Below are 67,620 nucleotides of genomic sequence, written 5' to 3' on the forward strand. Positions count from 1 at the left end.
GAGAGCTCCATTTGCATATGTGTGGATCAAAAGCTTGTGTGGACATCCACGACAGTGGGTTCCTAAGCCTCTCCAGGGTCCAGGAGTGAGCAAGAACACACACACACACACACACACACACACACACACACACACACACACGCACGCACGCACACACACAAACGAGGGAACGCAAACAGGCACATGCGTTCCTCTGCAGCCCTTCCCTCATCCGCCATCACCGCCGCCCTTTGCCGCAGGAGGACCCGTGGAATCGTTAATGTCAGTGCGGACCCGTGTGGACCCAGGAGCCAGAGAGAACTGAGTCCAATCTGGGGGCGGGGCGCACCTGGGCTCCGCCCCGGGGCGGGGTCGACGCCGCGTCGCCAGCGCGCTCGGCCGCACCTGGTTCAGCGGCGCCTCAGCAGCTTTATTAGTAACAGCAGCAGCGGCGGCCGCGGCGGCAACCCGGATCGTGGTGGCGGAGGCTCTGCAGCCGCGCAGCGCAGCGCAGCCCAGCCCATCAGAGCGCGCGGACCCAGGCGGCCGTAGCCCCGGCGTCGCCATGGTGGAAGCGGCGCCCGCGGGGTCCGGGCCACTGCGGAGGACTTTCTTGGTCCCCGAGATCAAGTCATTGGACCAGTACGATTTCTCTAGAGCCAAGGCGGCGGCGAGTCTGGCGTGGGTGCTGCGGGCCGCATTCGGGGGAGCAGGTAACCCGAGGGCCTTTGGGGAGGGGACTGGGGGGAGCCAGGCTGGGGCGCGGCAGGTGCGGGGGGCGGGGCGCTAAGCCGGGGCCGTGGGAACAATAGCGTCGGGGCTGCCTAGGGTCCCCGAGCTTTCGGTCTTTGCTAAGCTGGGCCTCTAAGCTTCCTGCTCGGCCCGGGCCCTTGGACTTTGCCCGCCCGGGTCGCCGGAACGCAGTCGGGGGTGGGGCCCGCCAAGAGGCTGTGCGCCTTGGGACCCCGGGATCAGAGCCCCCAGGTGAGCGGGGTGGGGTTTGCAGAGCAATTTGGTATGTGGTGGGGGAAGGGTCTCCTGGTACAGTCCTCTGCTTCCCGCCTCCCACCCCGATTCCTCAGACCCCAAGGCCTAACTGCATGGCCAACTCCCCTTTTACACACAGCAGAAGAAGCCTGTGATGATTCCCCACTACCCCCACCTTCTCTGTCTTACCCCCAACGTATACACCGTGGCTTGGACTCCCCAAGGAGCGTTTTTTTAAGAGCTCAGATCTACAGCTCTGTGCCTGGGTCACAAACCCTGCCTTGCCGCTGGCCAGTGTGTGTGTGTGTGTGTGTGTGTGTGTGTGTGTGTGTGTGTGTGTGGTGTCTAGGACCCTCTCTTGCGTCTTGATGGCCCTGGTGAAGGCTGGCAGTTGTCACTTACTGCCACATTTTCCTGAGGATTCAGGTGGGCATAAATGGCTCATTCACCAGCTGTCCTGGGTGGCAGCTCAGGCGGGCAGGCCTTCTCTTATTGAAGCCAGCCCTTTTCTCCTCCCTTCCGCATGGCCACAGGCCTGAGGGACTAGGGCCATCCCTACTGGGCAAATGGGGAAGGTGGATTATCAGACCTGAGAAGACTGGGAGGCCAGGCCTAGCCTTGGGAAAAACAAGGGTTAATTAAGGTCTAGGCCTTACTGGGAGTAGGAGAAAGAGACATGCACAGAGACAGAAAAAGACAGAGACAGTTGGCAGAGAGAGAGGAGAGAAGACAGGACAGCCTGTGTGTGTGTGTGTGTGTGTGTGTGTGTGTGTGTGTGTGTGTGTGTGTGTGAGAGAGAGAGAGAGAGAGAGAGAGAGAGAGAGAGAGAGAGAGAGAAAAGCCCTGCCTTCCTACTGATCTTGGCACTAACTGGGTGCAGCCCCTCCCCCACCCCACTGCCTTCCCAGACCAACCTGTTCTGGGTGTGGGTCTCCTGTGACAGCTGTCCATCAGTTGCTTCTACCCAGTCTTGACTTTTCCACTTTCTATTAGTCTCTCACACTTGCACTCTTCCCCGTGTGGCCTCTGACACCTGCACACCCCCAGGGATTTGCAAGAGAAAGAAAGACTTGGGAGTTGGAACCTATGTCCCAGCCCCTCACGTGCTGCAATAATTGAGTTAGAGAGACTGGCTTTGTGAGTTTTTTAATTTTGATTTTTCATCATTACGAGTGTGTGTGTGTGTATGTGTGTATGTGTGTGTGAGTGTGTGTGTGTGTGTGTGTGTGTGTGTGTGTGTGTACATGCACCACAGCATGTGGATGGAGGTCAGAGAACAACCACGAAAACCTCAGCTCTCTGTCCTTGTCACCTTTCTGTGAGTCCAGAACACTTACTTCATCAGGTCTTCTGAAGTAGGCACCTCTACCCACTGGGCAATCTCGCCAGCCCGAGAGCCCAACTCTGTTAAATCACAGTTGAGTTTGAGGCCCAGCCCTCCTACAGTGTGGAAAATAATTCAGATTCTCTGAACTTCTGTGTCTTTTTCTATTTAAGAAAAGAGAGAGAGAGAGAGAGAGAGAGAGAGAGAGAGAGAGAGAGAGAGAGAAAGGTGTTTGTCCAGTTAAGCATCTGTGCCTGAAAACACATAGAAGTTGCGTGCGCGTGGTGCCGTGCAGTGGGTTATCAACCCCAGGACTTGTTTAAAGTTATTTTTATTTACTTGTGGGTGTATGGGGGCACCTGTGTGGAGGTCAGAGAACGTCCTGGGTCCTGGGGGTCAAACTCAGACTGTTAGACTTGGTGGCAAGCACCTTTGACTGCTGCGCCATCTTGCTGGTCCCAGTACTTTTGGGACCAAGCTGGTGAGAGGTGCCTTGACTGTCTGATGTGGTCAGTGTTCACTGTGGCAGCTGCTGTGGCCGGTGAGAATATTCTATCACGGTCTCTCAGGCGAGCAGAAGGCACTATAGAGTGTGCAGAAGGGAAGGAAAGCCCCGTGCAGGGACCTTCATGCTCAGAGTCACCCATTTCCCTTCCTGTTGGTCCAGCCCCTTCCACCATGTAACACTGCTGAGTGGCTGCAGCTGGCTCAGGATCAAACCCAGCTATCACCTACCTGTCTGTCCCAGACAAGGGCTGGGGGCTGGAGGAAACGGGGAGGAACGGATCTAGGCTAGGTCAACTCTGAAATATATGTCTTTATAGTGTGTGTTCTCCGGGTGTCGCAGGGTTTGTGTGGCTGTCAGAAGGGAGGTTAGGGGCGTTTGTTCTCCTTGCACCATGTAGGTATCAGGGATAGAATTCTGGTGGTCAGGCTTGGTGGCAAGTGCCTTTTCCAGCCAAAAGTTCTCTCTCCTCCTGGTGCACTTTTGTTGTTGTTGTTCATTTGTTTTGTGGGTTTTTTTTTTTGTTTGTTTGTTTGTTTTATTTTGTAATTGCCAGCACTTGGTTTGGAGCCTAGGGCCCTATGCTAGGGAGTGTCCACCAGTTGAGCTATGACCCCAGCCCCTCACTGGGGGATCCTAGGGAGACACTGGACCACAGAGCCACATCCCCAGCCCCTCTGATCTGCTGGGTTAGTAGGTTTATCCCACCAGGCCCTGCAACTCGGGCTTCTTTACAGACACCTTTCAAGAGGCAGCCAGTGCTCGGTGTTCAGGGTGTGGAGGAGATGCTGGGAGAGACCCAGGAGAATGGGGATGGGCACCAAGTTAGATCCTGGGTAGCTACTGTGGTAAGACCTGGTGTGGTCCCAGCAGCTGGGCCTGCAGGAGAAAATTTCCAAGATCTTCCAGAGAGGTTGGGGGCACAAAAAGGGGTTCCCCTGAGAAGCAGTCCTGAAGGGCACCAAGGGGAGGAGGCCGTGGATGCAAAGCTTCTTAGAGGAGAGCTCCCCATGGTGCCTGGAGGTCAGCACGAGGGTGCAGAGTAGGCTGCAGAAGGAGGACCTCTCAGACTAATATCTGGGGGCACCGGGGAGCCAGAGAAGCTGTCTGAGCGCCAACAAGATCAGACAGGCTTCGGAAGGGGTAGTTCTGGTGTCCCCCATGGCAAGGTGAGGAGTGCCGGCTGCTGGGCTCACAAGAGACAAACTCGGAGATAAGGAAGACTTGTGTGTCAGTCTGGGAAATACCAAATGCCATTCCTTAGGCCTTGCAAATAGGAGAGAGGTATGTGAGGGAAACTGGTCTCATTTGTGCTCCACCATTTTCCTGGCTGTGTGATTTTGGGTAAGTTACCTTAGCCCTCTGAGCTGTGGTTTTCTTATCTGTACGGTGGTGTTGCAACCAATGTCTCGGGGGTTAGGGTTGTAGGTCAGTCATACAGGAGACAAGAAAGACCTTATTTGCCAGCACAACAACCAAAGTGTGTTGTAGGAGTAAACCCGCAGAAGGTCATGGACTGAATAGATGTTAACCGTGGTATAGAAATGTGGTGTCTAGTAGGGTTGGGATTAGTCCCTGTGTGGTTGTTGACCACTTGAAATGTAGCCGGTATAATCCAGATGTGCAGGTAATGTAAACACTGCAGCAGAGTGTGGTGGCCCACAGCAATCATCCCAATGCAGGGGAGGCAGAGGCAGAAGGGTCATGGGTTCAAAGCCACCCTAAGCTCTTTATAGAAGCCTCCATCCAAAGAAGATAAAGTAAAAGCAGACCGGGGATGTGGCTCCACTGAAAGAGTTGTTTCCTTCTCCGTTGGAAGCACTGAGTTTCAGACCCAGGACCAGAGAACTTGGGCAGGGGAGACCACACCTGTCACCTTGGTACTTGGGTTGTGGAGGCACAAAGATCAAAAGTTCATGCTCATCTTTAGCCAAAATGAGCATTTGAGGCCAACCTAAGCTACGAAAGGCTTTATCTCAAGAACAAAAACAAAAAGCATAAATCAAACATTCTGTGAATGATTCGCCATTTTATACTGCAGTGATTTTAGAGTGGAATTGGGCTGAGAAAACTGTCGCCAAATTATAGTCTTTCTTTCTCCTTTTAAGTTTTTACTATCATAAATTCTCCTTTTATTTATTTGGTTTTATTTGTTTTTAAGATTTATTTATTTATTCTATATAAGTACCCCGTTGCTGTCTTCATGCACACCAGAAGAGGCATCAGACCCCATTACAGATGTCTGTGAGCCACCATGTGGTTGCTGGGATTTGAACTCAGGACCTCTGGAAGAGCAGTCGGTGCTCCTAACCGCTGAGCCACCTCTTTTTTTTTTTTTTTTTTGTTAATATTTTATTTATTATATAGGAGTACACTGTAGCTGTCTTCAGACACACCAGAAGAGGGCATCAGATCTCATTACAGATGGTTGTGAGCCACCATGTGGTTGCTGGGATTTGAACTCAGGACCTTGGGAAGAGCAGTCGGTGCTCTTAACCACTGAGCCATCTCTCCAGCTCCTGAGCCACCTCTTATTTTGCGTTTTGAGATAGGGTTTGTACATAACCTTGGCTGTCCTGAAGCCAGCCTTGTAGACCATGCTGGTTTGAACTCACAGAGACCCCTGCCTCCTCCTCCTGAGTGCTGGGATTAAGTGTGCTTGCCATCGTCGCTCAGCTCAGTGTTTTAAATACTTTTTTTTTTTCGAATTTATTTAATGTGTATGTGCACATGCATGCATGCCATGTGTGTACCATGTGATGTGTTGCAGGATCAGAAGCCAATTACTTTCAGGGTCTAGTTCTCTCTTTCTACCATGTGGGTTTGGGAGATTAAACTCAAGGTTGGTTAGGTTTAATGTCAAACGCCTTCGCTTACTGAGCCATCTCCCTGGTCCTTTTCATTTTGTTTTGTTTAGATAGCCTGAACTATTATAGAGTATAATACCATCTCAGAACACACTATAGAACCTGCCTTCTTGCTTCACCCTTCCAAATACTGGGGTTGCTGGCATGAGTTACCTCGCCTGGCAATTTTGTCTTTTTGAAATGATCTCACTATATAGTCTGGGTGGCCTTGAACTTGTGACCCTCTTGCCTCTCATTCCTGAGTGTGGCACCATGCCCTGCTGAGTATCTCTACGTTGAAGGAAAATGATACTGACAGTCATGTATAGTGGCTAGTGCTTATGCTCAACCCCAGACAGTACTACCCTTCATCTCTCAACCCGAGTGTCAGTCAAGTGGAAGGACACTGGTGTAGAACAAGTGCTTAATGTCCATCTGAGACGAGGGCAGTAGATGTTCCTCAGTTGATAGGGTGCCTGCCTGGCGTGCTCAAGGCTCTGAATTTAATCTCCAGCATGGCATAAACTAGATGTGGGGGCACTTAGATGGCTGTAATCCTGACATTGGTGAGGTGGAGGCCGGATTGGGTGTTGGTGTTTGTCCTTGGCTGTGTAGCAAAGTCTGAGGCTGGCCTGAGCTGCATGAGACCTTGCCTCAAAACAAAATGAGGCCCAAGTCGGTGAGAAGCGGTTCTGGGTCATTTTTCTTCCTCAGAGAAAGTCCTTAGATTTTGCTCTAGGGAACAGGAAGTGGTCATGGTTGAGCCTGAGAGGACACTGAGTGTATGAGAAAGGTCAGGGTGATATCAGGAGGTTGACTGCAGCATGGGGGCAGGTAAAGTCAGGGAAGACGGTGACTTATCACTAGGACGCATCCTGGTGTGCAGCTGTGGCAATCAGATGGTCACACAAGCCTCCACAAGGTGGGGTGGGGCTTGTCCCTTTGGAATAAGATAGCAGGAGGAAGGCTTCTCGAAGGAGGTACTGGGCACAGAGCCCAGGTGCATTGTGGGCCCGTGGGTGTGTGTTTGGCTGGCTGCTGTTGGCCTTGGGGAGGCTAGGAGCAGGAGAACAGGAGCTGGGTCGAGGATGGAAGCCAGGGCCCCATGAGGCTGAGGCAGGGGGAAGAGACAAGGCCATGGAGGCAGAGGGCAGGAGGAGGTGAGTGAAAGGGAAGTCAGGACCCCAAGACCACGTTCTCAGCACCAAAGATATTTGTTTGTCCCAGAGGGACAGAGTGCAGGAATAAAGGACAAAGAGGAGGTAAAGAGGGAGAAGGGGAAGGGGACAAGGGAGAGGGGAGAAACGGGAAACAAAGAGAAGACAGGCGTGGCCCACAGACAAATGGTTTATAAAGGTAAAGGGGGAACCCTGCGATAAGACGAGGCTTAATTTTAATTAGACAGGTTAATTAGGGCAGCCACAAGGGGGCTTTTGATTGTTGTACTTCGATACTTCGATTGCTGGACCTTGGTAGTCAGCCTCAGGAAGGGGAATTGGCCAAATAAGGGCACAGCCTCGGGGGCCAGCTTCCGGAATGTGATCCAGGGGTTTTTAGCAAGGCAGAGAGAATGGGGGAGAAGGGCAAGGTTTGCTATGCTCAGCCAAGATCGAGCTGGCCAAAGTCCCTTCAGTGAGTCTTCAAATTCTTCTTCATCTTTCTTTAAAAATTTTAAAGTTTCATTAAAAACGTGAGTGTGTGTGTGTGTGTGTGTGTGTGTGTGTGTGTGTGTGTGTGTGTGAGAGAGAGAGAGAGAGAGAGAGAGAGAGAGAGAGAGAGAGAGACAGACAATGCTGCACCTCTTGTGGCACACATATGAAGGTCAGAGGGCAACTTTTGGAAGTTGGTTCTCCCCTCCCTCCATCATGGGTGGCCTGGACATCCAACTGAGGTTGGGGTAGATGACAAGTGCCTTTACTTGCCCAGCCATCTAGCCGACTTGAAGCCCCTCATCTTTCAAAGAGCAAAGCTAAGAGCAGGTAGTCGCACCCAGCTCTCCATACGAGTGCAGTCCTTAGTGGGAAGGTCAAGTGCAGCTTTTGGGTGCGTGGAAGGAGATGTGGCAAGAAGGGGTTTCTGTTAATGAAGCCAGACCCTCATGTCAAGTGGTCTCTTAGGAGCCTGACTGTGCAGAACTGTAGGGGGTTGGTCGGGTGCTGCTTGTATTCAGATGCTAAATTCTGTACCCCAAGAGCTGGTTGCTCCAAGAAGAACGGATCCTCACATATACCCATCTTTGTTGTGTGAACCTTGTCCCCCCCTCCCCCCACGTTATCCCTGATTGGTTAATAAAGATGCCTACATCCTGGGCTGGGCAGAAGAGAGATGGTGGGAAGGTTTCAGGGCTTGGGTTCTAAGGCAGAGACTAGGGTGGAGAGGGAGGAGGAAGAAGGAAAAGTTGTCATGGGGTAGGCGGATCGTGACCTCACGGCCATGAAGGCCGGCTGTTGGAAAGTTATATGGCAAGATATAACATGGCAAGTTATATCTTGGGGTTATTGACAGAGATATAGTGAAAAATAGCTTTGAGGGTTGATATCTGCCCACCGCTAATGCTTTAAGACTTATTATAAATGTGGAAGCCTTTATGTCCTTTATTTGGGAACTGTACGGCCTAAGTGGGGTAAAAACCCCCAAATAGTATTTACCACAACAAAGTCTGAATGGTCTGTTCTGATGTGTCTGTTTACTTATTTATTGTATGTGAGTACACCATCACTTCAGACACCAGAAAAGAGCATTGGACCCTATTACAGATGGTTGTGAGCCACCGTGTGGTTGCTGGGAATTGAACTCAGGACCTCTGGAAGAACAGTCAGTGCTCTTAACCACTGAGCCATCTCTCTAGCCTGGTCGGATGTGCCATGTTCTACCCTGAAGCCCTTGCTTCAGCATTTCTCTCACCTACGTTTTTACACACGCATAGCAGCTGGGCTGATGGAAACAGGGCTTAAGGCAGTCCCTGATCAAGTGATCTAATTTCAGGAGTTCTTCCTGTTTTTTTCCTTTTTTTAAAAAAGATACTTTGTTCTTTGACAATTTGATACACATATGTATACAATGTTTTTTTGTGCCAGCCACCATCAACTTTCCTCCGGCCCGACTTTTTTTTTTTTTTTTTTAATCCTTTTGAGATAGGGCCTCTCTTTGTAGTCCAGGTTGGCCAGGAAGTTAATGTACCCCAGATTGACCCTGAGCTTTTCAGCATTTTTCCTGCCTCAGCCTCCTGAGTGCTGAAATTACGGGTGTTACCTGTCACACCCAGCTGGTCTCCCCCACCCCCCAGTAACTTTACTATAGTGTGTGTGAGGAGGGTTGCTCGCTGTGGTGCCTGTGTGGAGGTCTACAGTGTGTGTGAGGAGGGATGCTCGCTGTGGTGCCTGTGTGGAGGTCCACAGTGTGTTGCTCGCTGTGGTGCCTGTGTGGAGGTCTACAGTGTGTGTGAGGAAGGTTGCTCGCTGTGGTGCCTGTGTGGAGGTCCATAGTGTGTGTGAGGAAGGTTGCTCGCTGTGGTGCCTGTGTGGAGGTCCATAGTGTGTGTGAGGAGGGTTGCTCGCTGTGGTGCCTGTGTGGAGGTCCATAGTGTGTGTGAGGAGGGTTGCTCGCTGTGGTGCCTGTGTGGAGGTCCATAGTGTGTGTGAGGAGGGTTGCTCGCTGTGGTGCCTGTGTGGAGGTCCATAGTGTGTGCGAGGAGGGTTGCTCGCTGTGGTGCCTGTGTGGAGGTCCACAGTGTGTGCGAGGAGGGTTGCTCGCTGTGGTGCCTGTGTGGAGGTCCATAGTGTGTGAGGAGGGTTGCTCGCTGTGGTGCCTGTGTGGAGGTCCATAGTGTGTGTGAGGAGGGTTGCTCGCTGTGGTGCCTGTGTGGAGGTCCATAGTGTGTGTGAGGAGGGTTGCTCGCTGTGGTGCCTGTGTGGAGGTCCATAGTGTGTGTGAGGAGGGTTGCTCGCTGTGGTGCCTGTGTGGAGGTCTACAGTGTGTGTGAGGAGGGATGCTCACTGTGGTGCCTGTGTGGAGGTCCATAGTGTGTGTGAGGAGGGTTGCTCGCTGTGGTGCCTGTGTGGAGGTCCATAGTGTGTGTGAGGAGGGTTGCTCGCTGTGGTGCCTGTGTGGAGGTCCATAGTGTGTGTGAGGAGGGTTGCTCGCTGTGGTGCCTGTGTGGAGGTCCATAGTGTGTGTGAGGAGGGTTGCTCGCTGTGGTGCCTGTGTGGAGGTCCATAGTGTGTGTGAGGAGGGTTGCTCGCTGTGGTGCCTGTGTGGAGGTCCATAGTGTGTGTGAGGAGGGTTGCTCGCTGTGGTGCCTGTGTGGAGGTCCACAGTGTGTGCGAGGAGGGTTGCTCGCTGTGGTGCCTGTGTGGAGGTCCATAGTGTGTGAGGAGGGTTGCTCGCTGTGGTGCCTGTGTGGAGGTCCATAGTGTGTGTGAGGAGGGTTGCTCGCTGTGGTGCCTGTGTGGAGGTCCATAGTGTGTGTGAGGAGGGTTGCTCGCTGTGGTGCCTGTGTGGAGGTCCATAGTGTGTGTGAGGAGGGTTGCTCGCTGTGGTGCCTGTGTGGAGGTCCATAGTGTGTGTGAGGAGGGTTGCTCGCTGTGGTGCCTGTGTGGAGGTCCATAGTGTGTGTGAGGAGGGTTGCTCGCTGTGGTGCCTGTGTGGAGGTCTACAGTGTGTGTGAGGAGGGATGCTCGCTGTGGTGCCTGTGTGGAGGTCCATAGTGTGTGTGAGGAGGGTTGCTCGCTGTGGTGCCTGTGTGGAGGTCAGAGGCTAACACAGTGCAGTCGTTAGTTTCTTCTTCCCACGTGGGTCTGGAGAGTGACCTTAGGGTCGTTACTTTAGCAGCAAGCACCTTTTCCCACTTGGTCATCCCGTCTGATCTTTTATTTTTGCGAGTATGTGTTGGGGTAATCCGGGCTATGGCGCATAGATGAAGGTCAGAGGGTAACCTGTGGGAGTTGGTTCTTCCTGCTACCGTGTGTGTCTTGGAAGTGGAACCCGGTCAAGTTGTCTGGCTTTATGGCAATGTTGAGCTATTTTGTTGACTTTTTTTTAAAGACTGGGGGTGGGGGTGGGGCTCACTGTAGTCCTGGCTGGCCTCGCTTTCACCTCTTACACGCTGCTATTACAATCAGGAACACGGGCCACCATATTCAGATCTGGGTGGGCTTTTTGAATCAGGGTGTCCTAGCACAAACTGGCTTGTGACAGCTTCTGGCCTGGGCTGCTGTGAAGCTCATCCTTTCTCAGTTTCCCGAGGCTAGGATTACAACTGTGCATGCCGGGCCTGGATCTCTCTTGTATCCTTCAAGTATGGTTTTCCTGGCTGAACTCAGTATTCTCCTAAGCCCCTACTCCTTATGTCCTCTGCTTTGAAAGTACCCCCACACACCAAACTGAGCTCCCTCAATTTCCTCAAAGTACCTGCTCTCTGCCTGACTTTGGCGTGTATATCCTGTAGGTGGCCTTATGCCCATACCAGCCACTAAGCTGCCAGGAGGTATAGCATTTGCTTAAGACCTGAGTTTGACCCTCATTCCTGGCATTGGAGACCCACGTAGCCTTAGGCTGTTCAGTTTCCTTCCCTGTACATTTTCTATAAAGCTAGTTTCCAGAGATAAGGACAGGGCTTGATGGTGCTTGAGAAGCACATGGGAATCCCTGCATTCTGTCACTATAATCTTAGGACTCCGGAGGTTAGAGTGGGAGGACCAGAAATTCAAGGTCATTCTTAGTGTGAGCTTTCTTAGCAGGTCTGAGGCTAGCTTGGGATACATGCACCTCGACCCCCAAAAGCTAGACAAATAGGGGCAGGGGACATGAGATAGCTCATGGCAGAGGGACTTGCTGAGAAAGCATGAGGACTGGCGTTCGGAACCCCAGGATCCAGAGAAAAGGACCGGACAGACTATAACCTAAACTCTGGACACATAGAGCTGCGTGGATCCCAGAGGGTTCACGGGTCAGCTAGTTCAGCCGGAATGGCTAGGCCAAGGTTTAGTGAGAGATTCTGTCTCAAAGCCCCAGTGGATGTGCTCAGCTGTCAAGAGCTCTTGCTACTCTCCTAGAGAACACTAGTCATTTCCCAGCTCCCTTGTCTGGTGGCTCACAACTATCTGTAACTGTAGCTTCGAGGGGGTGGAGGGGGGGGCGGTCTGACTGATAACCACCCTCTTCCGGCCTCTGAGGGCATTTGTATGGTGCACACACACACATACACTCGCACACATCCCTGGCTTGTACCTGTGTGCCTGGCTCTGTAGTCCCTTTCTAGTCCACACCTTTGCTTCCTTGGGATCGTGTCTTTGTAGAAGGGTGAGCAGATGGGTTATGTGTTGATCCGACCTGCTGTGCCCCTCCCCAATGCAGAGCATGTGCCCCCGGAGCTGTGGGAACCCTTCTACACCGACCAGTACGCACAGGAGCATGTGAAGCCCCCAGTGACGCGGCTGCTGCTCTCTGCAGAACTCTACTGCCGGGCCTGGCGTCAGGCACTGCCACAGCTCGAGCCATCCCCCAGCCCCTCTGCACTGCTGGCCTTGCTGGCGAGGAGGGGCACGGTGCCCTCGCTACCTGAGCACCCAGTGCGTGAGGCTGACCTGAAACACCAGCCAATCCTCATGGTATGCTCTACTCCTTCCTGGTTAGCACACCTTCCTGCAATGTTTCTAGTACCTTGCCTCTACCTCCCTTCAGGCTCCACCCACTGATCCTTGTTACGCCCACCAAGTGGTTCCTCTAGCCGTGCCCTCAAGCTCACCGCATTAGGTGTAGTTCTTCCAACCAGTTTTAGCTGCTCCCACAATGCTTAGCTCCCCTTATCAAGCCTACCACCATTTTCCAAGCCTAGCTTTTCTGTGGAGCTAAGGGCATCACACTCAGTTCTGCAGATCATTCCTGGCTCCCTCAAGTTGCTATACCCTTCTACTCCTCAAGCTCCTCTACTTCTGCCCTTGGCTTCTCTAAGTGGGCTGCTCTATTGTAAATCCTGGTGCCTTAGCTTCAAAACCTAGCCCATGTGTGGCCTCTTTCATAACTCTAGTTCTCAGGGTCCCACCCAGCCATCCCTGGCCTCATCGCCATTCCCTGGCCCCACTCCTCCCACTTCTAGGTTTTTCCTCTTCTCTGGGACTGGAGGCGGAAGTGTAGCTCCCTGCCTGGCCTTCTGGTCTCATCTTCCAGCATTTGCCCCAACAGGGAGCCCACCTAGCTGTCATCGATGCGCTCATGGTTGCCTTCTCATTTGAGTGGACAAAGACCCTGCCTGGTCCCTTGGCTCTGAGCAGTTTGGAGCACAAACTCCTTTTCTGGGTAGACACAGTAAGTAGGGTGGGGCCACGCCATGGTGAGTGGAGACAGTGGCGTTAGCCAAGTGACCAGGCACTGACTTCTCTCTGACCCCTAGACTGTTCGGCGGCTGCAGGAGAAGACAGAACAAGAAGCAACCCAGCGTGCATCTCCTGCAGCTCCTCTGGATGGGGCTTCTCCGGCCCAGCCCTCGGTGAGGCTAGGGCAAGGGATGGATGGAAGGAAGGAGAGATGGATGGATGGATGGATGGATGGATGGATGGATGGATGGATGGACGGACGAGTAGATAGACTGATAGCTGGATGGGTGGATGGGTGGGTAGGTGGATGGATAGGTGGGTGGGTGGATGGATGGACAGACAGATGGACAGATGGTTGGATGGATGGACAGATAGGTGGGTGGATGGATGGGTGGATGGATGGATAAGTGGGTGGATGGGTGGATAGATGAATGGATGGACAGATGAATGGGTGGATGGGTAGATGGATGGGTGGGTGGATGGGTGGGTGCATGGATGGATGGGTGGGTGAATGGGTGGATGGATGGATAGATGGATGAATGGGTGGATGGATGGATAGATGGATGGATGGATGGTGGATGGGTGGGTGGATGGATGGTGGATGGGTAGGTGGATGAGTGGATGGGTGGATGGATGGGTGGGTGGATGGATGGATGGATGGGTGGGTGGGTGGGTGGATGGATGAATGGGTGGATGGATGGATAGATGGATGGATGGATGGATGGGTGGATGAATGGGTGGATAGATGGATAGATGGATGAATGGGTGGATGGATGGATAGATGGATGGATGGATGGTGGATGGGTGGGTGGATGGATGGATGGATGGTGGGTGGGTAGGTGGATGAGTGGATGGGTGGATGGATGGGTGGGTGGATGGATGGATGGATGGATGGATGGGTGGGTGGGTGGATGGATGAATGGGTGGATGGATGGATAGATGGATGGATGGATGGTGGATGGGTGGATGGGTGGGTGGATGGATGGATGGATGGTGGATGGGTAGGTGGATGAGTGGATGGGTGGATGGATGGATGGGTGGGTGGATGGATGGATGGGTGGATGGTGGATGGGTGGATGGGTGGGTGGATGGATGGATGGTGGATGGGTAGGTGGATGAGTGGATGGGTGGATGGATGGATGGGTGGGTGGATGGATGGATGGATGGATGGGTGGGTGGGTGGATGGATGGATGGGTGGATGGATGGATGGATAGGTGGATGGATGGGTGGATGATGAATGGATGGGTGAATGGATGGGTGGATGGATGGGTGGATGGGTGGATGAATGAATGATGGATGGATGGGTGGATGGATGATGGATAGATGGATGGATGGGTGGATGGATGATGGATGGGTAGGTGGATGGATGATTGTGAGGCTGCTGAGAAGGGATGGGCTGCACCTCCTGGCCATTGCTGAGATTGAGGGTGGGCCTGGAGGTGACTCTCTTTTCCTCTTTTTCTCTGCACTTCTTATTGCATCGGCCCCTGCTGTCCCCTTCTCTGTCCCTCTGGCAATAGTGCCCCACACGCTGGTACTGGAAGCTGGTTCCTGTAAGTGAGGCTGTCTGTTTTGTCTCGTCTGCCTGTCCTGCTTGTTTCTGTCTTGTCTGTGTCGTTTCTGCTTGATAGCCTGCATCCTCCCCCACCCCCAGCTGTGAGCAATGGAGGTAGCACCCCAGCCCTGGGGACTGAGATGGGGGGATCGTTGTCATTAGCAGAGGAGGAGTTAGGCATGTCTGTAATCCCAACCCTTGGGAAGCTGAGGCAGGAGGATTGCAGATTTCAGGCCAGCCCAGGGTATGTCTGGAGACCCTATCTTAAATGAACCACAGGCAGACTGACAGAGAGGGGCGTAGCTGAAGAGACGCCTGTAATTCCAGCTCCAGGAGAGCCAGCACCCTCTTCTGGCCTCCATGGGCACCATATGCACATGCATAGACCCTGTATACAGACACGTACATACACACATACAATAAAAACAAGTCTTAAACAAACAAAAAAGCCCAAACCAGAAAGTAGATGAGCTTTTTTTTTTTTTTTTTGGTTCTTTTTTTTTTCCGGAGCTGGGGACCGAACCCAGGGCCTTGCGCTTCCTAGGTAAGCGCTCTACCACTGAGCTAAATCCCCAACCCCGTAGATGAGCTTTTCATTAACTAAAAAGGCAGGGCCCCTGAGCCTGTTGTTAGGGTGAGAAGAGGGAACCCCCTTGCCTACCAGGTACACAGGCAGTGACCTCAAATTGCAGATACATGGAAGAAGTCTTCTGGCCAAGGGAAAGATCCTCAGCTTCCCTAATTGGGTAGAATTTTGAGGTTTAGAAGATTTTCAATTCTCTCTCACTTCCCCTAACTAGCTGTGTGATCTTAGACCATGGTCTCAACCTCTCCTTGCTTCATATAACTTATCCCTGCAGCGTATAAATAAAGGGACAGTGTGGACTGGATAGGGGTCCCCACCTTTGCTCACTGCTTCTCCCTACCTGGGGTCTGGGTCGGGGGGGTGGATTATTCTGCCTACCTGCTTCTTTTGCATCCTCTCCCTAAGCCAGGGCCTGGGCTTGTCATGGGAGGCTGCTTTTGTGGGGTTCCTCAGGGCTGGGAGGAGCTAGATGGCCAAGGCTCAGGAACAGGGGTCAGTACTCCTCCTTTCCCCAGAGGGGGCTTTGGGGGCCCAGCAGGCCTTGCTGACGGCCGCTCCTTCCCCCCCCAGCACGCAATTGCCTTCTGTTTGAAGGAGTCGGGGAACAAACCCCCTATGGTAATGTATCCCCCTTCCCCAGGGTCTCAGGAGGCCCTGTCCCCAGCCCCCGCTGCTGGCCTGGCTGCTCGCAGACAAGTCTCTTGCTTCTGTCCCTCCCTTGCTCCAGGCTGGCCCTCCCTTCCCTCCCATTCTGGCTCTGGGGATCCTGAGCTTCCCACCCCTTCATGGCAGAAATCCCACGTTTCCCTATTCCATCCTGCATGCCTGCCAACCCGGACATGGCTGGCCTAACTACTAACCTCACTCCATTCCTGCCCACAGATTCGATACCGCAAGGACCGTGCCATTGCCCGGAGGGCCCCCTGTTTTCCAAATGTGACTACCCTTCAGGACCTGGCCAGTGGAGCAGCACTGGCTGCCACCATCCACTGCTATTGTCCCCAGCTATTACGACTTGAGGGTGAGTAGTGGGTAAGCCAGACCTGATCCTGGGAAGGCATCTCCAGTCAGCAGGACCAGTATGATTCAGTATCGAGCTAAGGTCTTACATAGCCTAGGTCAGCCTTGACCTCGCTTTGAACCTCTCTGAGTGCTGGGATGACCACCATGCTGGTGCGAACCACCATGACTGGTTTATGTGGAGTGGGGAATGGAACCCAGTGCTCATGCTTGCTACGCAAGCACTCTACCCACTCAGCCACATCCCTGGTCCCTGAGTTCTGCTTCTAGAATCAGATCGTGCAGGTTTGGGTCCCTCTCCTCTCTGAGTTAGCTCAGTGACCATACACAAGTGTCTAAACCTCTCAGTGCGAGGTAGACTTCATGCTCACTGAAGGTCGTGGTCCACTTTAGGTATCTGGAAACAGAGGCAGACTCTTGACTTCCTAAGACAGTGTAACATTTTCATTGAAGAAAAGAAATAACAAGTTCATCTAGAAGTATCTTTTGGGTCAAATGCAGTGCCCAAGGGCAATGATTGCCTAAGAAAAGAAACTTGTTACTGTTTTGAGACAGAGTTGCTCTGTAACCCAGACTGGCCTCAAACTCCTTCTCTTCCTGCCTGGAGATTACAGGTATGTGTTACTATATATCTGCCTAGGAAAAAAAAGGTTTTTGTATTTCTGTTGTTGTTGTTGTTTGTTTGTTTGTTTGTTTAATTGAGACAGAATCTCATGTAGCCCAAGCTGGCCTCAAATTCACTATATAGCAAAGAATATCCCTGAACTTCTTATACTCTTGCCTCTACCTTCTAAGTATTAAGATTACAGTCATGTTTATGGGGTATTGGGGATGGAACCCAGGCTTTGTATGTTATATTGCAGGCAGGCACCCTTCTAACTGACCTGTATTCCCAGTCCTTTGGAGGATGTTTTTATTTGGTTTTTGTTTTTAAGATTTATTTTAGTTTTAAAAATATGTATATACATGGGTGGTCTGTTTATGTCTGAGTACAGGTGAGTCTCAAAGAAGGTGCTGGATCCCCGGTAGCTAGTCTCATCTGATGGGGATTGGGAACTAAACTCATGTCATCTGCAAGAGCAGTATCTGCTCTTAACTGCCACGCTGTCTCTCCAGAACAAAGGATTCCCAGGAAGCTGGGAGATGGCTCAGTTGATAAGCTGCAATACCATGAAAACCAGAGTTTGTTCTTAGCATCCATGTAAAAATCTCTGTCCAGCAGCGAGTGTCTATAATCCCAGTTGCAGGAAGGTGGAGACAGGAGAATTCAGGGGACTTGCTGGCCAACTAGTAGATTCAGCAAGCACCAGTTTCCGTGAAAGATCCTACTTTGGAATCTAAGGTAGAGAGTGCATTGAGAAGGAAGACACCCACTGTTGACCTTGGTCTGCCGACATGTACACATATGTGCAGACATATACAGAGGACAAGAGAAAAAACAAAACTCTTGTGTTGTCTTAGAGGGTCAACGCATTGTAGTATGCATCTTACAAAACGTACAAGACTTGGCTCAAAGGAGAGCTTCCCTGGAGCACCTGACTTCTTTATCATTGAGTTGTACACCCATGTATCCTGTCCCCACAGAGGTGTGCCTCAAGGACCCCATGTCTGTGGCAGACAGTCTCTACAACCTCCAGCTGGTACAAGACTTCTGTGCCTCCCATCTTCCTCGGGGCTGCCCCCTATCCCTTGAAGACTTACTCTATGTCCCACCGCCCCTCAAGGTAAAGCCATTTTGGTGGTGTGGGGGTGAGACTCGGGGCCTGAGGTCCTTATCCAGGGCTGCTCCACTAGTCAGCTGGTTTCCCTCTGGTCTGCAGGTCAATCTGGTGGTGCTGTTGGCTGAGATGTATATGTGCTTTGAGGTTCTGAAGCCTGATTTTGTTCAGGCCAAAGACTTGCCTGACGGACATGGTGAGCTCTGAGGACCTGGGCTTGCCCTGGGGTCAGAGGAGGGTAAAGGAACCTTGCTTTGCTTGACCTCTTTCTTTGCGCCCCTAGCAGCTGTCTCCCCCCGGAATACCGAGACTGTACCATCTCAGAACAACAGCGGCAGCAGGTATGGGTCCCTGTTGGAGTGGATACAGGGGCAGGGCTGGGGCTACCTGTGAGAGGCGACTGAAGGCTGATGTGTATCTGTTTGGCAGTTCTCCTGTCTTCAACTTCCGTCACCCGCTACTGTCACCTGGTGGTCCCCAGTCCCCACTCCGAGGATCCACAGGTGAAGAGAAAATATGGCTTCTATTACAGGAAACTTCAACCACAAGAATCCTCTAGCTGACTTCATGTTGAGTCCTCCAGTGGCCCTCACTGGATCTTTCTGACTTCCTTTATGGCTAGCTTCAAGACCCCTTGCATCAGCCAGGGATGGGGTGGATACCTTTAATCCTAGCACTAAGGAGGTGGAGATCGGCAGTTCTCTGTGAGTTGGAGGCCAACCTGGGCCACATAGAGAGTTCCAGTCCAGCCAGGATTACACAGTGAGACCCAGTCTCAACAAAACAAAACAAAACAAAACAAAACAAAAGAGAAGACTCTTTGCATGATACCAAATAGCACCAACTGCTAATATGTGGTCATTTCATTTTAATTTTTAAATCTCTTATTGTTCTTATATGTGTTGGGGCATATTTGCCTTAGTGCATGTGTAGAGGTCCAGAGAGGACACCTTGCAGGAATTGGTTCTCTCTGGTCACTGTATAGGTCCTCAGTATTGAACTCAGTTCATCAGGCTTGGAGGCAAGTGTCCCTAACCTGCCGAGCCATCTCATTGGTCCAGAAGAGACTACTAACTGTACTGCACAACACTAGGAGTTGGACCCAAGGCCCCACATATGCTAATCACTGAGCCATCCCGGAAGTTCCAGCTGGCCATTCCTGCAAACCTAGCACAACCAAACACATAATGACCCATCAGTGACTCACCTGATGGCATTGCAGAGGCTGTCCCAGACACCAGCCAACCCCCAGATCAGTGGCCTCCCCCTGCACAGTGACCATTTACTGTCCCTCCCCAGGCTCCCTGAAGTCATCTCCATCCATGTCTCACATGGAGGCTCTTGGCAAAGCCTGGAACCGTCAGCTTAGGTGAGTGTATCATATGGGAGGGACCCTGTGGCCTTGTACCAGGGATTGAGCTGATCAGGGCATGGCAGAGACCTGTCCCAGGGGCTGACCCTTCCCTCTGGCCGCCCAGCCGTCCCCTCTCCCAGGCTGTGTCGTTCAGCACTCCCTTTGGCCTGGACAGCGATGTGGATGTCGTCATGGGAGATCCTGTCCTGCTCCGCTCCGTCAGTTCAGACAGTCTGGGTCCCCCACGTCCTGCGTTGACATCATCGCGGAATTCTGCCCAGCCACCCCCAGAATCTGGAGACCTACCCACAATTGAGGAGGCCCTGCAGATCATTCACAGCGCCGAGCCCCGCCTGCTCCCTGACGGGGCTGCTGATGGCAGTTTCTACCTCCATTCTCCTGAGGGTCTCTCCAAACCACCACTGGCCTCCCCCTATCCTCCCGAAGGAGCCTCAAAGCCACTGTCTGATGGGCTTAACAAAGCACCCATCTATATATCCCACCCTGAGAACCCTTCAAAACCATCTCCCTGCTCAGCAGGAGAGACACTGAAACCACCGCCCCCGTCTGAGGGGTCCCCGAAAGCTGTGGCTTCATCCCCAGCAGCCAACAACTCGGAAGTGAAGATGACCAGTTTTGCTGAGCGAAAGAAGCAGCTGGTGAAGGCTGAGGCTGAATCGGGAACGGGGTCTCCAACATCCACTCCCGTAGCGCCTGAGGCCTTGAGCTCGGAGATGAGCGAGCTGGGTGCCCGGCTGGAGGAGAAGCGCAGAGCCATCGAGGCTCAGAAGCGACGCATTGAGGCTATCTTTGCCAAGCACAGGCAGAGACTGGGCAAGAGCGCTTTCCTGCAGGTGCAGCCTCGGGAGGCTGCAGGGGAGGCTGAGGAGGAAGCTGAGCTGGGCTCAGTTCCTGGTGGGGAACGGCCAGCAGGTGAAGGCCAGGGTGAGCCATCCTCGAGACCTAAGTCAGTTACCTTCTCTCCAGATCTGGGCCCGATTCCCCCAGAAGGACTGGGGGATTACAACCGAGCAGTCAGTAAGCTGAGTGCTGCTTTGAGCTCTCTGCAGCGGGACATGCAGAGGCTCACAGACCAGCAACAGCGGCTTCTAGCCCCTCCAGAGGCTCCTGGACCTGCCCCACCACCTGCAGCCTGGGTCATTCCTGGACCTGCCACTGGGCCTAAAGCAGCATCCCCCAGCCCTGCCCGTCGCGCCCCAGCTGCCCGACGTAGCCCAGGGCCAGGCCCCAGCCCAACTCCCCGTAGTCCAAAACATGCAAGGCCGGCAGAGCTGAAGCTTGCACCTTTGACAAGGGTACTCACACCACCCCATGATGTAGACAGCCTCCCCCACCTACGCAAGTTTTCACCCAGCCAGGTGCCTGTACAGACTCGATCCTCTATCCTCCTGTCGGAGGGGACACCTCCCGAGGAGCCCACCACCAAGCCTGCCCTCATCGAGATCCCTCTAGCCAGCCTGGGGGAGCCTGCTGCTGAGGAGGAAGGAGATGGGAGCCCCCCTGGGGCTGAGGATTCCTTAGAGGAAGAGGCATCTTCTGAGGGAGAGCCCCGATCGGGGCTTGGATTCTTTTATAAGGTGAGTCACCTTGGCAGGTCAGAGGGAAAGGGTGAGCCAAGAGGTGGATGTCAGAATGGGTCAGATGTCCGAATGGGGATGTCCTAGGGGTTGATAAGGGAAGTGGGAGGTGGTGGGTAGACATTTGGGGATGGAGCTTTACCAATGAGTAGGTAAAATGACGAGTATCGGCTGATGGCTGACTAGGCAGTGGCTGGCTTGCCGGTTTCGTGGATGGATGAGTAAATGGGTGGGCGGGTGGTTTGGGAGGTGGTTAGATGGGTAAGTTAAATGGGTGAGAGGTAGGTATGTGACTAGTTTGGCTAGGTGGATGGAAAGGTAGGTGGATAGGCTGGATGAGGGATGGGTGGATAGGTGGATAGGTGGATAGGTCGGTGGATAGGTGGATAGGCTGGATGAGGGATGGGTAGATAGGTAGATAGGCTAGATGAGGGATGGGTGGATAGGCTGGATGAGGGATGGGTAGATAGGTAGATAAGCTGGATGAGGGATGGGTGGATAGGCTGGATGAGGGATGGGTGGATAGGCTGGATGAGGGATGGGTGGATAGGTAGATAGGCTGGATGAGGGATGGGTGGATAGGCTGGTTGAGGGATGGGTAGATAGGTGGATAGGCTGGTTGAGGGATGGGTAGATAGGCTAGATGAGGGATGGGTGGATAGGCTGGATGAGGGATGGGTAGATAGGTAGATAGGCTGGATGAGGGATGGGTGGATAGGCTGGATGAGGGATGGGTAGATAGGTAGATAGGCTGGATGAGGGATGGGTAGATAGGCTAGATGAGGGATGGGTGGATAGGTGGATAGGTTGGTGGATAGGTGGATAGGCTAGATGAGGGATGGGTGGATAGGTGGATAGGTTGGTGGATAGGTGGATAGGTCGATGGATAGGTGGTTGTTTAGATGGGTGGAAGACGGATTGATGTGGGTGGGTGGGTGAAGGGTAGAGGGAAGGTTAATTTGTAGACAGACAAGTATGAGCATATGGATGGATGAGTGGGTGATAGACAGGATGGACAGGTGTGGGTGGTCCCCTTTCCTGACCTATCCTGTTTGGTCATCCTCCGTCTTCATGCCACTTGTGGCCTGGGCCACTGTATGGTGGTGTAAGTGAACAGTGCATGCTCTGTTCCTGCTGGTCGTCACTGTTCCACACCCAGTGTTTTGTTTGCTTTTCCTGTGCAGTGGGGGTTTTGACAGCTCTCTTGCCCTGAGGACAGAAAGTCTGTCCACCGCTCTAGGCTCTGCTCCCTCATGACCTTACCTTAAATCATTTCCCTGGCTCAGTGTCCCAGCCTATTGGTTGGTTCTGGCCTCAAGGCCTTTGAACTTTCTAGCCCATCAGTCTAGAAAGTTCTCCTCACTTCTCTCTGATTGAGTAAGTCCCCCTCGTCCCTCGGCTGGGGTACTTCTAAGGAGACCCTAGAGTAGGATAGGCTGCAGTGCAGCGTGGCACTTCAAGCATATTTATAGCATTAAATCTGCTTCACTTGCTAGTCTTCCCCCTTTGGGTCAAGTGTGTTGTGTACATAGCTCCCAGGGCTGTGCATAAAGTAGCCACCAGCTAAGTACTCTGAGGATTTTAGAAAGGTCAGGTGAGCCACAGGCTGGGTCGCTGCTAAAAGTCAGACTCCAGCTGTAGCAGAGTGGTCAGCTAAACTCCCATGTCGTCATCCAGGACGAAGACAAGCCTGAGGATGAGATGGCTCAAAAGCGGGCTAGCCTGCTTGAGCGTCAGCAGAGGCGGGCAGAGGAGGCCCGGCGGCGGAAACAGTGGCAGGAGGCAGAGAAGGAGCAGAAACGGGAGGAGGCCGCGAGGTGAGGCTAGAGCTGGAATGAGGAGACCCTGGGCTTTGATACCGCTGTCCCAGTGCCCCTGTGTCTATTCGCTTGCTCCCTTCTGTCTAATCTGCAGGCTGGCTCAGGAGGAGGCTCCGGGCTTGGCCCTTTCAGCTCCCGTAGCCCCTGCTGCTCCGGTGGCCACCTTGGCTCCTGCTACCCGAGCCATGGCCCCAGCTGAGGAAGAGGTGGGCCCCCGACGTGGGGACTTCACAAGACTTGAGTATGAGCGTCGGGCACAACTGAAGCTGATGGATGACCTTGATAAGGTGCTACGGCCCCGGGCCTCAGGGACCGGGGGACCAGGGCGGGGCGGGCGCAGGGCCACCCGGCCACGCTCTGGTTGCTGTGATGACTCGGCCTTGGCACGAAGCCCAGCCCGCGGCCTGCTGGGTGAGGACCCTGAGAGGAGGGGCCCTATGGTTGTGGAGAAAAGGGAGCGGCTGCTGGGATGCAGTGATGGGGCAGGGATTTGGAGTGGGCAGGATTTGCAGGGTGGTGAGGGTACCTTCCGCCCTTGGCTGGATAGTGAGGAACCCCCTTGGATGTGTGAAGATGCTACTAAATAATGCTCCCTTCCCTGTAGGTATGTGGATAGGAATGTGATGCTCAGGGCTAGGTTTGTGTGGAGTGGATGAGGCCCTGAGTTAAACCCCCAGCACTGTAGAATCGCCATATTAAAGCAGACATCTGCCTGTCATCGCCATACTCAGGAATCTGAAGCAGGAGGATTTTGAGTTTGGTCCTACTGTGCATTTGGTCCTATAGAGCATTCTGGGCCCATTTAGTCTACACACTGAGATCCTGCATCAACACTGAAACCAAGGGACACAGGCGTGCGTGCGCACACACACAAATATATGAAAAGGTTCAGAGGGTGGTGGCAGCTCAGTTGGCAGAGTGCTTGCCTAGCGTACACGAAACTTCAGGTTCCAGCTCCAGTATTAACCAGGTATGGTGTTATGGGCCTTTAATCCTAGCACTCAGAGAGTAGAGACTGGAGATTTGGGAAATCAAGGTCATCCTCAGCAGATAGAAAGTTTGAGGTCACCTGGGCTGAAGATCTTTAAAAAGTAAAAGCTGGGCTGGAGAGATGGCTCAGTGGTTAAGAGCACTGACTGCTCTTCCAGAGGACCTGAGTTCAATTCCCAGCAACCACATGGTGGCTCACAACCCTCTATAATGGGATCCAATGCCCTCTTCTGGTGTGTCTGAAGACAGCAACAGTGTACTCATATAAATAAAAGAATTAAATGTTAGCAAGCCAACACAAAAAACCAAAAGTGTCTCAGGAGTGCCCATGGGCATTAGTGGAGGCTAGGGGCCTCAGGGATAACTGACTGGTACTGTCTCTTTCTAGGCTCCCGGCTCAGCAAGGTCTATTCCCAGTCCACACTGTCTCTGTCTACTGTGGCCAATGAGGCTCCCAATAACCTTGGTGTGAAGAGGTCCACGTCTCGGTAAGCCTGGGCAAGGGGTCTCTCGGAGCCTCTTACCAGACATAGCTATCTGGGGTCTAGAGTAGGATATGGCTGGACTGCTGGATGAAAGAGAGCACAGGTACACAGATGGTATTTGGGGAAACTGACTCAAGTCTGGAGAACGTGCCCATGTGCAATGTATGTGTATCGGAGGGTGAGCATATGGGACAGCATTGTATAGGCTTGTAGGAAGTGTGCAGTATATGTGGACCTCTCCTCTGCAGCCTCTTTCCTGGGAGGTGTCACACACCCGACCCCACCTTCATCCCTCTCCTCCTCTGCAGGGCCCCTTCTCCATCAGGCCTCATGTCGCCCAGCCGCCTGCCTGGCAGTCGAGAACGTGACTGGGAGAATGGGAGCAATGCTTCCTCCCCAGCATCAGTGCCTGAGTACACAGGTAAGTGGGGCCGAGTACTGTGAGAAGTTAATGGTCTCCCTGCCTTTCCTCAACCTGTGCTCTCCCCACTGACTGACTGACTGCCCTCCAGGTCCCCGACTCTACAAAGAACCCAGCGCCAAGTCCAACAAGTTCATCATCCACAATGCCCTGTCACACTGCTGCCTGGCAGGCAAGGTGAATGAGCCGCAGAAGAACAGAATTCTAGAGGTGAGCCCACCGCTGTCTGTGTGTGTGGTACTGGCGGGCGGGGCAGCAGGGCAGCGGTCCAGCCTGACCTGCTTCTTGCCACCATCCCTCAGGAAATCGAGAAGAGCAAGGCCAACCACTTCCTGATTCTCTTCCGGGACTCAAGCTGCCAGTTTCGTGCCCTCTACACTCTGTCTGGGGAGACGGAGGAGCTGTCCAGGCTGGCAGGCTATGGGCCTCGCACGGTCACCCCTGCCATGGTCGAAGGCATCTACAAGTACAACTCGGACCGCAAACGGTTCACCCAGATCCCCGCCAAGACCATGTCTATGAGTGTAGATGCCTTCACTATCCAGGGACACCTTTGGCAAAGCAAGAAGCCCACCACACCCAAGAAGGGCGGTGGCACCCCCAAATAGCACGTGCTTGGGCAGTGCACTCTGCGCTCTTGGAGGACAATGCATTGGTTACTCCTGGGTCCTGTCTGGTCATGCTGTGGGGGCTGAGCTGGGAGCTTCAGTGACTCAGGGCTCAGTTCAGTCCCCTTGTCTGTCCTCCACTTTCTTGAATAAAATAATTGAAAAGAGAAGCTGAGACATGGTCCTTCCTTCCTAAGCTCGAGTTTCTGTCTCATGCTTGCATAGCTCCACCTTGTCTTCTCTGCCCTTTTGCTGGCCCTGTGGTGGCTTCTGCCAAGGTCCATGGTGACCTTCCTGTTGGCACTCCCTCCCTAGATGTTCTCAGCCACCTCTGAACTGACCTGGCAGGAAGCTCCACACCAGCTCTCCTCTCCTGGGCCTCCCCACCCCCATGTCTTCCTCCTCCATGCGCTGCATTTGGTGTGCAGCCAATTTCTAACCTGATCTTTTTCCTGTCGCCAACCGGCCTTCATTTCTGAGCTCAGTTACAGTTCGAGCTGGGGATTCTGTGTCCTGACTCAGAGTCGGTCCCTATCAGAGGCTCCGGTTGCCACTGTAGATGCGGAGTTCAGATGTAAGGCTCACTGCAGCCTTGCTTCCCAGACACAGCCAAATCATATGGAACTCACCTGCTAGAGCCACCCTCCAACATCCCCCAGTGCAAGCCAACAGCCTGTCTCCAACTGCGCCTGCTCACGTGGCAGCCTGTGTGACCGGCTCTACACACAAATCTGATTATGTCCCCTGATGCCAAAGCCCCTTAATGGTCCAGAGGCCACTAATGGCTTCCCAGAGCTTAAGCTGTAAGGGCTCCACCCTGGATGTGGCCTGTGTACCAGGCCTGGTTGTCTGGCCTTTAGCCAGAGACACAAGCACCTTGCTAGTAGGCTCCTGGGGCCTGTTACTACACGGAGGCACATGGGTCTGTGAAGTCCTAGAGCTGTGACTCCCACGTAAGTGAGGCTGGTGCCCCTTGGTTTCGGGCTCAAGGAGGGCAGGCCTGACAAGAGGCCTGGGGTGGGGCTGGGGAACTGGCCCTGCGGCGTCCAGAACTGGCTCTGCAGGGTGAGGGCAGGTTGTCCACACGACACATCCCCTGACTACTCCACCTCCTGTCCCAGCCAATCAGTGCAGAGATCCAGGCAGCTCTAAGCTAGCATGCCCTGAGGCACCTGGGCAGGCGGCAGGAAGGTTGAGACAGTGATGTACAAAGAGGGGTTGTATTAGAGGGAGAGTTATGGGGGAGAGACCATGGAGGGGAAAGTGTGGAGGCTTCAGTCTTCCTTTAGGCTCCCGAACACAGCAGCTGGCACACTCTGCTGTTCCAGTCGGACTTCTGTGGGGGAAAGTAAGGTCAAGGTGGGGGTGGGATGGGGAGGCCCATCTGCTTTAACCCTGGCCCTGGGGCTGGCCACTGACCATTGGGTTCCAGGTCCATCTCGTCCTCGTCCTCGTCCTCGCCCAGCTGGATTTCCTCAGGGTTGGCCTGCTGAGCCAGCTCTGCCAATTCCTCCCTGGATGCATCACTCCTGGGGTTTGGAGAGGGAAGGTGGTGGCTGTCAGCTGCTTCAGTGGACCCCTCCTGCCTCCAGCAGCTTCTCTGGAACACCCCTTTCCTAAGAAGGACTGGTCCACCCCGCTCCTGCCCTCACCTCACAAAGAAGATCTTGCTCTGGGCCCTGGGGGGCTGGTCCCGCTCTGCCTCGGCCGCTAGCTGTTCTGCTCTCTGTTCCAGCAACTTCATGTCATCCATGCCGCTCTGCCCGGGAGCCAGGTCAGACACTGGGGGTGCGGGGCAGGCAGGGAGGGAAGGTCAGCGTCAGACCACAGGCCCTCTGCAAGGCACATCAGACCAGCCCCAGCCATTCTCAGGATTGGTTCCAAATGCTGGCAGAGCTAGGAGGCCTAGGCCGGGCAGTGAGTGCTCCGGGACAGGGCAGACACACTGCTCCGCGTGGCCTAGCCATCATAGGAAGGGAAGGCTACAGAAGCTCACCCGTGCCCGTGGCACTGCCCGACACCTTGAGCATCTGCGAAGCCATGAAGTTGACCTGAGTGTTGTACGTGGCCTGCACACTCCGCCGTATCCTCAGCATCTCCCTGATGGTGTCCTCGTTGCCGTGCCGGACCTCAAAGTCCTTCCACGTTTGCCAGAATGCCCCAGTTGTCTGTGGTGGGATGCAGCACATCAGTGAGCCAGGTGCTTGGTACAGCATCCCCACTGCCCACCCTCCCCCCGCGACACTGGGCACACCCTACCCGGGGATCACAGATCTGGGAGCAGAAGCTGTAGATAGCCCGGGCACGGTCGATCTCGCCGAGCTTGCACTCCATGTCTGCAAACCTCAGGCACATCTCACGGGCATGCTCATCAGACAGCACCTGGCACCATGGGGCAGGGGGAGCAGGGTTAAGGGAAAGGGGTCCCAGTACCTGGCTTCAGGACAGCCTTCTGCCACTCATCCCATGCAGGCAGGCTTTCTGGGATCCTCCTGCCTGCATGGACCCCAACCCCATACCAGGTCACTGGTGGTGGGTACCTCAATGGCCTTCTGGTAGATGCCGCGAGTGTGGGTGACACCGTAGATCTCAGCAGCCCGCTTGATGTAGATGTTAAACATGTCGTACTGCTGGGCTGGCTCCACTGCCCTGGTAGCACGGTCATACACAGCCATGGCATGGCGGGCAAGGCCCCACTCCTCCTCCAGCTGTGCGTAAAGCAGGTATAAAGCTGCCCATGATACAAGGGTCCAGTTAGCAGTGCAGAGCTCAACCGTGCTGCTCATCCCTTCTTATGATGTCCCCATGTCCCAGGACAGCCCGCAGCCTCCTCACTCTTGGCATATTTTGGTGGGCAGCCATCTAGTGCCTGCTCAAAGAGATCCCGTGCACGCTCCAGCTTGCGGCCCCCGTAGCGGGAGATGAATTTGGTCAGGTAGGTGCTCCAGATGTCGGAAACATTGGGCCACTTGAACAGCGAGATGCCACGCTCATATGCCTGTTTCCAAGGAAGCCATGGGTTAGCATCCAGATGCCTTGGCTCATGTCTCCATGAGCTTGCCCAGGACCCCTTCTTTGCCCAGCCCTCCATCATGGCACATGTAAGTATGTCAGTCACTGGTTCCCTCTGCCAACAACAAGGACCTAAGGCAGGGGAGCAGGGACTTTCTGCAGTCTGATACCTCACGGACGAGGTCGCTCCTAAGCTCTACAGACACACTCGTACTCCCGGACAGAAGGACTAGGAACACATGGACAGACGCAACCTCCCTACCTGTGTATCTGCCTATGGCCACCACAGACACAGAAATACCCATGGCCACACTGACTGACCCACACCCCATCACCTGAACAGAAACCAAGGGGAGCTGCACATACGGCTCCCACACTTGCTCCATTTCACCCAAGGACTTGGAGGACACAGAGCTGGCTATGGGAGAGGTACCCGTCTTCCACAGCATTCGCCTGCGGAGGCCCTCATGTCCACTGCCTTACCATGCAAGCACTTATTTTGGAAACGAGGAAAAGGACTTAAAATGACCTGGTTAGTGTAGGCCCAACCAGACACAACTGGTGGCTTTACAAGAGATCAAAGTCGAGACGTTGCTCAGTGGTACGAGCTTTCTCCTGCTTTGAATGCCCAAAAGTTCTGGTTCCACGTTTACACTGCCAAAGGAAAAGCCATTTCCCCGTGACAGTCACTGCTGTCAGCCTAACAGGATCTAGGACAACCTAAGGCAGACTTCAGCTATGTCTGCAAAGGGTTATGTTTCTCACATTACTACAGCAGAGACCATCTTAAATGGGGGTGGGCACCATCTCGTGGGGCGGGATCCTAGACTACCGAAGAAGGAGAAAATGAGCCAGTTCCCCACACTCATCCTCCTGTGCTCCCGACTGCAGACGCAGCGCAGAGGCCACACATTGTTCCTGTTGCCATGCCATGCCCACCTCAGTGGACGATGTCCTCTGTGAGCCCGAGTCAGAATAAACTCTTCTCCCTTAACCGCTCCTGTCAGACATTTGGATCCAACAACGAGAACTATACAAGTCCCCACCCTGTGGTCCCCATGGACCTAAACACCATGTACACACAGTGACAGTGAGAGGACACTGAGACAAGTGGACACCTGTAGACCATGGAGGAAGTGCCTTACTGTGCCCTGGCCTTGCGCACCCTTAGGGCTTGCCTCACCTTGAAGCTCTCCTCAAAGTACTTGTGCTCCTCCAGAAACATGGCATAGTTAATGACAATCTGTGGTGTGGCTATGCGCAGGTCCAGGATTCGGTCATACACTGCCTTGGTTGACTGTAGGAACAAACAGGTCAGGCTGAGAACCCGCTCCCCTCACCCCTGCCCGTGGGCTGAGAACCAGCTCCCCTCACTCCTGCCCGTGGCAGCTGACCTGGAAAGTGCCCAAGCTTTCCTCCAGGTCGGCAAGCATGGACCACACCTTCAGCGACTTGTATACACGGTTCTGCACAGGCTCTGAACCATCGAAGTACTCAGCCCGGCGGGCAGGCAAAGCTGTCGCTTTCTGTGGAAAGACAGTGACAGAGGCACTGAGGGGCTGTCCTGGGCCCCATTTCACAGCCCTGGCCGGTCTTCACAAACTTACCCGAAGCAGCTTTAATGCCTCATCGTAATTCTCATGCCGGAGCTCCAGCTCCCCGCACTGGCACCACACACTTGCCAGGTCGTCCACCTGCTTGAAGTTCACCTTGGTGGCCTTCTCTAGGATGACACGAGCCTGTGGCAATGGCAGAGACGAGGTGAGGCCCTGCCACTTGGCCCCCAGTCCCCTGGTGAAATGCGATGTGCACACGGCACACTCACATCGTCCAGCTGTCCGTTGTCTTCGTAAAACTTGGCAAATGCAACCCACAGGGTGTGGGGCTTGCCCGTGGCTTTGAAGGGGTCTACTGTCTGCACGGCCTCTGTGTAGGTGTTGATAATCTAGAGCAGGAAGGTCACACAGTGAGGGCAGGGCAGGCATGGCAACTCTACGGGGCAGGGGAGGGTGGGTTCGGGACATCACACACCTCCCGAGGGCGGCCCTGATGCAGGGCTACACGCTTGTGCCACTCGTGGACGTGGTGTGGGTTCTGGCGCAGAAGGACACTGTTGAGAAGCAGGGGCCGCCGGCTTATGAGCTGCTCAAAGCGGGCCAGGCGCAGCTCCAGATCCACATCATCTAGGAGTCAAATATGTTCATGAAGCCAGGGAGACTGGAGGTGATGGCATTGTCTACTTCTGTCCTAAACTTCCTTCCCTCCAAGCCCAGTGTTGTAGACCTAAAGAGCCACCATGGACCTAGCACCTGCCCTCCTGCCATGACTGTATGCAATTAAGACTACTCTAGGATATCTAGGCCCCAGTGCCCATCCCACCTCTCCTTGACAGGCTGCTCCACACCAGTGGCTAGGAACTCAACCCTCTCCTCCCAAGCCCACAGTCCACACTGCACGCACCCTCCTCCTCACGCCCCAGTTCAGAGGCAGTCTCCATCTTCGCTGCAATCATGCTCTCCTCGAATTGGGCATAGCTGTCAAACACCTGGGTGAAGTCCCGCACGGTCATCACAGTGCGGATGGCTTCCTCATACACATCCCGAGCCTGTGGGGTTCAGATATGGTGTGAGGAAAAGTACAGAGGAGAGGCACGAGAGCCCACCCACACACCCACTGCCAGCATCCATGGGCTGACCCATGCCCTGCACTGCCTGCCAGCCTGAAGCACCGAATCAGGAGTCAAGGGAGACACCTCCGTCAGAACTGGCCCCCGAGAGGGAACAGGTGGGCAGCAAGACCCAGCTCCCCCCACAGAACCCTAAGCTCGGCCTGCTGTGAAGCCATTTCTCCCTAATTCCAACTTCCCGTTCTGGAGGGAGAGGGAGGCTCCGAAGGCTCAGAAAGTAAATGAAACGCAAGAGTCCCAAGCCCCTCCCCGAGTTACATAAACTCTAACAACTGCTGAACAGGGGACTCTCCAACCAACCCCTAAGGCCCAGCCTGTCAGGAAGGAGGGTCCAAGGACGCAGCTTTTGTGAACTGTCTCCCAGCTGCGGTGGGTTTTCACTGGGGCAGCTACTCTGAGTCATTCCGTGTTCCTCTAATTAGCCCTCACCCATGTTCATGTACGGAAGCCCAATAAGTCCACAGGTTGCTATGTGCACACATTTAGAAAATGAAATAAGTCACCTATCTGTGAAGAGACATCTGTTCCTGTCTCACCCGAGAATGTCACATAACACAGCCTGTCTCCTCCAACGGCTGCCTGACCCCTTCGCGAGCTTGTGTTCTCTAGACTCTCTCCGTCCCTACCTCGCTACCCCATGTCTTCAGCAGGCATTAGGTCAACGGGCTCTGTGAGCTGCTGTTCTCTTGCTGGAGCCTCTTGCCTCGCCCAGCCCAGCACTGCAAATCCCAGTCCCCTGACATCAGTCACTCCAGGCCTCCTCCCCAGTTTCCAAAGACCATAGTAGCCCCAGTTTAGTCCTATAGAGATTCTCAGAGTCCCATCCAACCCCTGTTCCCAGCATGTTTCTAGACAGCAAGATGGAAGGACAGACAGTCAATACAATCTGAGGGGAATTTTTTCACATCAGGCACCTGGTGAGTACCCTGCCAATGTTCCTGCACCAGTTCCTTACAGGTAAGAAGTGGCACATCCTGGGGTTGGGGATTTAGCTCAGTGGTAGAGCGCTTGCCTAGGAAGCGCAAGGCCCTGGGTTCGGTCCCCAGCTCCGAAAAAAAGAACCAAAAAAAAAAAAAAAAAAAAAAAAGAAGTGGCACATCCTCATTTTGCAAACAGGGACATTTGGCGACATCTGCGAGGGCAGTCTGGTGGAGACATCTGTCACTCACTGAGTGCTAGAGCTGATCCAGCTGATCGGACTGGGAAGGTGGCTGTCCTCTTCCTGTCCTCACTGCCCCACGTACAGCTCTCCCAAAGCTGCATGCTACGGCACTGAGTCAGTAGAAAAGGACCACCTTCCCTGAATGGAGAAGCTTGGTTTGGGTTACGGGTAAGTGAGCGGCTGCACTCCTCCAAACAAGCTCTCAAACAGGACGTTCAAGCCAGCAAGTTCCCAGGCTACGCAGCAGGATAGGATGTGAGAGGACCAGACAGAGTCAGCCTGTCCCGAAGGTTCCCGTCTACAGGGCTACTGTGCCCGTCATCACTACTTGGGTGGCAAATGTGTGCGTGTGTGATGTGTCACACACAGCGTATCTGCGCTTCTGTCCTGCCCGTGCACTCTGTGTGTCCTCCTGAGACTCACCTTACAGCTGAGGTCTAGGCACCCACGTACCTTTTCAAAGTGGCCACTGCGGATATAGTAGTCTGCCAGGGAGCACCATAGCTTGCCCAGCTGGTCGGTGAAGCGGGTGAGCCCACCACGGATTATGGCATCCACATTGAGAGACTGTACCTTGTCTGGATTCTGGGAGATAAGGTCACACAGCTCGTGCCACAGCTGCAGGATACAGGGTATGGGGGACATCTCAGTCTTGGTCCAAGAGGGAAGATACCTCTCACCCACCCAGTCTCCATTTTCTGGGGAACCCACCTGGTAGTTGGATTTACCAGCCTTGGACACAAAGCGCTCGTCATTCACCACTGTGGCCAGGCGCTGTGCAGCCTCGTCTAGCCGGTCACTGGACTTGAGGTACTCGATGTACTCCTCAGCACTCTCAGGACTCAGCTGGAGAACACCCACCCCACTCAAGGTGACGGGAGATGCAGGACATGCAGTCTCTCTTCTAAGTTGCTATAGTCACCGCCCCCGCACCCCCTCACACACAGCCAGCCCCGTTAACCCAGCCTCAGTGCTATGGTGGTCCAGCCTGAAGCCAATACTCCAGCCTTGAGCCTCACTGGTCTGGCCTTGGTTCCTTTGGGTCAGTCTTGATACCATGTGCCTCGCGTGGCTACAGAACTTATGATGGTTAGTGTTAACTGTCAACTTGACAGACTCTAGAATCACTTCTGAGATGAACTTAGCGTATGTGTAGGAGAGATTATCTAGATTCTGTTAACTTACATGAGGAGACTGTTAATTATGAATGGGACCATTTCCTGGGCAGTCTTCTGTGTAAAGACGCGTGTGTGAATAGCTGTTTATTGAGCATGGAGTCACAGCTGTTTCAAACTTCTATTGCCTTCTCTTCTAGATGACTGTACCCCTAAACTGTGAGCCGACATAAGCCCGCTCCCTTAGACTGTCTCAGGGTGGTTTGTTACAGCAAGAGGAAGAGAAACCAAGCCAGTAATCTAGTCTGGACCTTCAGTCTCGGTCCTGAGTGGTCCACCCTTGGCCCTTCCTTTAGCCTTGTCACCTCCCCAACCCCAACACTGTCCAATGCAAGTTCTAGGCAGTCCAACTTAGACACTGATGGTCAGGGAAGGACCTGCTGCTGTCACAAACTGCCACCCAAGCAGCACCATGCTAAGAAATTTCCCATAACTGACATCACTGCCGTGAACACACAATGTTCTGCCTGCAATTCCCGCCTCTTACTATGGCTGTGGTTTTATTCTATTTCACATAGTTAGGTCATGCATGTGCTTACCCTGGACTGAAATCCTGTGCAGGACATCTTATGCATGGTGTACCTAGCTCTCATCTCTATGCCCACTGTCACATGGATATAAGCTAAAAGCTAATTACCTGAAAACTGGAGATAATAAATTACCCGGCTTGGGAGTTAGCTCAGGGTATAAAGCATTTGCCTTGCAAGCATGGGGACTGGAGTTTGGATCCATTAAACTCACATAAACACTGAGTAACTGTGGCAGCACTGGAAAAGGGGATCTGTGGGGCTAGCTAGAACTGGCTAAATCTAGTCTGGATTCCCTAAAAGATCTTGCCTCAATAGAGTAATCAAGGAAGACACCCAGTGTCAACTTTGGACTTCCACATACACGGGTGCACAGGTGCCTGTGCGCACGCACGCACGCACGCACGCACGCACGCACGCACGCACGCGCGCACACACACGCACACACGCACACGCACGCGCACACACACACACGCGCACACACACACACAGAAAGAGACCATGACTAAACTGTACATGTTCACTGGAGCCTCTTCCTCAGCCTATTCATTGCACGCAGGCCCTTACCCATGAGCCGCGCTTGGAAGCCAACCCAGAACTGGTGCTCACCTTGAGGAAGCGACGGTAGCCTCGCACAGCAGTCTCAGGCAGCGGGTGAGAGCGCAGGAAACGCAGATACAGGGGCCAGATGCGAGAGTGCTGGGTGATGGGCAGTGCCCTGAGGGCGCGGTCAAAGGTGCGGCGGGTGTGTGTGACTCGGCCCTGGTCCATGAGGAACTGGCAATAGTCTAACCATAGACGTGGCATCTGAAATAAAGAAGGGTGATAGGTCTGGGCCACAGGCTCCGTGGCTTCCTTCCGCTTCATATCTAGGGCACAAGAGCAGCAGGGAGGCAACGACCTGCCACCCAGGCTCTGTGACCAGGCTCTGTAAATAAGCCCAGGAGATTCATTAGTTTCCCCAAGCCCATGGAACACTTTGGTTTTGTTGGAGCACTGTGAGGAAGGGGTGGATGCCTGCTTACATCTCACTGGGGAAATAGTTCCCAGGAGTGCGCTCGCTCGCCCGCACACCCCTCTCCAGATCCCCACCTTGTGCATGAACACGAAGGCCCTCTCATGGCAGTTGTTGACATCTTCATAGGCAGGGTCAGTCACACAGCGATGTTTCACCTGCGCCCGGCGTGCCTTCAGATAGCGGTACCAGAGTTTGTAGCTAAAGAGCAGGAAAGACAGATAAGACGGGTTATGGAACCCCAGAGCCCTGTTTTGTCCCAGAGGCTACCGTGGTGAAAAGGGGGACTGAGGAAGGGCAAGAGATCTCACAGGGAAGTAAAAGACTCGGACATGAGGGTAGGTGTGACCGCTCAGGGGCTGTGCTTCAGTAGAGGAGTACACAGCGTTCCCCTGGCCGCACTGGCACTTGTGTTGTGACTGGATGTGGAGGGATGGGAGCTGGTGAGCGGGGTAGCGCAGGGAGGGCCATTCGTACCTGCAGGGAAGCAGTTTCAGTGCCCGCTCGTACAACTGATTGAGTCGGGGTTTGGGGGCCCCCTGTTTGAACTCGATGTAGCGGAGCCAGCATTTGACAGAGAACTGGTTCCTCATGATTTCTTCCTCATAGGGAAGGTCTTCTTCCTCCTGCCAGGGTCAGGGGAGGGGAGAAGAGGAGCAGCCTGTCTTAGTCTCGGTGGGGTCACACCCCATACTGGGGCTCCTAAGAAATCCCATGCCCTTTCAAAAGGCAGTGGTGCAAGCCTACACTCCTGTCACTTAGCAACAAAAAGGACTCAAAGAATAAAACAGATGGGAGGAAGGTTGGTAAGATGCCCTGTGGGTAGCAGCGCCTGCCACAGAGACTGAGGGCCCGAGTTTACGGTAGGAGAGAATCAACTCCTTAAATTGTCCTCCACTTTCCACATGCACATGGTGGCAGGCACACGACTTAACTCTTACACATATTAAAATTAAAAGCAAACAAACAAATAGAAGTAGAAAGATGGCTCAGTCGGTATGCACAAGCATGGTCACCTGAGTTCAGATCTCTGACACTCATGAAAATGCCAGGCAGAGCAGAATGTATCTGTAAATCCCAATGCTGGGCAAACAGAAATAGGTAAACCCCTAGAGCTCATTGGCTGGCCAGTGGGCCTCAAGTTCACTGAGAAGGCTTTGTCTCAAAGTAAGATGGGGAGCGACTGAAAATCAGCAGATGTCTATTTCCCCTCAAACACACACAAGCCATGCACTTACACACACATTCTACCTAAACAAAACAGGGCTGGAGACATGGCTCAGCAGTTAAGCGTGTGTACTGCTCTTGCAGGGGACTTGAACTCAGTTCCCTGCACTCATGCCAGGCAGCTCGTAACTACCTCTAACTCCAGACTCTGGCCTGTGTGGATTCTCGTGCACATACTTACACAAAGACGCACACATAAACATGATTTTAAAAATACATCTTTAACGAGCAAACAGACGCAACACAACAAAGTCCCAGGCATATGATTCCTCCCTATGCTCGCTATGCCTTTGGAGAACAAAAAAACCAAAAAAACAAAACAACAACAAAAAAAAAAAACCACAACAACAACAACAAAAAAAAAAAAAACAAAACCCAAAAACCAAAACAAAACCCTTTCACACAGGCTGCCGAAGAACACCAGGAAACACAGATATTTACATTATGACTCATAACAGTAGCAAAATTACAGTTATGAAGTAGCAATGAAAAGGACTTTATGGTTGGGGTCACTCCACACGACGAACTGTGTTGAAGGGTGTCGCATTAGGAAGGGTGAGAACTACTGTGCTACAGTGTTAGTTCAGACCTTCGACCCTCAGCACCCAACCGCCCACACAGACCTCTTAGTGGCTAATGAGACCTCTGCCCAGATACCAGTTTTGCCCAGTAAATCCCACTCCCTGGCCCCAATTCTCACCCTCTAAAAAGTTTTGACAATTTCAAACATACATACAGGGAGTATGGAATATTTTCACCATCCATTATTCTCTACTATGCCCTCCCATAATCCCTAGACTCTCACAACAAGAGAGCACAGGTCCAGGTCCCAGGTCACTGCCATAAACAGCCAGTTAGGTCCAGGCATAACACACTTCTTCCCAGACATCAGGTTTTTGATCTCTCTTGCTTACACCATCCTCACCAGACCTATCTTCATACCAGGCCCACATAATAACATTTTAAAATTTTGTTTTGTTGTACTTGGGTCTCACTATTTGCTCCAGCTGTCCTGGAATTCACTATGTATATTCACACTGGCCTTGAATTCACAGAGATCCACCTGCTTCTGTCTCCCAAGTTCTGGGATCAAAAACATTCACTACCACACCCAACCCAAAGTTTTAAAGTTTTTATTTTTTTTTCCAGCCTCCTCTCAGGAGACAGATATGTAATATCCATGAGTTGGTGGGCAGTCTGATCTCCAGCAAGTTCCAGGCCAGCCAGGGCCACATACTGAGATACTATCTCAAACAAAGACTATTTTTTTTCTGTGTGTACACATCTGTGCTGGAGCAGGGCTTTAATCCCAGTGCTCAGGATGAGGCAGGCAGATCTCTGAGTTCCAGGCCAGCTTGGTTTACAGAGTCCAAGGTCAGCCAGGGCTACACAGAGAAACCCTGTCTTGAAAGCAAAGCATTCGTGTATGCACACACAGGAGCAGATGCAGTTGGAGGCCAGAAGTCCTCCTCAATTGCTTTGTGCTTTAGGGTCTCTCACTGGCATTGCATGTAGGGTTCTGAACTGAGGTCCCATGCTTGTAAAGCAAGCACTTTAATTAACTGAACCACCTCCTCCGACCAAGGTGACTAGGTAACTAAGTCTTTACTTTAAGTCACCTACTTCGTCAAACTTCTGGCCCATCAGGATCTCACTAGTCTGTACTTGAGCTTAGCTCTGCCTCAGAACTTGCAAGCTAAAGGGTTTATTATCAGGAGGTGGTGGTGGGGTGTGTGTGTGTGTGTGTGTGTGTGTGTGTGTGTGTGTTCACGTGCCCGCATGCGCAGGTACTGATCAATCACAGAGTGCTTGCCTAGCATACACAAGACCCTTGGTTAAATCCCGGTAACTCAAAAACACACAGGAGGGTTATGGCCTTAACTCTTAACTCTACGAACGTGGCTTAAACATGAAACCTCTATTTCAGCCACCGTTATTTTCACGTTTTTAGGTGAAATCCCAGTGGCTATCCACACCACTAGTCTTTTCTTCATACTTCAAGGTTCTTGTAGCCCCAGACATCAACCTGTTATCTAGAATCCAGAACTCTAATCTGGTCACTGTGCCTATCAAAATCCATGTCGTTTCCATTCCCCTACTGGCCTCACTTCTTTCGGCCCGAGATGTCAAAACCTTAACCTCAACAGCAGCTCCTCACTCAAGCCAAGAAGGATCCGGTTCTTTATTCCCGGCCTGATTAGTGTTTTGACATGTTGCCCCATAAGGGCCTAGTCTGGTCTGGGGCCTAGTCCCCTCCCCCGAGAGCCAGACTCCAATCCTATAAGGGATCCAGCTTCGGATCTTCCCTCGGGAACCACCCTTCACCTCGCTGCAGACTTACAAAAACAAGATCCGGCCGCTCGGGACGCGGAACTCGCGCCATCACCACCATCTTCCTGGCTCTCCAGGTACAGATGAGAGTCGTGCTCTAGTGGCGTCACTCACAGAATGACCGCCCTCTCCGAGACAGACCCGTTTTTTATTGGCTGCACCTCACTTTGACAGCACGGCCTGCTCTATTAAATTTTGTATAGTTAAGGTTGTGACCGGAAGTCACTGGGCGCCGAAAGATGACGTCGCAGCGCGAGTTATTGACCACTCAGCTTCAGTGTCTGCTCTTGAGAAGCACCAATGAAATTTTGTGATGCTGGAGAGTCGTCTTTGGGCGGAAATAGTTTCGTAAAACCGAAGAGCGACATGGGGGTGAAACTGGAGGTGTTTCGGGTCAGTGAGCTTTGGGGGTTGGACATCTGGACCCAGGATCTTACAGAAATTGAAAATAGATCTTGGAAGTGAAAGAAACGCAGAGGGGGTGGGCGTCCTACAGAGAAAATGTCTGAGACTTGTATTGGAACCCCAGCAGAAGGAGCACTAGATATGGGGGCTTAGAATGAAGAGTCTGGGTTTGGTCTGAGGAAGCATCTCAGACTTGGGTGAGCTGAAGAGGGTGTTTCAAGGAAGGGAGGCTTCGGATCCAGAGTTGGATTTCCAGAAGGAGAGCCTAGGGTTCATAATGGAACTCAGATAGGCAGATTCCTAGATTTAAGAGAATATATTTGAAAAATGAGGTCCCTCTGTGTGAAATGCTACAGGCGGGTATCAGATTGGGAGGTAATAACGTCTCAAGGATATGTCTTTGTAGCAGGAGTCCTTGGACTGTTCTCGCTCTTCCTTTCCCTCTCTTCTACCCCTTTGTGCACGTGTGTGTGTGTGTGTGTGTGTGTGTGTGTGTGTGTGTGTGTGTGTGTGTGTATGGGTGTGCGCGCGCGCGTGGGAGGCTTGAACAGAACTACTACTACGAATAAAACCTGCTTGATCATGAGACTAGTCTTTACGTTCAGGTTTCTGTTCTCCTGGTAGGATTTCTGGGGTTCCCAGAGAGCCCCTGAGGCTGAGCTCCTGACCTGTGTAGGAGGATAGATCTGTCTTTTGGGCTTCCCAGCAATCTCCCTGTGTTCCGATGGTGACTTCTGGGCTCTGCCCATACACCTTTTTTTACAGATGTCACTCTACCTCACTTTCCCCGTGGTAATGTTCTGGATCTCCAATCAGGCTGAGTGGTTCGAGGACTATGTTGTCCAGCGCAAGGTGGGTATCAAGAAAGTGTTGGCTGGATAATTCCTGGGGGAAAGGAGGGTGTGAGGCCCTAACTTGCTATTGGGGTCCATTGTCTGCCTCCCATGAGCCAACCCTGTTCTGGATGTGGGGCTCTGGATTCTCCTGCCTTATGTTCTCACCTGTGACTTTGTTCCACAGAGGGAGCTGTGGCCACGAGAGAAAGAGGGCCAGGTCAGTAACCTGTTCTCCCTAAGGGACTGGGTCACTTTATCCCAAATGAAGATTTCACCCTCAGCCCTAGATAGGGAAGTGGAAGTGGAAGGAGTAGGAGTTCCAGACTAGCCTGGGACCTTGTCTCCGTAAAAGTTTCTTGCCGTTTGTGATGGTATATACCCATGATCACAGGAGAGGTAGCCGTAAATCCAGCATTCTAGCACTCAGGAGATGGATGCAGGAGGATGGGGAGGATTCTGGCTGTTCTGTGCCACACAGTGAGCTCAAGGCTAGCCTGTAGTATATGAGACCCCATCTTAAAAAGAGGGGGAGGGCACAAATGGTTTCGTAAATGACCTTTTCCCTGAGGGATAAAGCTGAACTCACGTGTGTATGGTGGTTGTGATTGGCGTGGGGTCCCTAGTGTGAATACTGGACTCTAAAGCCAAAGGGAGGGTAACGTGAGTAAGTCCAGGCCCAGAGGCCTATACCCCTCCTTCCTTTCCATCACACCCCTCTCCCCATTCCAGCGCCAGGAGCTAGAGGAATTTAAACAGAAGATCCGGAAGCAGAGGGAAGAAAGACTTCTTCAAGCTGCCCAGCAGAGCTCCTGAGACCTTCAGTTCCTCAAGTTCCAGACACCCCCCCCCCCCCCCCCAGGAAATAACACACACTGAACTCTCTGTCGCTAGTGCCAAGTATTTTATTACTTTCAGGGGCCAGTGGGAGGCCCAGGGTGGCTGGAACTCTCAGGGAGCTTGTGTCTGGGGCTGGGGGCTACTGTTCCTGCGGAAGCTGAGAGCAGCAGGGTCCTGCGGGCTGAGCAGGGGTTGAGGGCTGAGTGTCCCGGGTCGTTTCTGCATTCCATCCTGTGGATGAAGAAGGGTCAGACGGTGGGAGGGGACCACGGAAAGTGCAAGTCAGGGGCACCTCCAAACAACATGTCTTTACGTCTGCCAATCAGGGTGGTCGTGAGTACTCAGGAAACAGAGGCAGGAGGATTTTCTCGAGTTTGAAGCCACCCTGGTCTACATACTAAAACAGATGTTGGGCGCTGAGAATATAGCTCAGTCATTGCAATTCTTGCTGTGCTCGTTTGAAGATCTCATTTGGATCCTGGGAGGCCAGGTGTGGCTTCAGGCACTTGTAATCCCAGTGCTTAGGACGGAGAGTCAGGAGGGTCCCTAGGGCTTCCTAGCTAGGGAACCTGATCTGCCTGGTGAGTTCCAGGGCAGTGGAGGATCCCATCTCAAATAACAAGGTGATGACTCCCGAAGAACCTCTGGCTTCTACCTGCACGTGTACCCATCTGCACATGGACCTCTGAACGTGTCTGCCAGTGTACACAGACATAGGGCCAGGGCCGGGATTCAGTTAATAGGGACTGCATCAAAGTCCCGGATTCCATCCCTAACCACATAAATCACTCACAGTGGCTCGCACCTGTAATCCCAGAACCCAGGATGTACATGTTGGAAAAGTAGAAGTTTAAGGTCATCGTTGGCCAGCCAGAGCTCCATGAAACCCTGTCTCAGAAACAATAAAGTGGAACGCCCCCAAACAGAATCATGCTCTTCATTGATATATACGTGTGTACATTCATATGCCTTCCTCCCAGGGAGACTGCCTGTCTTCTCCCCGTGGCGTGGCCTCTCCCAAATATACAGATGCTGGAGCAAGAACTGTACTTTACAGTCACAGCTCTGACACTGTCGTAAGTCCTGCCTGACCTTAAGCCTGTGGCACTTTCTATCTCTATCTGGGCTCTCCCTTTTCAAAGCTCAAGACAGGTATAGAGATAGGATCCTGTCCTATCTGGCTACAGATGGAGCATAGATTTAGAGAGCTACACCAGCTACACCGGGACGTGTCTCCACGGGTTGTCTGGACATCACCTACCTTGGGACCAATAGGTTGGAAGCCAGGCAGGGAATTGACTGTTACACGCTGGTCATCCATGCGGCGGCCCTGGGTGTTGGCCAGCATATCCATGAGGTTGTCCATCTCTGGAGCAGGGCCACCCTCTGCTCAGAGCAGAGACAGGTGGGCATGAATACAGACCCCAAATGAGCTCCCCACCCCAAGCCCCAAGATCCACAAGGTACCAGAATCCCTACATTCCTGCCACATTTGCTTCTCAGACAACACACACACACACACACACACACACACACACACACACACACACCCCAATCATCCCCTGCTCACGGCTTTCTGGGGTCTGGCCTGGCTCAGCTTGCAAGGAACAGCGCTGTTCCTCCATCCGATCGCCCTGCACGTGGCTCAGCAGGTTGAAGAAGCCTTCCTGGTCAGGTGAACCTGCCTTAAGGACAGACAGGATTGATTTAGTTGGGTCTGTGCCTTCTCTGTCTTCCAGCCAGCTTCCACCTGAACCAGCACCTGCCTCCCCATCTCTGCTCTCACCATAGTCCTCACGGGTCTGCAGATTTTCTCTAAATGAAAGCCTGAGTCTCTTTCCCTGACCTGTCCCTGACTCCCCCAACCCCCTACCTCTCGGCCTGGGGCCCCTGCCTGCAGCACAATTTCACATGGTACTGCCTCTCGGGACAGTATTCCACCACTGTCCTAGATTGAGACCAGACTTGACTTGGTTTGGGGGTTGGGACACTTACCAGGGAAATGGGGCTCAGAAGTACCCCACTAAATCCTAGCACCTACTACCTCTTGGGGGACAGTACTAAGAATCTATTCATTTGCCCTGAGGAGGGGCTCTTATACCCTTCCTACCTAAACCCCCTATGTGTTATGGTAACTGGGTCAGGGGACCCCAGGGACTTGCTTGCTAATTAGATGTCCTATAAATGAATTAATCTTGTCAATTACAGGTGCTGAGACTTCAAAAAGCTACTTGTGGAGTCGACCAGAACCCTCTTACCTTGTCTTGAAGGTCTAAGCCTCTTTCTCCCTTTTCTTCTTCCTGATCCATTTTGTGTTTCTCCTATACTTTTCTCCTGGTTTCTGACAGGGCCCCCACACCTGAGAGGGCCTTTTAAAAGGCCAGGAGGTGGGGGGAGGGGGAGCATCCCCAAATCCCTAGCTCATACCCCATCTGCTCCCACCATTGCTTAAGCCCCAGAAAGATGATCTCTGGGTAATTGTTGATCCACACTGATGCTGAGTTGGGTATGGGTGTAGGGGGCAGGGCAGTCTAGGTTTGGACCTCACTAGACCCAGCCATGATCACAGGACCTTGAGGATTCTCAAGTGAGAAAAAGGCAGGGCAATGCTGAAAACCAACCAACATGAGAGTAGAACCTGCAGGATGTCCCACGCAAGGCATCCCATTCCTGTCTGTGAGTTCATCCACTGTAAGGCAGGTGACATTTGTGGGAGGATAGCCAAGGAAGAAGTTGGGGTCCAGGCCTCCTCCCCTAATCCCTGCCCTCACCACAGACACACCAGCCGACCTGGCTCCTGCTACTGACCACCTGTGAGGTCTTGCAGTGCCCCTAAGGCTACCCAGAAGGAGACTCCTGGACGCTCCTGTTTACCTGCCCCTCAAATGTCAGGTCGAGTTGCCTTCAGTCTCTCATTTCTGCATGGAGCAGGAAGCCCCTGACCATTTCATGGAAGAGCTGTGGCTTTCTGACCGTGCTCTGAGAGCCTGTTCCTATCTCTCAGGAGACCAGTAAGCTTCTTTTCCTGGGACAGAGAGGTAGTTCATAGGCTAAGAGCACTACCTGCCTTTCCAGAGTACCAGGTTTGATTCCCAGCACCCACATGGCAGCTCAGAACCATCTGTAACTTCAGTTCTAAGGATTATTGCTCTTTTCTGGCTTCTGTACAGACATACATACATACAGGTAAAACAGCCATACACATAAAATAAAACAAAATTTAAAAAAACATTTAATAAATAAAGTTAAAAAGGAACTTTTCTTTCACTTGGGGCAAGTGAGGTAGGGTTTGCGTAGGTTGTGTGTGTGTGTGTGTGTGTGTGTGTTTGTGTGTATGTGTATGTGTGTGTGTGTGCACATGTGGTGCGTGCATGCTCATGTGAAGACCAGAGGTCGACATCAGGTGTCTTTCTGTATTATTGCTCTCCAGCTTTATCTTTGAGACATGATCTGAAAAATTAGACCTCGAGCTCCTGGGTTGCTAGGCTGGCTGGGATCAAATGTCCTGACTTCAGAATTATTTTTATATCTATTTCTCAAATATGGATATTTTGCTTTTCAAATATGTGATGTGCTCATGAGATCAGAAGAGGGCATTTTCATCCCAGAGCCATGGATAACTAGCTGTGAGCCACCATGTAGGAGCCAGCAATTGAACCTGGGTTTTGTGGAAGAGAAGCCAATCAGTACTCTTAACCACTGAGCCCCCACCCCCACCCCTACTACCCACCTGTCTCCCTCCCTCCCTCTGTCCATCCCTCCTCCCCCCCCTCTCTACCTCTCTCCCTTCCTTTTTTGAGGTTTTTTTTTTTTTTTTTTTTTTTTTTCCCCGGAGCTGGGGACCAAACCCAGGGCCTTGCACTTGCTAGGCAAGCGCTCTACCACTGAGCTAAATCCCCAACCCTGGCCCTTCCTTTCTTGAAATGTAGCCCTGACTGTCCTGGATCTCCTGGCATTGTTCTCAGGAACACTGTCCATTCTTTGAGACACACATTTGTAACCCCAGCACTCAGGAAGCTGAGTTAGGAAGATCGCAAGTTCAAGGCCAACTTGGACTCCATAGGAAGCTCCAGGTCAACCAGAGTTACATAAGGACACCCAGTCTCAAATAATCATGGGACCAAAACAGGAAATATATACCTAGCAGGTTAAGGGTTCTGTTTGCAGTTAGGAATAAGTTCCCGGGGTTGGGGATTTAGCTCAGTGGTAGAGCGCTTGCCTAGCAAGCGCAAAGCCCTGGGTTCAGTCCCCGGCTCCAAAAAAAGAACCAAAAAAAAAAAAAGAATAAGTTCCTGTCTCTTAGACCTGATGTAAACTTTGAGTTTTTAAGACATACACTAAACCCGTGACACCATTCCAATGATGAATAAAGATGTTCATCCTTTTTATTCCTTTCCCGTCACTGTCTTTTCGGACAATGGATAATTTACAGGGACCAACCTCTTGCCCCTGCAAACACGTTATCTCTTCTATAAAAGGGAGAAGAGGCCAGCAGGGCTGCTCTCTAAAGTCCTGACGTGTGGAGAGGCAGCTGGTTGGCCAGTCCTGGGTGCACCCCAAATACAGCTTGCTTTAGTCAGACAGTTGTGGATTGGGTTTTCCTCCTCACAATTCTCAGGTCTAACATGACAACCAAGTGCGTTACGGCAATAGATGTAGAACACTTTAATATGCCGAAAGTTGTTACTTGATGTACTTTAGTGTCATGACACATATGGAGAGGCCAGCTTTCAGGACTCAGTTCTCTCTCCCAGCATGTAGTTTCCTGGGCTGAACTGAAGTTATCAGCCTTGGCAGAAAGTGCCTTTCCTGGACTAGCCGTTTCCCTGGCCCTGTGAATGACTTTTCAACAAAGCTGTCAAAGGAGAAAGGAGGAAGGGAAAGAAAGAAAGGAAGGTCCCTGTCTTAGTTAGGAGGAGGTACCACGACCATGCCAATTCTTTTTTTTAAACCTTTATTTATATTTGTGCATTGACATTTTGCCTACACATGTATCTTTCTGAAGGTGTCGGAATTCCTGGAGATAGAGTTGCAGGCTGTGGTGAGCTGACATGTGGGTTCTGGGAATTGAACCCAGTGCTCTTAACCACTGAGGAATCTCTCCAGCCCCTGACCATGGCAACTCCTATAACAGAAAATATTTAATTGGGTTTGACTCACAGTTTCAGAGGTTTAGTCCGTTATCATCATGGTGGGAACATGGCAGCAAGGAGGTGAGAGTTCTACATCTTGATCCTCAGCCAGCAGGAGACGACGTGCCACGCTGGCCATACCTTGAGCATATATGACCTCAAAGCCCACCTCCACAGAGACACTTCCACCAGCAAGGCCACACCTTCTAACAGTGTCACTTTGTGGACCAAGCATTCCAACACATGAATCTACGGGGGCCATACCTATTCAAACCACCAGAGGTCCCAAGTCCTACTTAGGGTGGCTGGCCGTCCTTGTTCACCTGTAACTTAGATCTCATGGGTTGGTCCTGTGGGTGCAGGTTTGTATTTTCAGTTCCTCAGAAGGCTACAGCAGGAGGATTACAAACCCAAGGCCAACCTGGTGATTCAGTGCGACCCCATTTCAAAGGAAAAGAAGACTGGAACGGTACCCCAACAGAGAGGCAGAACGTCTTTTCTCGGCATAAGTCTTGTCTTGACCTGAGACACCCATCAAAAAGAAATAGGTTAGTTTTGTCAGGTTCCAAATAAAATTCAGTGTTAAACCGGTGAGCTAGATGCCTATCAGCATGCCCAAGCACACGATAGCCTCCAAGCTTACTGAGTACCTGTAGCCTCTCTGTTTGTCTCTCTCCTGCCCCCTACCATAAACCTCTCCAGCTTAGGGGCTTCACTTCCCCCCTCCAGCTTTTGACTCCTATAGAACCCAGCCATTGGTTCTTCTCTGTTCTCCTGAGCAGTCTCGGCTCTCTTGGTCAGCATGTCCCCCTCTCTTCTCTTCCTCTTGCTCTTCCTGTCTCTCCTCTCACGGCCCAGTTCAGTCTACTGGGCATGTCTAATCTACTTTCTCTCCCTGCTCTGGACTCTTCTAGATGCCTCTGGATGTACTCTCCCCTGTATTTACAATCAAATTCTCCTCAACCACACCTTGGAGCAGGCAGGTCCTCATTTTCACTCTAGTTTGGCATACCTAAGAAGTCTGGCCACTGCCACTTTCTGCTCATGTCAGCCACTCCCCACTCCTGCTACCCACTTCCGGCTCATGTTGGGCACGTCCCACTCCTGCTCCTGTCAGCCACCCTCACATTTACCTGTAGCTTATCCTTCTTTATTTCACTTAGGATTGTTTGAGACATGGTATCACGTAGCCGAACCTGGCTATTCAGAAGCTACGTAGTCAAGGATGAACTTGAATTCCTGATCCTCCTTGCCTCTAGAAGTTGCTGTGATTACATGTGCAGAGCACTATGATTGTTTTATGTGGTGCTGGGTTGGAACCCAGAGCCTTGTGCGTAGTAGGCAAGGCTCGACCAACTGAGCTCCACTCCTAGCCCTACCTGGAAGACCTAAGCATTATCAAGAAATCAGTTCAGACGAGCAAACCCACATCCACAACTGTCACCCGTCGGATCTGAAACCTCACGTCTGTGATTGATACAGAGACTGTACCTTCTATATCACAGGGTGTCAGCTCCTCTCTAGAGAAACAGTGGAAGCAGGTCTCAAGATTCTGAGTTTAATTCGAATCGCCTACCGTATGTGTAAGTGTGTTTGATCTGTTTGTGTGTCCACACATGGATGCAATTGTCACCCTATGGGTGTGGTTCTTAGAGTCATAAAATTGTAACAGATAGCCGGAGTTGTAGCTCAGTGGTTAAGTACTTATTAAATACACGTGTGATCCTGAGTTTGATCCTCTGTCTGTCTGTCTCTGTCTGTCTGTCTGTCCTGTCTCTGTTTCTGTCTCTGTCTCTCTCTGACACACACACACACACACACACACACACACACACACACACACACACACACAGAGCCAGACGTACAAGTAGAAGGGGCGCTAGTTGGGAAGGGGAAAGGGATAATTGAGAATGGGCATTAGAGGGGAATGAGGGTGAATATGGTCAACATACTTTATATGCATGTATGAAAATGTCTTAGTGATACACATTACCATGTGTAATAATATATACTAATGAAAACGACTGAGAAGCATTCCTTCATGAACAGGCACAGATACGTACGTGGTCATAGTCCTCGAATCTAGGCTCCTGTTTCACCACGGGGCTCTTACAGAATGTTGACTGAGAGCAGACTGCACAGGCAAGGTGCCTAGTACATAGTGGAGTCTCCCGTGGACTCCCTCCTAAGTCTACCAAATGTCACCCAAGCTTGTACTACAGTCTTTGGCTCCCAGAAGGCAGTTGTAGAGTTCCAGATTTAGAAAGTCCCGCTGTCCTTTGAGTGGGCACACTATATCACAGACGGAAGCATTTCTGGACAAGGTGGTATTTGTAGCCGGGCAAGATGAATATTTTTACCGCTCTGCCATCGCGCTAGGCAAACTGATCCCAGTGTGTGCGAGCAAGGGAACAACTTAAGACTTCCATGAAGGATTCCTCGAGGGCGCACACAGACTGGCGACTGCCCGTTTGAGTCCCTGTCACTATGCCTTCCCCTGAAGTGGAACGAAGTGGTGCGTGCTGCTGGGACCGAACTTCCTAGAGGCGAGAACAGAGGACCCGGAGGCGGGACCAGGTGCGCAGGGGGGCGTGACTCGAGCCCACGGGGTGGGGCCCACGTGGATGACGCGCGGGGCCACGCCCCCACCTTGGGACCGACCCGGAAGCGGCGCTACTCCTTAGGGGAAGATGGCGCCCTTGGGGCTGAAGGCGGTGGTGGGGGAAAGTGAGTGTCACCCCGCGGCGGGGCTCTGGTGTTCTCTCGGCTGTCCCTTGGGGGGCTGGGGATGTCGGGAGAGGTGAGGTGCACGGATTCTGGGATCCGAGATCCTGACGGTGGGGACAGCACCTGACTCCTGAGGGGCGGGCGGGGTCTTGGGCCCAGCTGGACTCGCCTGTCCCTCAGTTGCAGCTGGCGGAACAAAGTTGGGATGGGGAGGACTCATGCGGGCGAGGAGAGGGAGACACAGTTTCGCGTTTAGACCTTTGGGCCTGCCTCCGCTACAGGCTGACGAGTGTCTGAACCCTGAAAGTTCAGAGGTTGAACTCAGGGGTCCGACAGTGCTCTGGTCAATGACCCCAAGCAATGTATGAGCACTCAGGTGGTGTAACATGCCCCATAGGGGTGACGAAGGGGATGCTTTCTCTTTTGCACCACGCCTAGAAGGTCCTTGGAAGGGTTAACTTCTCCTTCTTGCAAGCTTAAGTCTTTGGTGGGGAGAAGGTTTGAAGATGCCCCTCCCCCACCTCCAGTAGTTCCGGCCTCAACTACTTCTTCCGCCCTGATAACAGTGGACTTGACACTCTGGTGCACTGGCCAGGCTCTGTGCAAGGCCACCCTTCTTTCCCCTTTCCCCTATTCCATCCTCTGAACAGAACAGGTTTTGTAGAAAGGTCCAGTACCTTGGTGTTAAAAAGAAACCTTCCCTATGTACACAAGGGTTAGTGGGAAGCCCGCTTAGAGGTTGATCGGAACCCTCAGATCTGGGAACCAAGCGTTCTAGTCTAAGAGACACTAGGAGTCCCTCACTCCCATTCACTCAATTCTCTAAGATGTACCTGTGCTCTGAGCATCGTACCCTGTAGTCACGGGGCTGCTTAGCTAAGTTATCTGACCTCACTCAGGATCCAGGTTGGGGTCTAGCCTAGAGGACAAGTGTCCCAAGCCTCTTCTCTCTTCTTCTCTCTTCTTCCTCTTCTCTCTTCCCTGTAGAAATTCTAAGTGGAGTCATCCGGAGCGTTAAGAAGGATGGCGAGTGGAAGGTAGGGGCTGAGGCAGAATGCATGGATACCCAGGGGCAGCCTTTTACCCAAATCTGTGCAGGTACCCCAAAATGTCAGAGTTGCCTCAGGAATTCCTTGAATGAGCTGTCGATCCATGGGGGTGGGTTTGGGTGGATGGATGTCCCATTGCCTCTGATTCCCCTGGGACCAGCTTCAGACTTTTTTGCATGGCTCACCTCCCCTGTGTCTATATCCACCCATCTGGTCAGGTACTCATCATGGATCATCCGAGCATGCGAATCTTGTCATCCTGTTGTAAAATGTCAGATATCTTGGCGGAGGGCATCACCAGTGAGTGGATGAATCTGAGGCCGACCCCTTGAACGTGGGATGTCTGGATGTAGCCCTTGGGTGTGGGAGCCCTTCATACTGGTTCAATACATAGTTCTCCCTGCATAGCCCGGAGCCACTTAATCTCTAGCACCATATAAAATGGTCGTGGTGGTCAATGTCTATGATCTTAGCACCCAGGAGGTGGAGCTAGGAGTATCACAAGTTTAAAGTTAGTCAGCTCATGAGTTCAAAGCTGGCCTGGGCTACATGAAACCCTGTCTCAAACAAATGAAGCATGACTGCGCAGTCCCTATCTTCTCCGTAAAAAGCTTGGGTGGACTCTGGGATCTCAAGAGTGTGTAGACACCAAAAGTATGGCTGTGGTACTCCAAATGTGCAGAACCTTGCTGTGGCTCTTTATGTGGGGGAATGAATCTCTCTCTCTCTCTCTCTCTCTCTCTCTCTCTCTCTCTCTCTCTCTCCAAGGGAGTAGTGTAAGCCTTTAAAACACCACCACCGTGGGTCCAGTTCTCCACACCTGAGACTCCCCTGTCTCCTCCATGCCACCCATGTGTGTCTTTTCCTCTGTTGCTTCTAGTTGTGGAAGACATCAACAAACGGAGAGAACCCATTCCCAGCTTGGAGGCAATTTATTTGCTGAGTCCCACAGAGAAGGTGCCTACAAGAGAGAGCCTCTGTGTGTATGGGTTCGTGTGTGCTTGAATGGTGTACTGTTGATAGTCTCTGAATGTGCATAATGTATGTGTGTACACACGCAATGCATACATGCACACATGTCGCCATACATGTGTGTGTGTGTGTGTTCACATCGGAATTTGTGGATATGTGTGTGCATACATCAGAATTCAGGCATGTGCATGTCGGGATGCATGTGTGAATACATGCACATGTCAATGTATGGACACCAGAACAGAGGTATGTATGCATACATGTGTATGTACGTGTTGGAATTTGTGGGTATGTATGTATTAGAATTCAGGCATGTGCATGTCAGGATGCATGTGTGCATGTGTGTACATGTCAATGTATGCACATCAGAATATAGGTATGTATGCACACATGTGTATGCATATGTTGGAATTTGTGGGTGTGTTTGTGTGCATATATCAGAATTCAGGCAGGTGCATGTCAGTATGTATGTGTGCATACGTGCATGTGTCAATGTATGCACATCAGAATACAGGTATGTATGCATGCATGTGTATGTACACGTTGGAATTTGTGGGTGTGTGTAGGTGTGCATACATCAGAATTCAGGCATGTGCGTGTTAGGATGCATGTGTGCACATGTCAATGTATGTGTGTATATGTGTCCCCCTGACAACTGACAGTAGCGCAGAGTGGGGAAATATCAGTTGGGGGCCCCTTGCCCCCAGTCTGGGGTGCAGAGCCTGACTGCAACAGCGATCTGTCCTTCCCAGTCGGTTCAGGCTCTGATTGCGGACTTCCAGGGGACACCAACCTTCACCTACAAAGCAGCCCATATCTTCTTCACGGACAGTGAGTGCGGCTAGCCAGGGTGTCGTCGGGTGCTGTGCTGAGGTGGGGAGTTTGGCCGCAGAACACTGGTCTGATGGTCTCTCCCTGCCAATGCAGCGTGCCCCGAGCCCTTGTTCAGTGAACTGGGCCGCTCTCGCCTGGCGAAGGTGGTGAAGACACTGAAAGAGATCCACCTCGCCTTCCTCCCCTATGAGGCCCAGGTACAGCCTCCGCTTGTGGTGGGGGAAGGGGTGGGCTGTCCTTGGCAGAGTGACCAAGCTCCCTGCAGGAAAGACAGAACACCAACGGGGAATGGACAGTTAGCAGGCTCTTCCTGGAGCGCTAGCCCTGTGCACATTCCTAACGGGCAGCATGGAGTGTGGGGCAGAATTGTCTCATCCCTAAAGTGGAAAGGAGCAAGGAGCTGTCTCTGTTCCCTTTCAGCATCGGCTAGGGCCTACCCTAGCCCGCTTCAGAGCTGGCAACACAGGCTCTGGAGGATATGGAAGACCCCTGGAAAGTGCAGGGGCAGCAGCGGGCGGTTGTGCTGGGTGTCCCCTATAGTGATCTCGACGACACTTCTGTCCTCCCCAGGTGTTCTCTCTGGATGCCCCGCACAGCACCTATAACCTTTATTGCCCATTTCGGGCAGGGGAGCGGGGGCGGCAGCTCGATGTGCTGGCCCAGCAGATAGCCACACTGTGTGCCACTCTTCAGGAATACCCATCCATTCGCTACCGCAAGTGGGGACCAACCCCCACCCTACCCCAGTGCTACCTTTTACCCTCGCTCTCATTCTGTGTCCATGCTTTCCCCTATGCGTGTGCATGTGTGACTGTGTGTGTGTATGTGTGTGTGTTTGGAGGTCAGAGGTCAACCTCGGGTATCTCCCTCAGTCACCATCCACCTTTTATTTTTTTAAAGATTAAAAAAAAAGTTTGTGTGTGTGCATGTGAAGGTTCTCATGTAGATCAGAAGAGGGCGTCAGACCCTCTGGAGCTACAGTTATGGGTGGCTGTGAGCCTCTGGGTGCTGGGCAGAGCAGTTCGAGCCTTTGACCACTTAGCTGCCTTTTTGAGAGAAGGTTCTCCCTTGGCCCAGGTTTCCCATCCAGGCCCAAGGATCCATGTCCCCAGCACTGAAAACTCAAGCACACTTTTAAGTGCTCTGGGGGATCGAGCCTGGCTTGCATTTTACTGACTTAGCCATTTCCCCAGCTCCTGTGTTGTCTTTAACTTGACCCTCACCCCTACCCTTGATGTCCCCAGTCTGTGCCCAGTCCTCCCAGCACCCATATCCTCATGTCCCTGTGTTTGTCTGCATCACCTCCAGGGGCCCAGAAGACACAGCCCAGCTGGCCCATGCTGTCCTGGCCAAGCTGAACGCCTTCAAGGCAGACACTCCCAGTCTGGGCGAGGTGAGGGGGATGCTGGGGAGGTACCAGGGAGGTAGGGTCCCAGTCAGCGTCTTCATCCTTCTCTCTCCGTGCCCAGGGCCCAGAGAAAACACGCTCACAGTTGCTCATAATGGACCGGGCAGCAGACCCCGTGTCCCCGCTATTACATGAACTCACATTCCAAGCCATGGCCTATGATCTTCTGCACATCGAGCAGGACACATACAGGTAGACGGAACTGGGAAAATGCCTTTCACACCATCCTTTGCCCACCTAGGCCCTCTGTCCTCTGATCTGCCGTTCTTCCAGGTATGAGACCACAGGACTGAGCGAGTCCCGGGAGAAGGCTGTGCTCCTGGATGAAGACGATGACCTGTGGGTGGAACTCCGGCACATGCACATAGCGGATGTGTCCAAGTGCGAGCCTGGCGTGGGTACTGGTGTGGGAGGGCTCCAGGTACCCAGGCCTCATTCCTAGGGTGTCCCTCTATAACTTAGACTCTTTGGGGGGACTCGCTTCTATCTGAGCTTCACCCCAGTGCATCCCCAATGGCTTGGGACTGCTACATGCATCTAGGTGTCTCTGATCAGCTGGTAGAAAGAGGCCTCTCTCCCCAAATGTCTCAGCATCTTCTCTCTTCCCCTCCCCTGCCCTCGCTCATGGCTAGGAAGGTCACGGAGCTCCTGAAGACATTCTGTGAGAGCAAGCGGCTGACCACAGACAAGGTAGAGTTCATGGTGGGGCAGGACTTCAGCCTGGAGTGCAGTGGAACCATAGGCCTGGGGCCTGGCCTCATCCCTCCCGTCTCTACCCTCTCTTACCCTTACTTCAGGCCAACATCAAAGACCTGTCCCACATCCTGAAAAAGATGCCACAGTATCAGAAGGAGTTGAACAAGGTGAGCTCGGACAGTCAGACCCACCCAGGCTCCACCCGGCTGCCTGGCTCCGTTGTGTCTAACCCAGTCCCGCCCTGCAGTACTCCACGCACCTGCACTTGGCAGATGACTGCATGAAGCACTTCAAGGGCTCGGTGGAGAAGCTGTGCGGTGTGGAGCAGGTGGGTCTGCGACGTGTGGGCAGGGCAGGGCAGGACCTGGGGCCGGGGGATCCCAAGGAGGTAGAGCTTGGAGAGGAGCAAAGCCTGAAAGAGGTGGCCAGGGCCCTCCATGGGGAGCAGGGGCAGGAACTCACAGGGGCCTCTGGTAGGGAGGATTTGGGGAAAGGCAGGGCCTCAGATAGAGGGTGGGGAGTGGGGTTCGGGGAAGAGGTGTCTTTGTAAGGGTGGACCTAGGAGAGGGTATTGGAGAGTAGGGCAGAGTTGTGCTTAGAGACAGGACCTGAGCGAGTTTGGAGGTCACGGGTGGGTTTAGCCCATGCTTGGTTAGATGGGCTTCAGGAGACCAGTTTCCAGGATGAGGTGGGGTGGGGTTATCTTATTGAAGTCCCTGATTTGTCCCCGCTCTGTCTGTTGCCTTCCCACACCTTCCCACAGCAGCCAGCTGGACAGCTAACTCTCATGTCATGCAGGACCTGGCCATGGGCTCTGATGCAGAGGGTGAGAAGATCAAGGACACCATGAAACTGATTGTCCCGGTGCTGTTGGATGCCTCCGTGCCACCCTATGACAAGATCCGGGTTCTGCTGCTCTACATCCTTCTGCGGAACGGTGGGTGAAGGGGTGGCCAGGGATGGTCTCGGATCCCAGGACCACTACAAGCTCAAGGCCCTCATCACCTAGCCTGCTATCTTATCTTTTCCTGTCACTGTGATAAACACCCTAACAAAAGCAACTCAAGGGAGAGAGGGTCCGTCTGACTCACAGTGCCAGGCTACAGTCATCGTTGAGGTCAGGCTTGAAAGAGCTGGGCATGGTGGGCATGCTCACAGTGCAGCAGAGAGCAGCAGATGCAGGCGTGCTTGGCTCTGCTTCTCCACTCTTACACAGGTCAGGATCCCTCCCCAGGGAATGGTGCCCCTCACAGTGGGCAGCTTCTCTACCCCGGCCAATGAAACTAAGGAGGTCCCTTAACTAAGGGATTAACTGAGAACCACCACTTAATTTAAAAACATTAGTACATTATTTTTTTTAAAGACAGTTATTTAGCCGTGTGGGTGGTGGCTCACACCTTTAATCCCAGTTCTCGGAGGCAGAGACAGGATGATCTTTGAGTTCGAGGCCAGCCTGGTCTATAAAACTAGTTGCAGGGCTACACAGAGAAACCCTGCCTCGCAAAACAAAACAAAGCAAATTATTTTATATGCATGAGTGCCCTGCCTAATGTATGTTTGTGCGCCCTGTGTGTGCCTGTTCTCTGTGGAGGCCCGAAGAGGGCATCAGATCCCTTGGAACTGGAGTTACAGGTGGTCATGAACCACCACGCGGGTGCTGGGAAGTGAACCTGGGTCTTCTGTAAGGACAGCCAGTGTTATTAACTGCTGAGCTATCTCTCTGGCCCCAGGGAGGTGGAGACAGCTGATTCCTGGGGCGTGCTGTTTAGCCAGTCTAGCTGAATCGGCAGGCTCCAAGCTACAGAGAGACTCAGGGAACAAGGGGAAGAGTGATGGTGTCCTGTAGAGTGTGCGTGTGGGAGTGCGTGTAGCAGTATGCGCCACATGTACACGTGGGAGACCAAAGCCGGACATTGGGTGTCTCTGTCGGTCCCTCTCTTAGTCCGTTGAGATAGGGTCTCTCCCTGAAGGTTATGTTAGGCTGGAGTCCCCATCCCTGAAGCACTAGGTTACAAGTGTACGTGACTCCCGAACACCGAGGACTGAAACTCAGGTCTCTTTGCTTGCCCGTGGGAAGACCAGAGTGTGATATCGGGCGTGTCCTGCCAATGCCAGCATCATTCTCTGCCTCAGTCTCTTGGGACAGGTGTGGGGACTGCGGCAGTCCCGAGTGGATGTGTGTTGTTGACGCAGGCACAGCCATGACAAGGACCCGGTGTCTCAGATCCATGGGGTGGCAAGGCCTTGCTTGGGTCAGACTGGGAATGTCAAAGCCTCCCTCTGGTCCAAGTGCAATGTGAATGTTTACAAACAATTGACGAGTGTGAGCAAACCTAGCAACTCCGTCAGAGTGTGCACAGCCCACCACACTACTTCCTCTGTACATGTGTCTATCGTTTGTGTGTGTGTGTGTGTACGTGTGTGTCTGTTTGTCTATATTTCTATAATTTCTTTAGTGTCTGTTTCCTCATTCCATCACAGCCCCTAGTCAGATCAAGTACCAAACCTCTAAAGTCTTGGCCACAGGGTCTCTCCTTGAACCTGAGCGAGGCTGGGTTCTAGAAATTCCCCGCAATCTTCCTGTTTCTTCCTCCCACAGCACAGGGTTACAGGCACATGTTGCTATGCCAGCTTTTACGTGGGTGCTGTAGATTTGAACTCCGGTTCAATGCTTCTGCAGCAAGCACTCTGACCCTCTCAAACATCCTCCAGCTCCCGTCAACTAATTCTTAAAGAGACCCCATTTTACCTGTTCAGATCTACCCATCCCTGTACCTATAGATAACTATAGGGATAGTTATACACAATTCCCTTCTCTTTAAACACCAGAAGTTTCCGGGTCCTGGAGACATCCTAGCTGTGAGGAGATCTCTTTATAGATGTCTTCGGATAGGACCCTACTGGTTGCTCATTACTACCTGTTGCTCTACCCCAGGTGTGAGTGAGGAAAATCTGGCCAAGCTGATCCAGCATGCTAATGTGCAGTCCTACAGCAACCTCATCCGGAACCTGGAGCAGCTGGGGGGCACTGTCACCAACTCTGCGGTACGTAGGGAGCTGATGAACGGTGGAGTGTGGCCCTTAGAGGATTGGGGGTGATACATGCTTAGCTTGGGTATGCGAGCATAGGGGACCAAGAACACCAAGACCTTCCCTAATTCTCTAACGTGATGGGCAGTGGGGTTACATTGGTGCCCCTGCATGGCGGTACAGGGTGTGAGCTTTCAGGGGCAGGTGGGAGAACGAGTCACCATTAATGGGAAACAGGGTGAAACTAGGGGTTCTGAAGGGATCGGCAAACTTCTCACCCTACCCAGTATACATGGTGGTTTCCTATGCTCCCCTCTGTAGTCTGCCTCTCCCTAACCTATGTGTCTGGATTTGTCAGATCTTTCTGTAACACAGACCTGTGACCTTGTGTCCTTCTGTCCCCCTCTGCCCCCTCTCTCTCATACACATTATTATTTTGAGGCACATTTCACTTTGTAGCTCGGCTAGCCTTGAACTTACTCTGTAGCTAAGGCTGATCTTAAACTCACTCTATAACTCAGACTGGCCTCAAATTCACGGCCATTGTGTTAGCCTCCTGAGTATGTGGGACTACAGAACCTGGGACTACAGAACCTGGGACTACAGATGTGGGCTATCATGCCTGTCTTATCCCTTGCCTCTTGCTGTTTCTGTAGCTTTTACTTGACTTACTCTTTCTTCTTTTTCTTTGTTCTGTTTCTCTCTTCCCATTTCTGTTTCTTCTGTCCCCCTTTGCATCCCCACTCCCTACCTCCCTGCCTTTGTGTCCACCTTTGTATCTGTGTCTTATTACGCCCCTCTGTTTCTCTCTTTTCTCCTTGTCTCTGTCTCCTGCATCTCTGTCTCTTACCTCCCATGTCTGTCTGTCTTTACCTGTCTTTCCATCTTTCTTTGTCTCTCTGCCTCTCTCTACCTCTGTTTCTGCCTCCGCCTATCTATGCCTCTCAAATTCTCTTTGCCTCTGTCTCTCTTTGCTTTTCCTGTCTTTCTGTCTCTGTCTCTTCCTGCTCTATTTCTCCATCTCTCTGTGCACCCCCATAGCCCTTCCCCATCTGCGATGGCCTCCTTCCCTTCCCAATCCCATTCCGCCCCCCCAACCCCTTCTGTAGGGCTCAGGGACCTCTAGCCGGCTGGAGCGGAGAGAACGCATGGAGCCCACCTACCAGCTGTCTCGCTGGTCCCCAGTCATCAAGGACGTGATGGAGGTACACAAGTTGGGTACCCCTGTTCCTCTCTACTGATCCCATTAGCCAGTAAGCCCTCTACCCCTCCCGCCCAGGCTCTCAGTGGTAAGCCTTGGGGCTTAGTGGGAAATCCCTTATTATCAGCCTGGCACCCTATTTGCTTTACAGGGTGGGGCACACAAAACAGCACCCCAGGAATTGGGGCAGCAGAGGAATTCCTTGCTAGAGATCATAGCTTTCTCTATACCCTGTACTCTCCTCTAATCTCTATCCTGTCCTCCAGAAGCCTCTCTTATGCTGGCCCCTGGCCACCCCCACACCCTAAAGCCTCATAATCAAATAATGGTGTATCTTATCAGTTTGTGGAAATGTCCTGGTAACTCCTGCTTGGAGACCCAGCAACTTTATACTCTGACTTCCTGGATTGCTGGGTCCCCAAGAAACAAGGAGGTGTAGATTTGGGGACCACGGCCATTTCATTTGCTGGGCTCCACTGGCTGGGGCTCTTTAACTCCTCCTGTCTGGCCACAGGATGTGGTGGAGGACCGGCTAGACCGAAAGCTGTGGCCCTTCGTGTCTGACCCTGCCCCTGTGTCTAGCTCCCAAGCAGCTGTCAGGTGAGGGCCCTGGAGAGGCCTGGGTTGGGGGTTGAGAGTTGCCAGCCTGGACTGACCTCTACCCATCGCCTCAGCAGTGCTCGCTTTGGCCACTGGCATAAAAACAAAGCTGGTATAGAGGCTCGGGCTGGACCCAGGCTCATCGTGTACATTGTGGGTGGTGTCGCCATGTCTGAAATGAGGGCTGCTTATGAGGTGACCAGGGCCACTGAAGGCAAGTGGGAGGTACTTATAGGTGAGTAGCCAGAACTGAGGTCCTTGGGAGTATGACTGGGGATTCTTGGGGTCCAGGGCTGGACTTGGGGTCCCTTAGAGTCTGCAGTTAGATTTGGTGTCCCAAACGCCTAAGTTGTGTGCGTTTGGGTTTCTTTGGAGCCTGGGGCTGGACTGTGGACTCCCCCTCTGAGGGTCCTATGCTGGACTCTGCAGTCCATTGAGATCTAGGGTTGGACTCTGAGGTCTCTTAGGGTCTGGGGCTGGACTACTCAATTCCTAAAGAATTAGGTTATGAAAGTTTTGGGCTTGGGGGCAGGAGTCTAGGGTATTTGAAGGGCTTGAGTCTCCTGTGGAGTAATCACCTGGGTCTGGACACCCATGTTCCTAAGTTCCTGAACCCCTAAATCATTGAGAAGACAGGTCCCTGGTTTGCAGGAGGGCAGGAATTGGTTCTCACCAGGCAGGGCACTAGTCAGGAGTAGCAGATCCCAGGAGAGACCTCTGCCTCTTCTTTACCCTCCCCCTCCTGCCCAGGCTCTTCCCACATCCTCACTCCAACCCGCTTCCTCGATGACCTCAGGACCCTGGATCAGAAGCTGGAGGACATAGCCCTGCCCTGACTCAGCTGCTTGCTCTGCCCTCTCCTCCTGTTCCAGAGAAATAAACTCTTCCCTTCATCTTTCCATCAGGGCTCACCTCACTTTCTTCCCAGAGAGAGCTGTATAAACCAGACCCATGCTGCCGGCCTCCCCTTATGTTACTGTTCTGCCTGAACCTTCCCTTGGCCCCCAGAAGCAGCTTTAGCTTCCATGAACGTTGGGAACCTGGGCTCTGGCTCTCTGGCTGGGTCCCTCCATCCAAACCCTGATCTTAGCAGACAAACTGCAGAGGAGACAGAGAGCTGCCAATCAGGGAATGGCAGGGCTGCAACCCCATTGTCACTAGAATTCTTTAGGCTGTTTGGTTAGAATTATAGAAAAAACCTTAACCTTTCTCTTTATTTTGTGTTACACTTGTGTGTCTGTCTGTGCATCACATGCATCAGTGCCTGTAGAGGTCAGAATAGGGTGCGGGATCCCCGGGACCAGGTATAGATGGTTGTGAGAAGCCACGAGATGCTTGGGTCTGCTGCAAGAACAGCCAGTCCCTTGACCACTGAGGCATCTCCAGCTCCAGAAATAGAAGCAGGTAGAGTAGGCCCGGATCCTGACTCTTCCCCTGGAACCTCCCAGGAACTACTGCAAGTGGAACTTGAAGCCCCAATTCTGGGAATCAGAGCCAGCATTTAAAGCACAGCAAACTCAAACACTGGTTTCCTAGTGGCCCCCACCCTCCTCCAGCCTTAGGATATGCCTGTAGGTTCTGATTGCAGGATTTACCAGAGTTTTTAATGGAGAACTTATAAACTATTCCTGGGCCTGGATGGCTCAGAGGTTAAGAGTGTTTGCTGCTCTTCCAGAGGCCTGGATTTGGTTCCCAACACTCACATTGGGTGGCTCAAAGCTGCTTGTAACTCCAGCTCCAGGGGATTTGATGCTCTCTCCCGGTTTCAGTGGGAGCTGAGATACATGTGTGCCCTGCCCCCACACACCAATAAACAAATAAACAGACAATAAATAAAAGCACTCCACTCAGCATGGTTTAACAGGAAGTTATTACTCCACAGCTCTGGAAGCTCGGTCTTTGCTGGTTGTTGATCGGATGGTTTGTAGATAGAGAGCCTTTGTTCAGACTGGGCTTGTTAAGTAGCTAAGGATGACTTTGAACTCCCGATTCTCCTGCCTCCCCCTCCTGAGTGTCGAGGTTGCAGCTGTGCAGTTGGTTTATGCAGGGCTGGGGACAAACCCACTTCTTACGCTTTCATGCATGCTAGGCAAGCATCTTCCAGCTCAGCCACCTCTCCAGCTGCAGCTGGCCATTTCCCTGTGTCCTCACATAGTTGCATCTTGCAGGTGTCCCAATTTCCTCCTCTTATGTCACCACATACTGGATGAGAGCCCACCCTGTGGCCTCATTTTTTTTTTTAAAACTTAATTATCTTTAAAAAGACCTTGTTTCTAAATATATTCATTTGAGATACAAAGGGTTAGGACGTGAGCACCTAACTCTTGGGAACAGATACAATTTAGCCCGTAGCATTTGGGTAACAGGAGGGATGTTTCAGTGTATGAAGAAGACAGAGAAGGGTCCTGCTCTCTAGGGACACATCCAGGCGGGTGTCGCAGGCAAAGCGGCTATGGGGACGGGAGACATCCTAAAGTGCTTCACCTAGAGGTGGTGATAGGAGTAAAAGGGAAAGGCCGCAAAGCCAAAACCACGGAAGGATGCCACCTGGGGCCACCCGGGGAGCCAGACAGTAAAGTGTTAACCATTGACAAGAGCACCAGGACTATAGAGCTTGCCTATCAGTACTGGAAGCTCTGGGTTCTGTTCCTGGCTCTAGAATAAGATTTTAGAAAGGTCGGAGGACTATGTGGGACCTGACAAGTCTGGATGAAGACTTTGTTACTGACGGGCAATTGAACACCATGGAAGGATCCAGGCAGGGAGGCCAAGAAGCATGACCCAAGTGTTAGGGTGGCCTGCGCAGGAAGCCAAACGCAGTGCCCCCTGTCAGGGTGACTTTTGCTTCTTTTGGGTCCTGCCTGGGCACGTGAACTATGCAGAATTGTAAACACAGCAAGTGGGATCCTTTTGATTCTGAGTTCATCAGAGCCCAGGGAGTCTAAAGGCTGAGCATCCTAACTCGGGATAGAAAGATCATGAAATCTGCGGAATGAATCAGTGTGTCCATCACAGGACACCTCCTCACCCCCAGTGGAAGGAGGCTCGGTAGCTCAGGCTGGCCTGGAGGCCCCTATTCTCTGCCTCAGGGTCTGAGGTGCTGGAGTTGTCTGGCACGGGAGGTGATTCTAAAGTTTAAATGTGAACGCTAAGATCCCTGGCTGCCAACGGCTGTTTCTCTCCGGGATCCATCCGTGTTGTTAAGCGAGGTGAGCACCAGGGGATGCTGCAGCTCGTTCTCTGGCTTCTTTGTTCATCCCAGATTGTAACCCGAGCTGGGTGACCTAATTATTACAGAAGCCTGGGAAGAACTCTCAGCAGAAACAAAACTGTCGCTTAAACCTCTTACCTTTCCTTTTAAAAATGAACTTATCGCACTGTGTAGTCCTGGCTGGCTGGAACCATGTGGACCAGGCTAGCTCCCAGGGCTGGGATTAAAGGTGTGCCTGCCCCACTACATCTAATGATAGCCACATGAAGTAATGTGTCTGTCTTAGGGTTCTACGGCTGTGATGGAATGTGACCAAATGCAATTTGGGGAGGAAAGGGTTTATCTCACCCAATTCCACATAATACCTCACCATCAAAAAACTGAGGGCAGGAACCCAAGCAGGGCAGGACCCTGGAGGTAGGAGCTGCTGCTGAGGCCATGGAGGGTGTCACTTACTGCTTGCTTCACCTTCTTTCTTATAAAATCCAGGACCACCACCCAAGGGTGCCTCCACCCAATAGAGGCGTTTTCTCAATTGAGCCTCCCTTCTCTGATGACTGGCTTGTGCCACGCAGGCATTAAGCTCGCCAGCACAGTGTCCGTGCTGTGAAACACAGACACCAACTGTGCCAGTATCTGTGGCTCCCTGTGGCTACTGTCGTCAGCTGAGGTTTTGACAAACCTCCCACATTACAAAGAATCATTAAGAGCCTCTTTATGAGAATAAAATGTGCACTCTTGCTTCCTGTGTTATGTAGGTACACATTCAGGGGACTTCCTCTAACCAGTGACACTTTGTTCCTGCCCCAGGGCCTTTGCACCTGCAGTTCCCTACCTGTTACCTCCCCTTAGCTCAAGTGTCACTACATCATCATTGCTTGTTATGTGTTCTTTGTGGTCCTTTTCTTAACCTGTGGCTTCCTATTGCACCACCCATAATAGAGCTTCCAGCATCTGTGGACCCCCACCCTTGCCTTCCAGGCTTCCCTAAAAACAGGGGCTTAGAACCACAGCATTCATTTTAATTTGATTTAGTGGTTAGTAGGCAGAAAACTGACATGCTCGCTGGATCTTTCCTGTTGCCTCACAACAAGGGATCTGTGTTGTTGTCTCCAGGGATGCCCCTACCCCTCACTCTCCAGGTAAGATGTTAGGCAGGGATCTAGGCATGACTTAGCAGTCCAGTGCTCTCCTAGTAAGGGCTGGGGATGTGGCTCAGAGGTAGAGCCTCTGCCTAGGATCCAGTGGTGAAGGTGGGAGTGTGCCTCAGTAGTATAGCATTGGTCTACCACATTTAAGGCCCTAGATTCAGTCCTTACTACTACACACACCAGAGCGGGGGATATCAAATTCTGTATCCAGAACATTTTTATCTTGTGTGAAATTGCTCAAATCTGAAAACACAAGTTGACCAACAGCCCCCTTGCTGCCAAGAACATTGTGAAAATGTGTCTGGGTGAAGCGGGTGGCCTGCTAGGAGAAAGGGTGTGCTTTCTGGGTCAAGGATGACACCCCCAGGGCTCCGTGTTAGCAACACTTGGTGGTAGAAGAAAATCTTAGGCAGTAGGCTTCCCTAGTGGACTGTCCACAGTTCTATTCTGTGTATAGGTATGGTGCTTGGGATAGAACCCAAGGTTTTGGCATACTAGGCAAGAACTTAACCCTGAGCCACACCCCAGCTCCTCACTGGGGGATTCTAGGCAGGGGCTCTTCCACTGAGCCACACCCCAGCCCCTCACTGGAGCAAAGCTAGGCATGACTCTTCCACTGAGACATAGTCCTAGCTGTCCACTTTTTTTTTTTTTTTGAGGCAGTGTGGTCTACTTTTTTAAACTTGGACCTTACTGATTCAAGCTAGACTCTCTGGCCAGCCAGCCCTAGGGATCCTCCTGTTTCTGTCTCCCCAGTATTGGGATTAAAGGCACGCAGTTGTAGAAGAATTTTAACCATGGCTGCTCTGGCAAGGGATTACATTCAGAGACCTTCTAGGCTGTGTGATCTGGCAGGAATGCAGAACAAGCCACACACCTTTAATCCCGCTGGCTGGGATACTGACATGCCCTTAGTACACACCTGTAACTCCAAACAATGTAGGTCAAGTTAGTTTGCAGAAGGAAGAAACATGTTTGAACTATGAACCTAACTGAGGGGCAGACAAAGTGACAAATCAGAAAATAGATTTGACAGAATGATTCAAAGATAGGATATACCCAACAGGAAAGAGACAATTTAAGAGAACAGCAGGGGTGGGTGGGTGGGGAGGCAGTTTTACAGAGAGAGGTTCTAGGTGAAGACAGGAAAAGCCAGAGAATGAGAAGAACCCAGAAGATTAGAACAGATTGCCAGAGTTAGTTTGCGGTCAAGCAAGGCAGTTCAATGAGAAGTCTAGAGTAGCCAGTCAGCTTGGGGAGGAGTTTGAGCCAGTAAAACTGAGTTGAACCATCCATCCAGAAAGAACTTAGAAAGGGTGAGTTTATTCAGCAGTAAGTCTCAGAGGCTGAAACATTCTAGGCCTAGATCAGATTGCACGGATGGTAGAGGCTTCCAGGCCTAGGCCCAGGGATAGTTTGAACAGAGAAAGAGATACTATGGGCTCAGCCCAAGCTGTGTATCAGCACATCTTGAGCACGGCTCTCATCTCATTCCTCCACCTGAGGAAACAAAAGTTACTTTTACACACACACACTTTTTCATGTGGGTGCTAGGACTTGAATTCAGGTCCTTGTATTTGCAGAGCAAGTGCTCTCCTGAGGAGCCGCCTCCCCGGCCTTTCTGGTGAGCCTTTGAACGTGCATCCACTTCACAGGCCAGCAGTTGTGCCATCTGTAACATTGCGCCAGGCATTGTTGCAACAACTGCCTTGTGGTACACGAATAGTCATGGGGTTTCATGGTAGACGCTGAGGAGAGGGGAGGAGGGAGCTGGAAGGAGGGAGTTGCTCAACCCCGTTCCAGGAAACAGTGATCCTGGCCCTGCTCCTTCCCTTCCTCCACACTTCCTCTTACGAAGGAAGTTTTGAGTTGCTCCATAGGTTTCTGACCCATTTTTTTCTTCTTCTTCTTGTTATTCCTGGCAGCAGAAATTCGAGGAAGGTAGCTGGGGAGATGGCTCAGTGGATAAGAGCGAGCTGGGATGATAAAGAATGAAGATCTGAGTGTGAATCTCTAGCACCCGTGTGAAAAAGCTGCACTTAGCTGTGTGCTCACCTCCAGCACCAGCGATGAGTGGGACAGAGGTGACAGGACTGCTGGGGCTTCTGGCAATCAGTCTACGTCTGGGCTCAGTGAGAGATCACCGGTCAAGGGAATCAGGCTGAGGGAGACAAAGCCGGGCACCCGATGTTCTTCTCTGGCTTCTGCATCTGTGTCCCCCTCCCCCCACACCATACATGTATGCCACACATGGCCTTGCACACACAAGATACATTTAAGCAAGTGTTTTGTAAAGTTGTGTATCTTTTGGATCCTCTAACATCAGCACACTTTGTTACGTTAAGGTGAAGGGGAAGCAGGGGAAGTGGAGATGCAGCTTGGAGAATACAAGGTCAGCCACAGAAGGGCAGGGAGTGGAGGCTTAATGCGGTCTAGTCCATCTGGAGCTCTGGGAGGAGCCTGGAACCCTAGCATTTTAGAGGTGGGAGCAGCAGGATCCGAATGTTGGGGCTCCAGAGATGGCTCAAGAGTGCTTGCTGTTCTTGCTGTGTTTGCTTCCCAGCATTCACGTCAAGCAGCTCCAACTGCCTGGATCTCCAGGTGGAGGGGATCTGATGCTCTCTCCTCGCCTCTGATGGTTACAGCACCCCCCCCCCACACACATATAAATAAAATATAAATACACACAATAAAATAAATCTAAACAAAGCTGGATCAAGGTTACTCTGTGCTTACCCTTGGCTACACAGGGAGTTCAAGGCCAGGTTTATTTTTTTTTTAAAGATTTATTTATTTATTCTATATATAAGTACACTGTCGCCGTCTTCAGACACACCAGAAGAGGGCATCAGATCCCATTACAGATGGTTGTGAGCCACCATGTGGTTGCTGGGATTTGAACTCAGGACCTCTGGAAGAGCAGTCGGTGCTGTTAACCGCTGAGCCATCTCTCCAGCTCCCAAGGCCAGGTTTAGATACATGAGGCCTTGTGTAAACCAACAAGAACAACCCGAAACCCAGCGTGGGCCCAGGCTGCTCTTGTCCAGGTCCTTAGTTTGGTTCTCAGCACCTACACGGTGGCTCACAAACACCTGCAACTCCAGTTCCATGGAACCTAGCACTCTCTTCCGGCTCTCAGGGGCACGGCACTCATGAGGCAGACATACAGATGTGTAACTAGAAGTGATAAGTTAAAACCCAACCAAAACGATCACCTTTGTCCTTTTCCCAATGTGACCCCACTGAATAAGTCTTCCTTTTCTGCCTTTCCTTACTGAAAAGGAATCTTTAAGCCTGTCAGCAGCACGAGGGCTGTAGGTAATGCTACAGAAAGGAGAGGAATGCAAGTACAGTGAAACTTGTCCCATGGTTAAAGAGGGGAAAGAGGATAATCCCCAGGCCAGGGGGAAGTGCAAGGAGGACTCTCTGGTGTACTGAGAAAGACGTGTCCATTCTCCTGCTATTTGATGATCTTAGTGGGGTCGTTAGGCTCCCCCTCCAGTGATGGACTTACCTCTGAGGGTCTTCATAAGGATTTGCACCCCATCTCTGAGATGAAACAGGCATAGGGTACGCCCTTGGGGATCACACCAGGCATGGCTACTTTCTAGTTTCTTGCTGGCAAAGGTCAATCTCTGCTGGTTTGGGTTGGGGATGCTGTCCTTGCCTGGGGGTCTTTGCTTTGACGTGGTGGTGGGCTTAACCTCTAGGGTGATGGACTTGGCAGTTAAGGACTTTTCTTTTCCGCTTACATCTTCTATGTGCATTTGATGTGTGCACATGAGTGCAGGCGCCCACAGAGGCCAGAAGAAGGCACCATATCTCCTGGACCTGGAGTTTACAGGTGTTTGTGAGCCACCTGATGTGGGTGCTGGAACTGAACTCTGTCAGAGCAGGAAGCAATCTTAACCTCTGAGCCATCTCTCTGATTAGTGATAGTGGTAGCAGTCCTCACAGACACACAGCTATGATCTCAATGGATATAACTCCAATGTTAGACTTTTAAGGCAGGGTCTCACGTAGCTCGGGTGGCTGAGAACTCTCTATTGTAGCTAAGGATGACCTTAGACTCCTGAGCCTGGGGCTTCTACCGTACAAGTGTTATGATGACAGCCGTGTGCCTTGCCCTGTGTTGTGGGCTGACCAGATGGCGCACTGGGTAAAGGAACTTACAGCCAAGCATGAGGATCTAAGCTGAATCACTTGGATCCACATGGGCGAAGTTGTATACACGTGGAAACCTGAGGGTGGTAATGAAGATCTCCCTTCATTGCTTTCTGCTTTATTTACTGAGGTGGGCTCTGTTACTGAACCTGGAGCTAGACTGGGGGAGGGGTAGGTCCCCTGTCTCCGTCTCGTGGAATCACAGGTGGGACCACACATCTTTTATGTGGTCCCATTGCCTGTATAGCAAGTGCCGCATCCACCGAGTCATGTGTCAGCCCCTGGACCCACTTTCATCCAATCGTCTGGTGACAAGCGTCTAGGCTGGTCCCTTCCCTGCCTGCTGGTTTTGACACAGGGTCTTGTGCAGCCCACATTGCCTGGGTTCCTGATTGTCAGGTCCAAAAGAAACAGAGGACAAATGGCTGACTATGATGATCTTAGCATACCAAAGCGCACGCTGGTCTGAATACTCTCTCAGTATCACAAGCACCCGTTACAGAGTCCATGCTGGCTTCTTCTCATCCACCCTTATCCTAAACTTCTTCAGCTAATAGTCTTCTCTTAGCTTTTCATTCCTACAGAACCCTGCGATTTCAGCCATGCACCCTCTTGGATCTAGGATCCCTTTCTTTTTTGGCTCTCTCTTCTCTCCCTCTCTCCCTCCCTCCCTCTCTCCCTCTCTCCCTTCCTCCCTCTCTCCTTCTCTCCCTCCCTCCCTCTCCCTCCTCCCCCTGCTCTGGACCCTTCTAGATATCTCAGGCTGTACTCTCCCTTGCATCTACAATAAAAACTTTCCCCTCAGCCAATGGAGTGGCCTTGTCCTCCTTTTTTTTCTTTTTTTTTTCTTTTTTTTTTTTTTGGAGCTGGGGACCGAACCCAGGACCTTGCGCTTGCTAGGCAAGTGCTCTACCACTGAGCTAAATCCCCAACCCCCCTTGTCCTCATTTTATACATTGATCATCGGACTGCCACCTCCCAAGTGAGGCACATGTCACCGCACTAGGTAAGCACTCTGCCAACTGAGCTGAACTCCCAACCCCAGATTTTATTAGTATTTTTTTTTAAATATCAGCAAATAAATTAGTGGTTTTCAGGGCTGGAGAGATGTCACGGTGGTCA

At 52.1% G+C, this 67,620-nt stretch overlaps 5 protein-coding genes and 1 long non-coding RNA gene across 43 annotated transcripts; 3 read left to right on the top strand and 3 right to left on the bottom strand.

Moving 5' to 3' along the window:
• The first annotated feature begins 391 nt into the window (after nt 1-391).
• Nucleotides 392-25,280, top strand: Camsap3 (calmodulin regulated spectrin-associated protein family, member 3). Of its 20 annotated transcripts, none has more exons than XM_087579331.1 (19): nt 415-692; nt 11,996-12,249; nt 12,824-12,946; nt 13,032-13,127; nt 14,476-14,508; nt 15,667-15,714; nt 15,979-16,117; nt 17,701-17,840; nt 17,937-18,030; nt 18,118-18,175; nt 18,264-18,337; nt 19,134-19,203; nt 19,313-20,786; nt 22,464-22,603; nt 22,701-23,017; nt 23,985-24,084; nt 24,390-24,502; nt 24,594-24,712; nt 24,805-25,280. In XM_087579331.1, the coding sequence occupies exons 1-19, from the start codon at nt 545-547 to the stop codon at nt 25,108-25,110; spliced, it is 3,846 nt and encodes a 1,281-aa protein (XP_087435457.1). In that variant the 5' UTR covers nt 415-544; the 3' UTR covers nt 25,111-25,280.
• Nucleotides 25,281-26,315: 1,035 nt separating this feature from the next.
• Nucleotides 26,316-38,352, bottom strand: Xab2 (XPA binding protein 2). The gene is given in 19 exon segments (NM_139109.2): nt 26,316-26,446; nt 26,530-26,639; nt 26,763-26,892; nt 27,107-27,278; nt 27,370-27,492; nt 27,651-27,841; nt 27,946-28,108; nt 29,306-29,419; nt 29,517-29,648; nt 29,730-29,861; nt 29,948-30,067; nt 30,154-30,305; nt 30,583-30,727; nt 32,424-32,588; nt 32,682-32,816; nt 34,282-34,479; nt 34,765-34,888; nt 35,165-35,313; nt 38,256-38,352. Coding segments are annotated over 19 exon segments (2,568 nt in total). The 5' UTR covers nt 38,307-38,352; the 3' UTR covers nt 26,316-26,384.
• Nucleotides 38,353-38,584: 232 nt separating this feature from the next.
• Pet100 (PET100 cytochrome c oxidase chaperone) lies at nt 38,585-41,251 on the top strand. Of its 3 annotated transcripts, none has more exon segments than NM_001195245.1 (4): nt 38,585-38,638; nt 39,416-39,502; nt 39,671-39,703; nt 40,216-41,251. In NM_001195245.1, coding segments are annotated over 4 exon segments (231 nt in total). In that variant the 5' UTR covers nt 38,585-38,611; the 3' UTR covers nt 40,300-41,251.
• Nucleotides 40,370-42,409, bottom strand: Pcp2 (Purkinje cell protein 2). 2 transcript variants are annotated; one of them, NM_001107116.1, is made up of 4 exons: nt 42,110-42,145; nt 41,894-42,008; nt 41,585-41,709; nt 40,370-40,554 (listed from the first exon to the last, which is right to left on the bottom strand). In NM_001107116.1, the coding sequence occupies exons 1-4, from the start codon at nt 42,110-42,112 to the stop codon at nt 40,435-40,437; spliced, it is 363 nt and encodes a 120-aa protein (NP_001100586.1). In that variant the 5' UTR covers nt 42,113-42,145; the 3' UTR covers nt 40,370-40,434. The 2 variants fall into 2 exon arrangements, with proteins under 2 accessions (NP_001100586.1, XP_087434311.1); XM_087578185.1 differs by lacking the exon at nt 42,110-42,145 and adding an exon at nt 42,319-42,409 and having other exon boundaries at nt 40,373-40,554.
• A 2,850-nt stretch (nt 42,410-45,259) lies between these two features.
• Nucleotides 45,260-48,031, bottom strand: LOC103690858 (uncharacterized). The gene is made up of 3 exons (XR_015634512.1): nt 47,519-48,031; nt 45,779-45,977; nt 45,260-45,448 (listed from the first exon to the last, which is right to left on the bottom strand). It is a non-coding gene; the product is annotated as an uncharacterized LOC103690858 (long non-coding RNA).
• A 76-nt stretch (nt 48,032-48,107) lies between these two features.
• Nucleotides 48,108-59,822, top strand: Stxbp2 (syntaxin binding protein 2). 16 transcript variants are annotated; one of them, XR_015634169.1, is made up of 19 exons: nt 48,108-48,182; nt 49,170-49,219; nt 49,450-49,531; nt 50,112-50,188; nt 50,956-51,034; nt 51,131-51,234; nt 51,608-51,756; nt 52,346-52,430; nt 52,507-52,637; nt 52,719-52,826; nt 53,078-53,135; nt 53,243-53,308; nt 53,389-53,469; nt 53,905-54,078; nt 56,077-56,186; nt 57,213-57,376; nt 57,887-57,972; nt 58,050-58,207; nt 58,723-59,822. XR_015634169.1 is itself a non-coding variant. In NM_031126.2 (19 exon segments), coding segments are annotated over 19 exon segments (1,785 nt in total). In that variant the 5' UTR covers nt 48,133-48,145; the 3' UTR covers nt 58,809-59,822.
• Nucleotides 59,823-67,620: the final 7,798 nt, after the last annotated feature.

Source organism: Rattus norvegicus, chromosome 12 (genome assembly GCF_021556685.1).
Source record: "Rattus norvegicus strain SHRSP/BbbUtx chromosome 12, alternate assembly SHRSP_T2T, whole genome shotgun sequence".
Taxonomy (NCBI): domain Eukaryota; kingdom Metazoa; phylum Chordata; class Mammalia; order Rodentia; family Muridae; genus Rattus; species Rattus norvegicus.

Coding starts and splice junctions, on each gene's coding strand:
- Pet100 (XM_087579329.1), top strand. CDS start 39,416: ATGTCACTCTACCTCACTTTCCCCGTGGTAATGTTCTGGATCTCCAAT. Junction 39,503..39,670: donor ACTATGTTGTCCAGCGCAAG/GTGGGTATCAAG, acceptor TTTGTTCCACAG/AGGGAGCTGTGGCCACGAGA. Junction 39,704..40,215: donor CACGAGAGAAAGAGGGCCAG/GTCAGTAACCTG, acceptor TCCCCATTCCAG/CGCCAGGAGCTAGAGGAATT.
- Camsap3 (XM_087579331.1), top strand. CDS start 545: ATGGTGGAAGCGGCGCCCGCGGGGTCCGGGCCACTGCGGAGGACTTTC. Junction 12,250..12,823: donor AACACCAGCCAATCCTCATG/GTATGCTCTACT, acceptor TTGCCCCAACAG/GGAGCCCACCTAGCTGTCAT. Junction 19,204..19,312: donor GCCTGGAACCGTCAGCTTAG/GTGAGTGTATCA, acceptor CTGGCCGCCCAG/CCGTCCCCTCTCCCAGGCTG.
- Stxbp2 (XM_087579419.1), top strand. CDS start 48,146: ATGGCGCCCTTGGGGCTGAAGGCGGTGGTGGGGGAAA. Junction 51,035..51,130: donor CCATATCTTCTTCACGGACA/GTGAGTGCGGCT, acceptor CTGCCAATGCAG/CGTGCCCCGAGCCCTTGTTC. Junction 52,638..52,718: donor ATCGAGCAGGACACATACAG/GTAGACGGAACT, acceptor CCGTTCTTCCAG/GTATGAGACCACAGGACTGA.
- Pcp2 (NM_001107116.1), bottom strand. Junction 41,710..41,893: donor AGGCCAGACCCCAGAAAGCC/GTGAGCAGGGGA, acceptor TGCTCTGAGCAG/AGGGTGGCCCTGCTCCAGAG. Junction 40,555..41,584: donor TCCAACCTATTGGTCCCAAG/GTAGGTGATGTC, acceptor CTTCATCCACAG/GATGGAATGCAGAAACGACC.